Below are 72,089 nucleotides of genomic sequence, written 5' to 3' on the forward strand. Positions count from 1 at the left end.
ATACTACAAACCATAAATTTTGTTACAAACATGATAAAAAAGAAATTTACTTGTTTGTTTGTTTTTTTTAAAGAAATTTACTTTTTCTACAAATTTTTTAAAAACTATTAATGCCAATTTTTTTTAAAAGTTTTATCCCACGGTTGAATATCCCTATCTTTTAATCTAATTAATTAATTATACATAATAAAAGAAAAACATATTACACCACAAAACATATGATCAAAATAACACTAAAATTGAACATTACTATAACATATTTATTTTAAATTTTATAAAAAGATTAAAAAAATGCTTTTAAAACTTTTATTAAACAATCTTCTTTATTTGATAAAAGAAATTATAATTTTTTGTTTGTCTCATGATTTAATATAAAAAAAAGTATAGATTAGGTTAAACAAAATAAATGAGACCCATTTATAAATTTTTAAATGGTCCATTAACAATAAAAATATGTTATAAAATATATACATGCTACTTAGTACTTTAGTATTATTATATGTCACTTACATAACATGTTTTCCATACCAACATGTTGCTACCTTTCTAGTTTCTAAAGATAAATCCGCCTCAAAAATAACCACATCTCAATACTTGTTTTAAACATTTCTTCTATCTTCTATCAATTAATATCTACCAATCTACCAAATATTTTCCCTTCCTTTGTTAGTTGTTACTTGAACTAGCTTCATTACCTAAAAATACAAGTCATACATACATAAAACATATCATTACCTTAAAATACAAGTCATACATACATAAAACATATCATTACCTAAAAATACAAGTCATACATACATAAAACATATCATTACCTAAAAATACAAGTCATACATACATAAAACATAAGTTATAAAGATTATACACATAACATGAATTACGATAAATACCATGGTTTTCTTGCAAAAGTAGTTCTAATCATTACCATATAACACATCATTTTAGACAAAATTACAGAAATGGTCCTTGTGGTATATTGGAAATTGCATGTTTGGTCCAACTTCCAATTTCATTACAAGAACGCTACCTTACCTGTGGTTTCATTTTTGCAAAAACTGTTCTTTAGCACTAGCTTTGTTAAAATGACCTTTTTACCCTTGTATATTTTTTTTCATTACAGCTTATTTCTAACAAAAACTTTCTTCAACTTTATCTTTTCTTTCACCTATTTCTTTTTATAGGCTTAACAGATACCAGATTTCTGTTTATGAGAACATCATCTAGATGGATTCAGAGACATCGATTAAAAGCGTCATATTAATAGCTTTATGTTTTCCTGATTAATTTCAGAACTGAGGACCTGTGTGTGGGTGTTTAATTAACCAGACATAAAGAACAAGTTCTAACTTTATAGATATTCAATTGCAAAGGAGAAAAAGCCTTAATATGAAAACCTAATTGAGTACACACCTGATTCATACTAAAACACCATCGGCCATCTTAAGCATCATGTCGTATGCTTCTCCAAAATTTCCATCACAGCTTCAGTATACGCAGCTTCTTCTTTATCTGCAGAAGCATCCTCATTGTTCATAACACCATCATTTCCACCCTCAAGATCTTTCATCTTCATTACACAAAAAAATATCCCCTTCATCACATAACCTGAAACTGGTAATTTCAAAACGGGAATGTAACCATTACTTATTTTAGTAGGAAGCTCTAAATGAGTCATTACAGCTTCAGAAGCTGAATGTTGTACCCATTCCTTCACCTCAATGAGCTTTTCCCCACTCAGAGAAAGCTTCCCTCTTCTCCCTGACTCAGTAATGGAAACCTTTTCTAACTTTGGTAGATCCTTAACCAAGTACAACAATATCGAATGCCAGACCATCGCATCCCTAAAACACTGAAACGAAATGACTAATTTCTGATTAAACATATCATTGCGTAACTCGTTGTCTTCTTCTTCTTCTTCTTCCCCATTTCCATTAATACAGAATCCATCCTTGTGAAAAATTGAATGTGGTGACAGAAATATGAACGATTTCATTCTGCTACAGAACTTAGCTTTCCACCTGAACAAAAGACGATCATCAATATCTCTATGACTGGATGAAGGAAGTTCGATCCATAAGAACTTCACTTCTTTAAACTTGCTCAAAAACGTATGCGCGGATAGAAACGGCTGACTTGGGGAGACGTCACTGACGGTGTTCTTATCGGAATTGCGAGGGTTTAATAAAGGAGCAGTGAAGGAAATGGCTTCGATTTGAAGTAAAATCGAGGACAAATGTTTGGAAACGAGATAGCAAAAGCATAGGGTTTTCAAATCGATTAATTTGTTGAATATTTGGAGGATGATTTCATCTGGTAAACGACTAAATGAAGAAGAAACATTTGCATCTTCTTCGCGAGATTCCACGCTGTTCTTCATTCTTCAGAATAGTAACCAATGGTTTCTTACATCGGGATACTGTCTGAAACCCTAATCATCCCCTCTCTGACCTTTTTTTCAGAACAAACGAGAATTCTGTCTCAAGAGTTCGTCATTTTTGTAACTCCATTTACGCTAGAGCATTATCGAGGACACTTGGAGGTGTTTGAAAAAAAAAAATCCACTTGGCATCATATTAGATCTGCTCAGCACGTGGCATCATTACTTCAAATTTTAATGGTTTCATCCAATCTCTACATTTAAACCATTAAATACCGACCATCACTATAAAATTTGTTTTTATTACAAAACCATTAATATGAAATACTTAAATAAAGAACAAAATTGTAAATTTTGCCAAACATGTAAATTATTTTGTAGAAAAAAAAAAAAAAAAAAACTTATATAGTATTTTTAGCCACCAAAATCACAAATGGATTAAGCCCATGTGATTTTCACATATAGTTTTTTATTTTTGTTGTATAAATACATCATTCGCCCCCTTAAAATCACATATGAACTAAGCCCATTTGCGATTTCCACTCCATTTTAACTGCGATTTTGGGGTTTTTTTTTTAATTTATTTATTTTGACTACGAATAATTAAAGGCTACAGATTAATGTTAAGTAATTAGAAACTTCAATCCTTATAACAACTAAACAAGTATAAAGTTGAAGTTTTAAACATAATCAAACTTTTCAGAAAGAGTTTTCCAATAAAAAAAAGTGAAAAATAAAGCAAATTTTTTTTCATTTTTATACTAACCACAACTATGTTTACAGATGAGTTCCTATGTTCACAGAATGACTAGTCTATCTGCGAACGTACAATTTGCTAAAACATGTATATGTTTTAGCAACTTGTACGTTCGCAGATGGGTTGTCAAAATCGCATATGGACTTAATCCATCTGCGATTTTGATGACTAAAATGCAATTTGAGTTTTTTTTTTTTACTATTTTTCACAAAGTAATTAATATATTTGACAAAATTTACAATTTTCTCTAGATTATATATGTAAATTTTATCTTTGTTTATCCGTTTATAACCGATACCTGCAATTAAAGACATTAAATTAGTTATTTCATAAGTCCAAACATTATTTGTATATCAAAACAAAAGAAATAACTTACTAATATTCATTAAGAAAGTCTAGGATATTTTAATGTTCAAATTGGCTGCTTAATAATTTGTACACTAAACATGTTTTATCAAAAAGATATTGTAATTATTAGACGAGTTAAAAGCTATTACCCAAAATTGCAAGTAATCTTCGATAAATAAAAAGTTCCGACAAATAAGAAAACATAAATGAATAATTTCAGTTGTGATAAATAGATAAAATATGAAAAGCACTTTATCGAATGATTGAATCATAGAAATACAATTAGAATATGAAAAGTGATCCTTAAGCAATCTTATGTGAAAGTATTTCGAAGTGAAGTCCATTCCGAAGTCAAGATAAGTCTGAGATGCATCTTTGTGTTGAAGTATTTTGTGTCTGTAATGTGCATTTGTTATTACAAGTACTATTTTGTATTGTTCTTATTGTTTTATAGTATAGTACAAGAGACAAGATCAACAACAACAAATATGCCAATTTGTTGATCTTTAGGTGTCTCTCAGTCCATGCGCACTTTGTCAGTTTTGTCTTATAGTTACTCCTTGACTATTTTAAGGAGTAGTCATCCTTTATATCAAAGTGTAGAACCTGCACCTTTTCATTTATATCAAGAACCATTCAGTCAGTATTCTCTTTTATATTCTTCTTTTTCTTGAATCGTTTTACATTGTTCATACTTATTAATTATTTATACTTTGAGCACTTTGTTGATTATCTTAATTCCGAGGCAAGACTGGTTTACCAGAATTGACTGCATCTTTATTATTAGTAAACATTGATCTTAAGTTAATTCAAGGTTTGAGTTCTGAAACCTTGTCCACACAGTTCTTTGCTTTCACAATTGGTATCAAAGCCTAAGTGGTTGTCCTTTGAATCCATAAGAAAAAATTATAGTTAATTGTAGATTACCTTGGTATCTCAATGATTTTTGTGTTCAGGATAAAAAGTCTTCTATATACCACTTCAACTCTAATATCTTAACTTCAATGGTTCTTTCTAATCAATCTCAACAAATGTATTCAATGCAAATAGCAAATAGAGTGGGTTACCCAATACGTGCCTCATTGCTAGTTGTTTTCCAATATGATTACTTGAAAGTTAGAATGGAGAGATTTTTGTTTGGTAAAGAAAAAGGTGAAGAAATATGGAGGTCAGTGAAAGAAGGTCCTCATGTTCCTGTAATACAAGTGGTTAGAGATGTTTCCACTCTCATGGGTCAAGAAGAGTCTCGACAAGCACCACTAATTGCAACCGATATTGAGAAACTTCATGCTAATCAAATCGATTTCTCTGAAATGGTATTTGGTGTTCCTCCTTCTCTCTTTGTGCACATTAAGTTGTAGAAATCTGCCAAAGAGATTTGGGATACACTCCAAAACTTGTTGGAAGGATTATAGAACATGAAGGATAAGTTTGTGACATCCGTTGTAAATTACTTCGACACCTTCACTATAACTCCTGGTGAATCTGTAGCCTCTACATCAAATCGGTATAGTATTGTGGTAAACAACATGACAATACATGGAGTAATTCGATCTCCACTAGATTACAACCTAAACTTCATCAATAGCCTTGGAAAGGGATGCGGAAATGTTAAGTCCTATCTTCAGAGTAATGGGTCTATGAAGAAACTGAAGCTCTATCAGTTGTTTGACGAACTGGAAGGTCATGAATCCAATGTTGCTCAAACATTGAGAGAACTTTTAGGAGGTCATCTCGGTTTAGTCAGCTCGGCCAATCCACTGATCCCAAACCCATTTGTTTTGGATCCATTTGGAGTCATCCCACCTGTTCAACCCACCACAACTATCACGGCTACTTCTTTAATTCTAAACAATCCGTTCGAAGAAAACCTATATCCAAAATCTGTTGATTCCGAACTTTGTTTCCAGCAAGAGTTTCCAGTTTTATCTATGGAGTACAAACTTCCTTGGAATCTCAATCAAAAACTTTCTCAAAACAACTTTCAAGCTCCTCACCAAAGCAATCCACAACCTTACCCTAAACCTATTGAAAATCGACCAGCATATCGACCTTCCGAATCTCTCCTCGGAACCTCACGAAGTTCTAAACTCAGCCAAGCCCAAGATTGTATGTCACAAATATGGTCTCAGAAACCACTATGATAAGGATTGTTTGGTTGAATTTCCTCAAAAAGCAACGGTGAAAGACTCAACCTATTATGCTCGTTGTCACACTCCCAAACTGGAACGGCGAAAACGTTCGGGGGCGGATGACGTCGTGTACAATATCATAACAATTGCATAATAGTAATCAAAGTAAAACAACCATTACATTGATAAAGTTACATTCATGTTCAAATCAATGTATACTTGATACTGAAACGTATAGCAAAAACTAAAAGACATGAGTCTATGAAGCTCCATCTTTTCAAAATCTGTGCATACCTGTTTACTGATTTCTTGAGAATACAAGTAGTTTTGAAAAGAGTGTCAACAATTAAGTTGGTGAGTTCATAAGCATGTTTGTAACTGAAATCTGTTTATTTGTTCCTTGAAAATGTAAGTATATTTACCCAGAAAATCCTATATTTTTTGTTGTAATGTGTTGTAGTCTTAATACCCTAAGACCAAAACATGTAAATGTTATTGTACTTTGAAATAGTATAATGTAGTTTTAATTCACATAGAACTATGAAAAGTATGTTTTCTCCGTACTAGAGTAGTTTTCTGTATTTGTACTTGTATAAAAACTGTGTAATTGTAAGTGTCTAGATTCACTAGCTGTACTGTAAAATACTGTATTATAGTTTTATTATTTAATAAAACTATGTGAAGTTGTTTACTTATTCATACACCAATCGTATTATTCAATACCAAATTGTGAGTTATCATAACCATGTTTGATGACCTAAGATGGCCTGAACACGACGTTCTTTAGGCATCGCAATCAGTACGAAATTTGTCACCCCAAGCCTGTCGGCCTAACTGTAGCGAACAGTTAAGGTGCGGGATTGTCAGTCACGTATAGATCTATACACAAGTGTCACGCTCTCCCACCAGGAGACACTAGTTATAATTTTAGGACTTGGTTGGTACTTATATAAGTACGTGAAGTGTGTCTCACAAATGCTATATTGACGGTTACGTGTAGAATAATGAAAAGTTAATTCGTAATGGATAAACTGTAAGTATATGCCATAAACTATATTTATTATAGTTTATATGTTTGTTTTCCATAATGTATTCTGAATATGTAAAGTAGTACATATTAAACTATACATATTATAGTTTATTTGTTTGTTTTCCGTATTGAATTCTGAACTTTGAAAAGTAATATGTAAGACCCATAAACTATATCTATTATAGTTTATATGTATGTGTTCTACTGAAACGAAAACCTTTGTATTGTTAATAATTCAGCAAGTTTAAATTGTAAAATCCGTGATACGATTGTTTCGTGAAATTCAACATTTATGTCCAAATAGTACTAAAATAGATTGTAAAAATTATATTTTTGTTTAACAAGTTTTAAATGCTTTTATAATTATATAAATATAATATTTATATAATTATGATTAAATAAGCAGTCGAATAAATAATTCTACCCCAATATAAATGTTTTTAATAACAACAACAATTGACTAAATATTGAAAACGTTTAGATATTAACACAAAATTTCTTGTGTTACACTTGTATGCCCCCCCCCCCCCTCCCCCCCCCCCCCCCCCCCCCTTTAAAACAGTAAAAAATCATGAAAACGTAGGGGTATGAACTCACTTTGTATGTGATCACGGTTAGTTAATATGATAGCAATGGTGACTTGGGGCTAGAACACGGGAAGTTAATCATGTCGTAATTATTTTAAACATATAATAATATGTGATTAAGATGGTACAAGTAATATAAGTGTTGTATAACACAAATTTTATGAATAAAACTTACCAAAATTTGTATGTATTTGAAAACAAAATAGTCTCCTGGGAAGTTTGGATATATGTTTTGATTATGCTAAGAGCACCTTTGAGAGGAAAATTTCGAGATTTTGTGGAGTGAAATGAGAAAATGGGGAATGTGAATTCGGTTGAATATATATATATATATATATATATATATATATATATATATATATATATATATATATATATATATATATATATATATATATAGGGGTAAAAATAAGGTGGTTTGAAACTAAATATCTTGATATTTTGGAGATTTCGGCCATAAAGGGACCCAAAAAAATGATTTTGGTCCAAAGGATTCCCACCAAGGAGGGTTTACGGTCAAGAGGATTACGGTCCGAAGGATGGGGTCTCACAAGGGGGTTTTCGGTCTGAGGGTTTGCGGTCTTGACTGAGAACTTGTTTTCGGTCCGAGGAAAGTGAGGCCTGCTAAGGTTTTCAGTGGTGATTTCGGTGGAGCTGATTTCGATCCTCGCATAGAATCACCAAAAAGGATGATTTTGGTCTAATTATTTTAGATTTCAAATTTCTAAAACACAAAATATAATAAAGTTATATCCATTATATTAAATCAAATAATTTTAATCATTTGACTTTGGTTTGACTTTCTTGACTTTTATTGACTTTTATTGACTTTTATATTAAGTTATATATGCATAGTTTTCAATATATAAGTGTTTATAACTTATATATATGTATGATTATCAAGGTATGCAAATAAAATAACTTATATAAACATGCCCTTAAGGCATTTAAGTTCTTATTGTATTAATGTTATGACATGGATTTACTTGTATACGATTGTAGTTTAGACTTACATTGACCTGAAATAACGGGTTGTTACACTCATAGAGCACAAGAACTTTTTGAAAGTGGAAAGGCTTTTATCACCACTGTTTCAAGAAATGTTGAAGGGTACTAGTCATTTGGTGATGAGGAAGAAGGAAAATCTAGAAGAAAATTATGTCTTATGGATAGACAATCTATTGAGTGTGATGAGGGTTACTGGTCTTCTGGTTCAAAAGCTGATGATGACGATGTTGAACCAAACTACTACTACATGGCAACAAACGATCCACCTGGCCGAAGCATCATTCAGCAGGTAAAATCTATGATTACTAATAATAACTTTGATTTATCTTTTTGTAAACCTTATCTAACTTAAATTCAATCAGATATGACAGTTATCCATAGAGCCTATGAGTCTGTCATAGAAGTTAGTGAGAAGTTGGATAGTGAGTTGACTAGGCTTAGATTACGTTTTGAAGACCGTAAGCTTAAGATTGAATCGTTAGAAAGAGAATTTGTAATGGCCAAAGATGAATGTATTATCTTGAATGACAAATGTGAAATTTCAATTAGTGAAAGAAATATCTTGGTTACTGATAACAAACGTCTTAATGTGAAAATTCATGCTTCTCATAATTCGATTGATATTCTTGAAGATAACGGAAGAATGACACATAATTTTTGTCATCTCTGGTCCAAAGCACCTGGTCTCGGAAGTGAGTTTCCAAAACTGTTTTTTTGTCCCCTTGTAACGTCCCAAAAATTAAGACTAAAAATTTCAATTTTTTAATTAATAAAACCATTATCCAAAACAGCATCATGGAAACCATGGTGAATCAAAGTGTATATGTTGAAACAAAAAGTGACCCTCTTTAGCTAAAAGGAACCGAAGACTTTTGCAATTGATGATACCATAGAGAAGTTACTACCGGAGACTGTTTTATATGTTGAAGAACCGCAGAGTGGAGCTCTGCATGAAGATAATTTTAGTTACTTTAACTGACATTGCTTGTATTCCTTGTATTATCCGGTGAACCATTCATGGTCACCATAGTCAGTTATTTTTAGATTATTTTACTCTTTTGATGTAACTTTTGGGACACTATAAATAGAGCATCCCACTTCATGTAATCTTTACCAAATCACCATTTATCAATCTACCGATCACTGAATGTTTATCAATATCAAATTGTTCATCTATATATCTTAAGTTATCTTAATTGGTACTTAATCGAGTCCTTCTTCACTTGTGTTGTTCATCTTATACTAACTTGTGTTTGCATGCAAACGTTGTTACGATTCAACCTCGTGTCTACTTGTTTAATGCTTATTGATATAAACTTGATGCTATTTATTTTCCTTACATTTTCGCAATTTAACTATTATTATTGTTAAGCTAACAAGATCCACTGAGATTAACTTTAATTCCGCAACTTATTATCTTGTACTAATGTTTGTTCAAGTTTTTTTCAACAATTGGTATCAGAGCCAAACTGGTTGCCTTTTAATTCCTTTCACAAATCGAAGCTTTTATTCTCAAAATTCTGATTTAAAAGGCCTTCTAGACCACTAAAGCTCATAATTTTTTTAAAAAAACAAGGAAAATGGCACAAACTTATTCTCTAAACGTTTCAAACAGTGTTGGTGGTTCTAATAGATCCCCAATACTTGTTGCAAATGAATATCATCATTGGTCCCAAAGAATGGAAAAAGATCTAAAGAGGCTTGGTAGAGATGTGTGGAGATCTGTAGAAGAAGGACCTCATGTCCCTATTTTCACTCCTGTTCCAGAAGACGGTGCTCAAGCAAGACTTGGTGGAGGTCAAGCAACCATGAACCGACCTACCAATGACGAATTAGAGAAGATGGAGAAAAATGCTATAGCCTTCTACGAAATCTCGTGTGGTGTTGTTCCTGACAACTTCGACATCATTATCAATTGTGAATGTGCTAAAGAGATCTGGGATGTTCTAAAAAATCTCTATTAAGGGTCTGAACAGGCTCATGACAAGAAGCTTACAATAGCTCTCAATGAATTCACCAACTTTAAAGCCTTACCTGGTGAAAGCCTTGATGACTCCTTTAATATATTAAACCTCATCATCACAAAACTTTCAAACACTAGCACTGTAAGAAGCAATCACAAAACAAATCTGCAGTTTCTGAATGGTATGGGTAGACATTGGACTATGGCTAAGATGATAGTCCAGGGAGATAGAAAGATCCAAACTCTCTCACTGTTCAAGCTATGCGATGAACTTTAAGCTCAAGAATCGACGATGTTAAAGGAGTGTGTAGACCTTGGTGGACCACTTGCTTTGATGGATCAAACTCCATAGTTCAAAACTCCCCAGTACCCATATCCCACAGAATCATCATACCAACACTCATATAACAGCTCACTGTAGTCGTATGAAGCTGATGTGGAACTAGATGATAAAAGAAGAGTTTTAGAATGTTATTGACCTGTTCAACCAACAGTTCAATAGACTCCCACCACCATCCTTTCGAAAAAAACCAACAGTTCACCAAGCCAACCTTCAATCGCAACTTCAACCCGCAGAGTAACCATCCAAGATATCCCATGAAACATCATCATCAATCACATCCATAGAATCCTCCTTCAAAAGAAACACCTCAGACCAACAAACCTTCAGACTTTGGTACCACTACCGAAGACAAAGACGGAGTCATTATCTGCCATAAGTGTCACAAAGAAAATCATTTTTCCAAATACTGCAAAGCAAACATGGTAAAATACAAGGAATTCTACCTCAGAATGGCTCAAGAAATGGAGGAAAAAGAAAAGGAAAGAGCTTATGTTGCTCAACTGAGAAGGGATCATCAAGTGTGGTCTTCGAGAGATGAAGAGATTGAAAACAACAAGAAGAAAGGGAAAATATGCATGGTGGCAACAAGTGAGGAAGACGGCTCAATGAACATGCGGAAGAAATACTGCTACATGGCAAAAAATGGAACTCTCAGCATCATCGAGTAGGTAAAAATTATGATTCAGTCTAATGATTACAGCATGTATAATTGTGAACCTTACTTAGAAAGACTTAATAACACATGTGTTGTCATCCTTACAGACTACAACAAAGCCCTAGATGAAAAGAACATAGCGACCGAAGAGTTGTACCATGTGAGAGGGAGACTAGAAGACAAAAGTCTTAAGATCACTATATTAGACAAATACTTGTTGTTAGAAAAAGATGCTAGAATGTTAAGTGAAACTCGATTATATATTGCTTTGAATCAATGGGATCTTGCCCGAAAAGAAATTGTATGTTTGAACCGTTTAATCGAAAAGTTGTTTAATGAAAGTGAAGCAATAAATAAATTAGTTAACAATGGGACCGTAGACAAAACTTACAACTGGGGATGGTCCAATGGGTACTCTACCGATGAGAATTCTCCTCCTCGGTTAGATGTCGATCTTCCTTATGTCCCACCATACCAGACCTTTCATTATCCAGTCAATGACAAGCCTTTTCCCGAAGACATAAGATTTCACTTCGGTAGACTTCATGAACTTATCAATAATTGTGTTATTGAGGAAATTCTTCTTGAATCCTTAGGTAACCTAGATAATCTCTTGCCCATCATTGGCACAATTTGTCCCGACTCTTAATTTAGTTCAGATGTGGACGTAGAAATTGTTTTGGAAGGACCTGAATTAGTTAAAGATTGTCCATCCTTGCCTTCCAAGACATGTCCCAACAAAGAATCACCAAAGAATTACTCTGCAGTAGTCCATTTCTCTCTACCGTAGACCCCAGTTAAAACACTACTCTTCGGCCTATCTTGCATGAACCGGCCAGTGTGAATTTTGAATTTGGACAGTGTTCTCAGGATCATGAAATTTCTAGTTCTGATGATTCAAGTCCTCGATTTTTACCTCAAACAAAGAATTTCAAGAAACCTCAATTAAATGTTTTTGATGTTGTCCCATCAAAGGTAGAAGCAAAATTGGCTCTGAAAATGGAGATCAGATCCCGACATGAAAAGTGAGAAGCTTATTCTAAGAACAAAATTTCAAAAACCCGACCAAGTTATCAAACAAAAGGGATTTTGAAAAACCTGCAAAAAAAATTTCAAAATCCACTGTAGTTGAGGGATTGTGCAAAATGTCATGTCCAGTGACTAAATCTCTTGACTCAAACAAAACTGAACAATTTCAAAAAGATCTTAAGTCAAAATCACCAAATTCCTTAAAAGACACAAAAAGGAAGGGGATTTTGCACACTTCACAAAATTCGAAGTCCCCTCCATCAGTCAAAAGGTCTAAACCTATGACAAACTCTTTCAGAAAACCTTTTCAAAATCCAGTGGACAATACCAAGAAACACCAACCTCGGACCAGTCACAAACAAAAGACCATACCCTCCAGACTGTTGACTAAATATGGTTTGTGGATTAATGAAAAGAACTTATCTTTTTTCTTTTATCCTCTTCCATCGAAGACATGTCCAATCCCAACTTGAAAAACTCCAAAAGATGTAACTCATTGTAGTCCCAAGCAAACATGGAAAAAGAAATGTGTTTCCAACACTCACATGCATACATATGTTAAGAAAGTTTCCCACATTACTACTAGCTCCAAACTTGTTTGGGTGCCCAAACAAACCAACTGATTATGCGTGCAATGTGCAAGGAGGGACAAGAGGAAAAATGGTTAATGATACTGCCTGCTCCTTGCACATAACTGGAAGGTTGGAATACCTTCGAGATTTTAGGCCAATCAGTGGTGGTGGACACGGCGCCTTTGGGAACAATGCAAACAGATCATTAGGGGTTATGGAGTATTGACTATGGGGATCTTCTCTATTCAATGAGTCACCTACATAGAAGTTCTAAAACAAAATTTGATCAATGTGGGTCAATTATGCAAAGTTGGTCATCGAGTTGAGTTTGATAGTGAATATTACTACATTATGACTAACGACAAAAACACATGCTTGATCAAATCTAAAGCATAAGGGACAATGTATCCATTGGATGTATCTTTGATCATTGGCAAACCGCAATTGTGTTTTCTGTCAAAGCCAATATCTGAAGTGAGTTGGTTATGGCACTGAAAATTTGCTCACCTCAACTTCAGATACATCTACAACTTGGTAACTGAAGAGTTAGTTCGTGGACTACCAATCTTAAAATACAACATTGATACCTTATTCCTAGCCTGTGAATGTGGTAAACAAAGTAAGGGTAGCCATCCTCTGATAGTTGATTCTTCAATCGTTGAACCTCTAGAGCTACTTCACATTGATCTTTGTGTTCCATCAACCATAGCCAATCTTCACTACAAGAAATATATTTTTGTAATTGTTGATGATTTCACTCGCTTCACTCAGGTCTTCTTTTTTAGAATCAAATCAGACACACCGCGGACCATAATAAACTTCATCAAAGAAATAGAGCTCCAGATCAAATTACCAGTCAGACGGATAACGAGTGATAATAGCACTCTTGAATAGCTTTTTAGTTTCCAAGGGAATCAGCCATAACTTCTCAGCACCTTACACACCACAACAAAATAGAGTAGTTGAGAGAAGGAATAGAACATTGGTCGAAGCAGCTAGATTGATGTTGAATTATGCCAATTTACCTCTCTACTTATGGGCAGAAGCAGTGGCAACTACATGCTTTGTTCATAATCGAAGCATCATTTGCAAACGCCTCAACAAGACTCCATATGAATGTCTCCACAATCGAAAACCCAATGTCCGATTCTTTCATATTTTTGGTTGCAGATGTTTTGTGATAAAAAACAAGGATCATATTAACAAGTTTGCACCGAATTCATATGAAGGCATTTTTCTGGGTTACTTAACCAACAAAGATGCATACAGGGTTCTCATACGGTGTACAAGACTAATAGTCGAAAGCTTTGACATCAAATTCGATGACTATTACGTCCGCAACACTGCTCCTTCAACAGAAACAAAGTTCATCTTGGAAAGTGATATCCCACCATCAGAAATTTTGGTGTCTTCGGTAGCCCAACAACAACATGCATAAGTATCTGGACCAATCGTGTATGAAGGAACGTCATTCAATACTTCCACCTCGTCGGTTGAGGGGGAAAGTTTAGTTCCTTTGGAAGTTACAACCATCTAGGTTCCAGTAATTGAAGATATGCTCCAACACCCACCCGCGGACCAACCAAGCAGTCAACCGTGTCTGAAGACTCTAAGGATGAAGAAGTTGAAAACATTGATACAAGAACGGATCCAGGGATTATTATTCACTCATAAGTCCAGGGGGAACCGACGTCATTGGTTCAGGGGGAACTCCCATCTACAATCCAGGGGGAACTTACTTTACCTACCACATAACCAATCCTAACAGTCCAGGACTCATCTACGGGTTGTTCACACATCGAGGGGGAAATACCTTCTTCAAGTAGACCCGAAGAGTCCTCTGGTGTAGAGGATATTCCCTCAACCGTAGCCACAGACTATCAACAATCTCTTCTACACATTTGGGCGAAAGATCACCCACCGGTTCAAATCATCGACAACTTGTCTTCAGGGATTCAAACTCGTTCTTCTAATGATGTAAATAACCATTGTCCTTATGCAACATTCATGTCATCCGTCGAGCCCAGAACCACAAAAGAAGCACTTATGGAGCCCGATTGGATCGTTTCAATGTAAGAGGAACTTGCGGAGATTGAACATAATATAGTTTGGAAATTGGTACCGAAGCCAAAAGGTCACACTATTGTCGATACAAGATGGGTTTACAAAAACAAGTTAGATGAATCTGGTGTGGTAATACGAAACAAAGCACGCTTAGTTGCAAAGGGGTATAGTCAACTTGAAGGTGTTGATTATGATGAAACATATGCACCGGTTGCTAGAATTGGTCTAAAACCCAAACCATTTGAAGTCCAAGGCCCTAATGTAACACACGTATATTCGAGCTAGTCAATTTAGAGACAATAAGCGTTAAAAATGACTTTTTGATAGAAGATTATTTAAAGTAAATAATCATAACCAAAGTTATAGTATATGTCACAAGGATTCCATACATATAAACACTAAATCCAACTTATAACGAAGAAGTTATGACCCGTTGAAGTTTTACGACTAAACCAGCACAACGCCGTGTATTGTAAAAAGTCAATTTTTGATAAACTACTTTTTGTCCTTAGAGATCTAAACAAAAGTCATAGTATACGTTAAGCTGAGAATGTACATAAAAAGAACGTTGAAATCTGAATTCGTTTGAAGAAGTCATGATTTTTCTATGATTTAGCATAGTAGTATACAACCCAGAAATCGAACTTTAGATCGATCAATTTTTAGCCGACACAACCTAAATGAGAATTGAAGATCTCATTAATAGGAGCTCAACGATATAAACATAGTCAGAAACGAACGTCAAATGACAAAGTTATGAATTTTTAATGGACTTTAACTGTCTAAGCCTGTTAAAATATAACTTTGAAAATAAATTCAAAATTAGCCGACAGAGTCTAAACAAAAGTTGTAGACCACGTCGCTACCTACATGTAAATACAAAAAACGTCAAAAATGGAGCTCATATGTGAAAGTTATGGATTTTAGAAGATAATTAGTTTTTCGAGTAATATACGAGTGACATGTGGTGTGATCTGAGCCACTGCTTCTTCCCCACGCCTTTCCACCAGATGGTGACACTTGGAACCTCAACACGTCGTGTAAGGCTCAGAAACAGGTCGTGTTGGTCAGTTTCCCAGCCTATAAATAGAGGCACAAATCTCTCATTTTCTTCACACCTTTCTAACTCTTCTATCCCAAATCCCCCTAAAGCCTCAAGGCTTTTCTCTAGCCCTCCTTAGGAGTTAGTAGCGAGTCCCGGAGCGCCACAAGGCTCCGAGAAGAAGATCTTTCGGCTCTGAAGTTCTGCCTGAGCAGAGCCTGTTTCCTCGCTAAACCCCCTTGTAAGTGAGTTATGCTTACCCTACTTAAGTATAACTTACGTTTAAGTTGCTTATCGTTACTATAAACCTATAAAGAAGATTTATCAGTGAATCATAGCCATTATACTAATTGCACTACTTACGAGAGAGGTGTCTAGAATGGTCACCTTGGGCTTGGTTGTGGATTTCAAAAAAGCTATATGTCGAAATGGTCTTGCCTCCCAACTGTCCTGCCTGGTTGATCCTTACTTGATAGATCATGACGTAGACCTTGAGTTAATGATAAATCTAGACTAATAATTAGTCACAATAAATATTTGACTAAAATCTAGTAATAATGATACTAGGTTTCGTCAAAGGAAAAGAAAATTGTTATAAGGGAAGCGCTGCCCGAATTTCGAGTCATCACTTTAACAAATGAGTGCATAGTTACTTTCATCTTACACATAGATATGAAGTATTTAATATTAATACATGCTATATGTGCTTATTATTTGTGTTCCTGATATCTATGCTTGATGAACGATTTATACATGTTTTACGTGATTTAAACTGCATATGTATTTTTATACCTATAAAAGTATTGGGTAAAGAAGGGTAGATGAATGACGAGAGATGAAAGATGATAAAAATGAACATTGGCAGCTGGGCCACAACCTGTAGGTGTTTTTAAACTACGTGTTCACCAGATGTACTCTAAAATTTTGGCAGCTGCTCCTAAAGTAAAATATTGGTAGTTGTGCCTAGTATATAACATCGACAGTTATGGACTTAGTGTCTGTTACATAAACCCTGGCAGTGATGGACTTCGTGCCTATTTCTTAGGACAATCCTTAGGAATAAATATTGAGTAATATATGATTCTTAAGGAAGATACTTAAGAATAAAGAAGATAACGGGGATGGGTAATTGGGTTAATTATTTGATAATTAAACATAATATGTAACATCCGAATTTCTAGGTATCATAATTCAAGTATTTTTCTTTTGAATTCATATGAGGGACTCGATGAGTTGACGCCTAAACTCTTCGAGTAGGATCGCGACTGATGACTCGGATTAATGAATGGACTCGACGAGTCAGTGAGGCGACTCGACAAGTCCGTGCTGTTGGCAGTAACCCTAAATTTTTGGGCATGAGCCCTATTTAAAAGCACTTATGGCCTTCAATTGTGGCTACCTTTCCCAGAAGAAAGAACCCTAGCAAACTTGAGTGTGTAGAGTGAGAGGAAGAGCTATCTTGAGCTTTTTCGTGTGATTTTTTTGCAAGGAAGGAGAAGAGTTCCAGCAAGAGGGACCAAGGAAGGTTATTGTTCCGAGTTATTCAAGCAAGGAGCTTCATTCTAAGGTATAAAACCGAACCCCTTTCTTTCTTTATTGTGTAGATTCCATTTTGGGTTTAGGGCTTGAATCACTTCATCTTTGGGGTTTTGAATGCCTCAAACCCCTCTTGCAAGTTTGTGTTGTAGATCTGGACCCTTCTAGGTCCAGAGAGCCGAGAATACGAAGCTTTAGTAGAGTAAACCTTGGGGTTTGAAGCTAGGAAGCATTTATGGGGTTTTTATGGTATATAATGCAAGATACACCATGCATGAATGCCAAGTTCAGACCTTTACGTGATTTCTGGGTGTTAGAAGGCCAGATCTTTAAGTTAGAGAAATAGATCTGACCTCAGAAGGTCAAACAAGTAATGTCATGGAGGAAACTCGCCGAGTCCATAAGAGAACTCGACGGGTCGGACCGGGTTGCCCCGTGATTAGTGACCAGTGGTCACCCGTTGAGTTGAGAGGTTAACTCATTGTCACATCCCCAAAATCACGGCCAGAAAAGACCGGTTTCATTTATGCTTTTAAAATAATTTCAGAGTAAATCCTTGTGATTTAAAAGAGTTGCGAAATTTGTTCCCAAAACAAAATATGATAAAATAATGTTTATCAAAGCATTTCATCAAGAGATGCATTTTCATTATATAACAATATTCGGGATGTCATGTTCCGATAAACAGACCAAAAGCATAAACAACAAAAGATAGACCATACAACAGTTACATATAACAACTAGTCAAATATCAAAAGATCTAGATAAGTCATCCAACTTATGCTCTCGCGCCATTACCTGTAATACAACAAAAGTGAGTGGGTCAGGCTTGGGAGCCTGGTGAGCATATAGGGTTTTCAACCCACAATAAATAATTATATTTAATTTCACCAACCAACAATAACCCGATTACCCATTACCGTTATCCTCACTTTATGTCCCTAAAACAACATATATCTCAAGGGACCTAATATAGGATTTTCATCGGGACAGACATTACTGCAAAGGGGTTTCCTCAACAGTAGATGTCCTAAAGGCAACCATGAGGGGGATAGAGTACACCGGTGAACACATCGTTCACAACACCTATAGGTTATGAGCATGCTAACGTTCCACAGGACTGTCTAGAAAGAGTCTGTGGTCGTTATCCATACTCCGCTGAATAACTAGATCAAAAACAACAACATCGAGGCCTCTCATCTGTTTATCACAGATCAACTATCTACCCATCTTCTACCCAACATATTAGTAGATAAAAATATATATTTTTATACATAGTTTAAAACCTGTATAGCATTCTCATTCAATACATATTCCAAACAACAAATGAGACACATACACATAACACGTATTTCATAGAGAATAAATCATATCTATGAGATAGAAGAAAGTGAAAATACATTCACACATATAACAACAAAATATACACATAACACGTATTTCGTATAAAATACTTCATAACTATGCGTTAGAAGAAGGTAACTACACACTCACTTGATCAGAAGATGATCAGACAGCACTACGACTTGTAGAAGTAGTATTCTTCGGTAGATCTGGAAGATCTTCACAAAAACTGGGCTTCTCGCGGGCAGAGCTTCGGCTCGGGAATTGCACTTCTCGGGATCTTCGGGGCTTCGGGGCTTGGGATTGATACCGGGGCTTCAAGGTATAAGTTACACCCAAAACGGAGTAAAAATGCGAGAGAAAGAAAGAATGGAGAAAAAGATCTCGGCTGCCCTCGCATGCCTTTTATAGAGGCTGAAGCCTCGCATTACGCTGGGCGTAATGCTCCGGTACGCGGGGCGTACTCCGAATTCGACACTGCATGCGTCATCGGAGCTCTCGAATGCGAGGCGGTGCATGCATCGGGGTACATTGGGCGTAGTTCGGATCAGATTGCTGACTCCTTCGGATAACCATCCGAATTAAAGATTAAATAATAAATATTAATTATTTAAAAACTTCAGAAATTCATATCTTTTTCATACGAACTCCGTTTTTGACGTTATTTATATCCACGCGTAGGTGAGACTACGCTCTACAACTTTCGTTTAGACTTCTTCGGCTAATTTTGATTTTGATTTTGATTATTTATTTTTAGTAGATCGGGACAGGAAAACTCCGTTATAAATTCATAACTTCTTTATCTGACGTCCGTTTTCGTCTGTCTTTTCACCAATGCACTACTATCAATGAGATCTTCGATTCTCGTTTAGATTGTTTCGACCAACAATCGCTCGATCTCGAATCGAGTATTCGGGCTGTAGATTGCTAAGCTAAAACTTAGAAATATCATAACTTCCCCATACGAAGTCAGATTTGGGCATTCTTTTTATGCACGCTCTCGCTTTAAAGAACTCTACAACATTCACTTAGATCACTAGGGCTAAATATCGTTCTATCTTAATTTCGTATTTTACATCATTTAGCGTCGTGTCGGTTCTGTCGCGAAATTTCGACATATCATAACTTCTTCGTTATAACTCGGATTTCGGCATTCTTTATGTATTCGGAAACCTCGTTTCAACTACTACAACATTATCCATAGATATCGAGCTTATCTAACATTTCATTTTGATGTATATTTTTATTCTTAATTACATTAAGACACACAATTAAGCACAAAACACATAATACTCAAATAATACACTTCTATTATTTCAAAACGGGTTACAAAGATTAACCTAGACTATTATATCAACATTAATGACAAGCCCAGAAACACATGCGTTACAATTCTCTCCACCTTAGAATGATTTCATCCCCGGAATCACACAACAACAAACAAATGTGGATAGCGACTCCTCATGTCACTCTCCGTCTCTCAGGTGAGATTTGGCCCATTCGTGTGTTTCCATCGGACAAGCACTAACTCGACCATCTTGCGTCGCAACTTCTTAGTCTTTCGGTCAACGAATCAACCTTTTGTTCTCATCGATTCTCAACTCCGAAAGTGGAATCATGTCGGGAACTTCTCCCGTGAACTTCCTCAAATAACATACATGGAAAGTGTTATGAATTCCATTCAGTTCTTCTGGTAGTTCGAGCTTGTAAGCTTGGTTCCCAATCCTCTGAAGAAATTTAAACGGTCCAATTTCCCCTTTTAACAAATCTTATAAGTCCCTTCCATGGTGAGACTTTAAGCAAAACCGAATCTCCAACTTCAAAAGTCATCGGTCTTCGCTTGTTGTCAGCATAGCTCTTTTGACGATCCTGAGCTGCTAACATTCTCTCCCTAATTAGTTTCAACTTTTCAGCAGTTTGATGGACTATCTCCGGTCCCATAAACTGCTTTTCCCTAGCCTCAAGCCAACAAGATGGCGTACGAAACTTCTGTCCATATAAAGCTTGATAAGGTTTCATCTTTATGCTCGAGTGGAAACTATTATTGTAGGAAAATTGTACCAAAGGCAAATGTTCATCCCAATTACCTTGGAATTCCAGGGTACATGCTCTCAGCATATCTTCAAGCGTTTGTATCGTTCGTTCGCTTTGACCATCAGTCTGTGGATGGTAAGCTGTACTTAAACACAACTTGGTACTCAATTCCTCTTGTAGACTTTTCCAAAATCGTGAGGTGAAACGGTTGTCACGATCTGACACAATCGTTAACGGAACACCGTGAAGCCTCACAATTTCCTTCACATAAGAATTTGCAAGCTTTTCCATAGACCATTTCTCCTTGGCTGCTACGAAATGCGCACTCTTAGTGAATCGATCAACGACCACCCAAATCATGTTGTAACCACTTTTCGTTCTGGGTAGTTTAGTGACAAAATCCATAGCAATGTCTTCCCATTTACCCATATGCACAGGCAATGGTTCTAAAATCCTGTACGGTTTCTGATGTTGTGTCTTTACTCTCGCACAAGTCACACACTCGGCCACATATTTTACAACATCAAGCTTCATCTTCGGCCACCAGTAGTAGGGTTTCAGGTCCCTATACATTTTAGTGCTACTCGGATGAATCGAGTACATGGTCTTGTGAGCTTCTTCCATCAGAAGATCTCTGACTCCTCCTGTCTTAGGTATCCAAATACGACCTTGGAATACCTTCAGTCCATGACCATTTGTACCGAACACCAACGTTTTGCCCAAACGTTCCTCCTTTCGGTCATTCTTCTTAGAAGCTTCCTCTTGAGCTTTCTTTATACTTTCCACTATTTTCGAGACAACTTCAATTCTCAACGCTCTTGGCCTCTTCCTTTCAAGATTGACTTTCCGACTGAGAGCATCGGCAACGACATTTGCTTTACCGGGGTGGTAAAGTATCTCACAGTCGTAGTCCTTGAGTAACTCTAGCCAGCGTCGTTGCCTCATATTCAATTCTTTCTGATTAAAGAGATATTGGAGACTCTTATGATCAGTGAAAAGTTGCACTTCGTGCCATACAGGTAATGCCTCCATATTTTTAGAGCGAAAACTATCGCCGCCAACTCCAAGTCATGAGTCGGGTAGTTCTTTTCATGCTCTTTCAACTGTCGAGACGCATATGCGATCACCTTTTCCCTTTGGGTCAAAACACAACCCAACCCAACCGCAGACGCATCGCTATAAACAGCGAAGTCTTCAACTCCATCGGGTAGAGAAAGTATCAGTGCCTCGCATAGTTTCTTCTTTAGCTTCTCGAATGCTTCTTTATGCTTAGCACTCCAAGCATAAGTAGCTCCTTTGTAGGTCAAAGCTGTTAATGGAGTAGCGATCGAAGAAAAGCCTTCGATAAACCTTCGGTAATATCCGCTAATTCCAAAAAGCTTCGGATCTCCGTGGGACTTTTCGGTTGTTCCTACTTCGTCACAACTTCAATTTTTGCTGGATCAATCATTATCCCTTCTTGGTTGACCACGTGACCCAAGAATTGGACTTCTCGAATCCAAAAATCACATTTGGAGAACTTTGCATACAACTTCTCCTTCCTCAAGACTTCTAACACTTCTGCAAGTGTCTGCCATGCTCCTCTTGGCTTTTTCGAATAAATCAGAATGTCATCCATGAACACTATCACAGATTTATCTAGGAACGGATTACAAACTTTGTTCATTAAATCCATGAATGTTGCTGGAGCATTGGTTAGTCCGAACGACATAACCAAAAACTCGTAGTGTCCATATCATGTTCTAAATGCAGTCTTCTCTATATCCTCCTCTCTTACTTTCAGCTGATGATATCCTGAACTAAGATCGATCTTCGAGAAATAGCTCGAACCTTGTAGTTGATCGAACATGTCATCAATCATCGGCAACGGATATCTATTCTTTATTGTTGCCTTGTTCAGCTCTCTGTAATCGATGCACATTCTCATACTTCCATCTTTCTTCTTCACGAATAACACCAGAGCTCCCCAGGGTGATGAACTAGGTCTTATGAAACCTTTGTCCAATAATTCCTGAAGTTGCATCATCAGCTCCTTCATGTCCGTCGGTGCTAATTGGTAAGGTGCTTTTGCTATTGGCTTCGTTCCTGGTAACAAGTAAATACGGAATTCTACTTGTCAATCAGGCGGTAATCCGGGAAGATCTTCGGTAAATACTTCCGGATAATCACACACGACAAGAATGCTTTGCATCTCCTTTTTCTCCTTCTTTGCATCAATCATAAATGCCAAATATGATTACATCCTTTGGCCAAACACTTTCTGGCTTTCATCAATGAAATGATTCCAGAATTTACTCTACGTTTATCTCCATACACCATAAACGACACTTTCCCAAGCGGGTTTACTTTGACTATCTTCTTCTTGCACAATATCTCAGTGTCATTGGCGCTAAGCCAATCCATTCCAAGCATGATGTCGAAACTGTTAAGTTCGATAGGCAATAATTCCTTGTGAAACTTATTCCCATTTAAATTAATTAAGACGTTTTTCATACGATGGCTAATAGGTAAAAAGTTGCCACTAGCAACTTCGACTAATAAAGCATTATCTAGTCTATAAACAGGAAAAGCTAGTTTTCTACCAAATTCATGCGAAATAAAGGAGTAGTTAGCTCTAGAATCAAATAAAATTTGGGCAAGCAATTCGCTAACGAGAAAGGTACTTGAAGCGACATCAACTTCATCTTTAGCAGCTTCCAGTGTCATCTGGAAAGCTCTTGCTTTCGGCTTTGGCGGAATATTGGGTCTTGCTGCCTCTTCCTTTTTCGGGCAGTCCTTGGACATGTGTCCCTCCTCACCGCAACCATAGCAAACTTTCTTGGTGAGAGTGCATTCGTTGGCAAAATGCCCTGGCTTTCCACATTTGAAGTATGTGGCCATTACGTCACATCTTCCGTGATGCTTCTTCTTACATTTTTCACACCATTTCGCTTTGCCTCCTCCTCCTCCTCTCGAACTAGACTTCGAGAACTTGTTTTTCTTGTTGGACCCTGAAGGTCCATCGAACTTCCTTTTCTCACCAACATCTATCCTTTCCAGACCCTTTTCCTTCTGTTGGGCCTCAACATTCTTAGCTGCTCGAACAACTATTTTCAGAGTGGTTGCCATCTTGACTGTCAGGCCAAAGTCGACAGGCAGTCCATTAGCGAACCTCTCAGTCTTGGAGAGTTCCGTTGGCACTAGGTATGAAAATAACTTTATTTTATCAGTGAATGCAGTAGCATAGTCACTTATGCTCATCCTCCCCTTCTTCAAGTTTTGGAACTCATTGTTCAAATCTATCAGATCTATCTCTGAACAGTACTGCACCCTGAGTTGTTCCAAGAACTCCTCCCATGACATTTTTAGGGCTTCTCCTCGTGGCATGGTATCTGCCAACAGCTTCCACCAACTCAAGACTCCGGTCTTCAGTTTTCTAACTACAAAGACAATCTTCTGTTTGTTGCTACAGTCGCAACTTTCAAATATCATCTCCATTTTGGAGATCCAATCCATAATCTCAACAGGCTTTGGGCTCCCAGAAAGACTTGGCGGCTTGGCGCCCAAGAAATTCTTGTACATTCGCCCATCCTTGTTGTTTCTCCTTTCCGGGTCGTTCCTTCGTTCTCCTTGAGTCCCAACTTGACTCATAATGTGATTATTGTTTCTTTCCTCCGATTGTTCGGGAATCAGTTCGGGTTCCTCAATAGGTATGATTGGTTCGTCCCTATTTTCATGTAACATCTGTCGCATTTCTTCCCTTTGTTTGGCTATCATAGCCCGAACCATGGCTTGCACCCCAGCCATTGTTATTGGTTCTGGTGCTGCTGCTACAACAGGTATTTGCTCAATCACTGGTGGTTGATTCTTGTTTTCACCAGCATTTCCCACTCCACTCCTCATTCTCACCATTTTTGATCTATACACCGAATAAGGTGAAATTAGATCCTCATTCACGATAGATATTCAAATCATCCTTATCACTCCGAAACGTTTACATGTTAGTTCTAATACCATAGATGTACGCTTAGAATCCTACACACATAAGGTTTCCAGATCCGGTCGGCAACAGACCATAGATCCGAACAAATAATATCATATATGGCAACATATAACATTTAGCACATAAAAACATTTTAGACAACTTTCCTAAAAAAAACTAGTGCTCGTGTCTATAATATAATAGACACACATCTCACAATCTCCACTTAGCATTCTAAGTTGAAGTCTAGAAATCCTACAAATTCTTAGTTCGCTTAAACTAATGCTCTGATACCAACTGTGACATCCCCAAAATCACGGCCAGAAAAGACCGGTTTCATTTATGCTTTTAAAATAATTTTAGAGTAAATCCTTTTGATTTAAAAGAGTTGTGGAATTTGTTCCCAAAACAAAATATGATAAAATAAAGTTTATCAAAGCATTTCATCAAGAGATGCATTTTCATTATATAACAATATTCGGGATGTCATGTTCCGATAAACAGACCAAAAGCATAAACAACAAAAGATAGACCATACAACAGTTACATATAACAACTGGTCTAATATCAAAAGATCTTGATAAGTCATCCAACTTATGCTCTCGCGCCACTACCTGTAATACAACAAAATTGAGTGGGTCAGGCTTGGGAGCCTGGTGAGCATATAGGGTTTTCAATTCACAATAAATAATTATATTTAATTTCACCAACCAACAATAACCCGATTACCCATTCTCGCTATCCTCACTTTATGTCCCAAAAACAACATCTATCTCAAGGGACCTAATCTAGGATTTTCATCGGGACGGACATTACTGCAAGGGGTTTCCTCAATAGTAGATGTCCTAAAGGCAACCATGAGGGGGATAAAGTACACCGGTGAACACATCATTCACAACAACTACAGGTTATGAGCCTGCTAGCGTTCCACAGGACTGTCTAGAAAGAGTCTGTGGTCGTTATCCATACTCCGTTGAATAACTAGATCAACAACAACAACATTAGGTCTCTCATCTGTTTATCACACATCAACTATCTACCCATGTTCTACCCAACATATTAGTAGATAAAAATATATATTTTTATACATAGTTTAAAACCTGTATAGTATTCTCATTCAATATATATTTCAAACAACAGATGAGACACATACGCATAACACGTATTTCATAGAGAATAAATCATATCTATGAGATAGAAGAAAGTGAAAAATACATTCACACATATAACAACAAAATATACACATAACACATATTTCGTATAAAATACTTCATAATTATGTGTTAGAAGAAGGTAACTACACACTCACTTGATCAAAAGATGATCGGACAACACTACGACTTGTAAAAGGAGTATTCTTCGGTAGATCTGGATGATCTTCACAAAAACTGGGCTTCTCGCGAGCAAAGCTTCGGCCCGGGAATTGCACTTCTCTGGATCTTTGGGGCTTCGGTACTTGCTTTGGGGCTCGGGATTGATACCGGGGCTTCGGGGTATACGTTACACTCAAAATGGAGTAAAAACGCGAGAGAAAGAAAGAATGGAGCAAAAGATCTCGGCGGCCCTCGCATGCCTTTTATAGAGGTTGAAGCCTCACATTACGCTGGGCGTAATGCTCTGGTACGCGGGGCGTACTCCGGATTCGTCACTACATGCGTCATCGGAGCTCTCGAGTGTGAGGCGGTGCATGCATCGGGGTACGCTGGGCATACTCAACTATGCTAGGCGTAGTTCGGATCAGATTGCTGGCTGCTTCGGATAACCATCCGAATTAAAGATTAAATAATAAATATTAATTATTCAAAAACTTTAGAAATTCATATCTTCTTCATACAAACTCCGTTTTCGACGTTCTTTATATCCACGCGTAGGTGAGACTACGCTCTACAACTTTCGTTTAGACTCCGTCGGCTAATTTTGACTTTTATTTTTATTATTTATTTTTAATAGGTCGGGACAGGAAAACTCCGTTATAAATTCATAACTTCTTCATCTAATGTCTTTTTTCGTCTGTCTTTTCACCAATGCACTACTATCAATGAGATCTTCGATTCTCGTTTAGATTGTTTCGACCAACAATCACTCGATCTCGAATCGAATATTCGGGCTGCAGACTGCTAAGCTAAAACTTAGAAAAATCATAACTTCCCCATACGAAGTCAGATTTGGGCATTCTTTTTATGCACGCTCTCGGTTTAACGAACTCTACAACATTCGTTTAGAACACTAGGGCTAAATATCGCTCTATCTTAATTTCCTATTTTACGTCATTCAGCGTTGTGCCGGTTCTGTCGCGAAACTTCGACAGATCATAACTTCTTCGTTATAACTTGGATTCCGGCATTCTTTATATATTCGGAAACCTCGTTTCAACTACTACAACATTATCAGTAGATATCGAGCTTATCTAACATTTCATTTTGACGCTTATTTTTATTCTTAATTACATTAAGATATACAATTAAGCACAAAACACATAATACTCAAATAATACACTTCTATTATTTCAAAACGGGTTACAAAGGTTAACCTAGACTATTATATCAACATTAACGACAAGCCCAGAAACACATGTGTTACACTCGACGAGTCGAGTGAGGCCTTAGGAGGAGTCAGAGGACACGTATGGACTCGCCGAGTCACCCGAGTGCACTCAGCGAGTCTGGTCAAAGTTGGACCGTTGACTGAGTTGATTTCAGTTGACCTTAGGGTGGGTTAAACTGATTTATGAGAGGTCGGGGGGGGGGGGGGGGGGAGGGGGGCTAGAATAGTCTTCTACCCATTCTTATAAAGGAAGGATGTAAGGAGTGTATTGATTAGAGATGTTATCATTTTGTTAGGCGAAGGCTAGATCGGGGATTCGAGCACGAGAGTTTTCTAGACATCTTACGAGGTGAGTTTTCTCACTATACTTTACCTTGAAGGGTATCTATGTGCAAACCGAAGGGTCTTGTGTGTATGTGTATGTTGAGATTTATGTGTATTGTGTTATATGTATGCTATGTGTTATATAGACCGGACTAGAGGGTCCAACGACTCATGGGGCCAGAGGGTCCTCGGTCGGACCGATACGAAGGGTACAACGAGCTAGACCGGACCGGAAGGTCCAATGAACTATGGGACTGGAGGGTCCCGTTGAGATACATTGACTGGAGGGTCATACGGAGTTATAGCCTCGAATGGCTTATGTGATGTATGTGTATTTTGGGGAACTCACTAAGCATTTATGCTTACCGTGTTACATGATATGTGTTTCAGGTACTAGCAAGGATCGCGGAAAGGCGCCGACATGATTTGTACACACTGATAGAGAATTATATTTGAGATTCTGGGATATGTATTATCATGATGACATTTGATATACTCGAGTTGAGATGATTTGTATGAGACATGTTTTGTTTGAAAAATGAAAAAAAAATTGTTTTAAATTTTCACGTTGTTACATAATAATTATATTATTGTGGGCTGAAAACCCTATGTACTCACCAGGTTTCCCAACCTGACCCACTCAGTTTATTTGTGTCACAAGTATCGATGTGAAGATACATTACACTAAGTGATTAATGAGATGTAATTCAATAATGTAAATGAATGTAAGGTATGTTTATGCTTATGTTTCTATATTGATGATGACATCCCAACATTTTAATACAAATAAAATACATTTCTTCGGAAATGGTTTGATAAAATGTTTATCATGTTTTCTTGGTAACAAATTTTAATATATTATTCTTTAAAATCGATACTCTGATTTTAAAGTAAGCATAAATAAAAATTTAAAAATGACCATTAATTTGGGGATGTCACACCTAACTTGATCCATTTTGTTACAACCGTCAAAATTTGAGACAGTTCTAGATTTGAATAAACTTAGTTGCACGTATAGGCATGACACACACTAGACTTAGTAACTAGAAGCTAAGTTATAACCTACTAGATACTTGGAAACAATTAGAAACAATGGATAATGCGCTTAGATTTCACATTAATACGTGACTTTTATAGTTACTTTAACTGTAACAACTTGAACACCCTTTTCATGAATCATATACAAGCATCATGCACTTGACCTAGAAGTAGAAATTAGGTCAGAGTCTCATAAGATCTTAAGTCAGAGTTGAAAACTATGACTACTATACTTGATTCTTCAATTTCACTTGAATCTCAGAATCACTACATAGAACTGTCAATAAGCCGATAAAAATAAATTAAAAACATAATTTATTGCTTAAATAAGAGTTAGGAAATCCAAAAATAAGTTGAAGTCTCAAAGATTCAATTTATTTTGATATCTAAAAATTTATTAAATCTTAAGACCCTAAAAACCCTAAAAACTCAAATTTATAAACTTCAACACCTAAAAATCCATAAAATTTGGTATGGACTTTATAATATCAATTTAAAATAATTAAATTTAGTAAAATATAATCAAGGAGAAATAAAAATTAAATCGTTAACGTTTACCCTTAACTTATAAGTCAAAAATCAAGATTTATGAATAAAAATTAGCTTATGGTGCACATTTTATAATAAAATTTGATATTTTTTGTAAAAGATTGGGATTTTATAAAAATGGAAGAGAGGAAACCCTCTATCACTCCCATAATTTTGGCCCCCTTTATCTCCTCCCACTCTTCCCAAAACACTTCACTCATTATAACATCTCCCACACTCTACCTCTTTACTTTTCTCTCTAAAAACTTCTCTCCCCTCCTCCCTACCAAATCCGAACTTAGATGAATAATCTGTGGGAGAGATTTATCCAATCTATTTTTCATAAATCATGTTACATGTCTGGTGTTTGGTGTACGATTTTGGTGGAGTATAACACCAAAGAGAGGACGAGAGAAATGAGTTATCCAGAGAGATAGAATCTCTCTTTTCTCACTTTTCTTCTCTCTAAAACCCCACCTTCTTCCCCGCTGAAAATCAGCCTTTAATCCACGAAATTTGTGAAGATTTAATATGTTTTTGAAGCCTAAAAATCGAAGCTAGGTAAGAAAATTCATTATATCCTTCATCCTCTTTATTTTGATGCAACTTCTAACATGTTTTCTCATGATTTTCGGATTCTATGCCTCTACATGGATAGAATCTTCTTTTCTATCTTAATGTTTGTATATTTTCACCATCACATGTTGTATGTATTAGAAATGGAGAAAAACAATGATCAAACCTATGTTAAGATAATGGTATAAGCCATGAATGTGCATATTACTTAAAACACCTACTTTTGCTTCTTTATCTTCTTCAAACTTGTTTTCTTTTGGTTAAAATGGTTTTTATAACATCATGGATGTGTTTTAACACCATGCATGTATGATAAACAAGGTTGCCTGTTCATGACCTTACTGCAAAAATCGATTTTAAGGATTCAAACATCAAACTCAAGTTAAGAGATTTTGAGAAACATAAATTTTTTTCATGAATGCATGTATGCATTTTGATAAGTTTTAATCTATTGATATCTGGAAACATGACTAAAACATAAATTTATCATGATATCTTTAAAATATTTCAAAGGATTTATTCAAAGTAAGGATGAAAACTCACTTTTCTAACCTATCACCATGCATGCAATCTGTCAGATTTATTTACCTGACTTTGAACTGCTATATCTCACTCATTTTTTTAACCAAAAGTCAAGATTCTTTTTCTGAATTATAATAATATGAGTTAGCTTTCCAAACCAAGTGGTCTCACTACAAAACATTAGGATTTCGATTGTTAATACTTTTTACAAAACTGTTGCTCCAACAACACTTTCCTTATGAATATTAGTTTTGTGTTGCATATTCAAAGGACTTATTCCTCACTAAAAATCTAGAAAAAAAATTAATTTTAGCACTTAACATAATATATTCAGAGGGAAAAAAATATTGATTCAAAAGTCTTTAAAACATGTTGCAAAAAATTCTCAAAGTGACATCAATAACCTTTACTAAAATCACAAGAACCAAGTTTTTCTCTATAATATATTGAGCCTTTAGGCATGTTTCTCGACATCCAAAATAAGAAAATGATTTTTCACTGTTATTAAATCGTATTAAGATGCATTCTGGAAACTTCAGCTCCAAATATATTTTCTTTATTTTTACATAAAAATAATAAGAAAATAGAGTGTTAAAGCATATAAAGAACTTACACTAGTAAACAAATTATGGAAAAATGCATGAATGACCTATACAATAAACCAACGTCCTCCATGAAGTTTGAGAAATTGTTATTACTATTAACCATTACTTTTTATTTTATTTTTATTAAGCACAAATAAATAACAAAAATTGGGTTCCCAGTTATAAAAATCACATTTATTATTTTTCGAAGCTTCTATAGATTATATAACATTCACACAAAAATTTGATGAATTTTCCATAACATTTTACTATGTTTCTAAGATTTAATGTATATTAAAAGAGTTAAATAAGTGAAAAATAGTTAAACTTATCCAAAATTCATAACAATTTACCAAGAAATCTTTTATTACATTATAACTATAAATAAAAATTTGAAGGATTTATCTTAACTATTTACTATTTATTTTTGTTTTCTTAGTATTAAACACACTTAAATTCAAAAAATAGGTATTTACTATTCAAAAATGAATTTCTATAATTTTCCCAAATTATGTACACTACAAAACAGTTACACAAAATTTATAAGGGTTTTTCATGATTGTTTACTAATTTTCCCTGATTTTTTGATTATTCAAGGAATTAAAATGGTGAAATATAGTTAAACAAATAAAAAATTCCAGAAAATATATCTTAACATCTTTGACTTTAGTTGAAACTGAAATACAAAGAAATTTTAGAACTAAATTAATTTAGTTTTTGAATATTTAATCATTCGAACACCTCCTAAAATGTTAAATTTTAACATTTCAATAATGAGAATTTCCATTTGAATTTGTTATACAACAAATTAATTCATAGAAATCTCAATTTCACAGAATTTTTTTTGTAACTTAACAATATTAAATTTTAACACAATATTAGCATAATTCTATGGTGGTAGTATGTATACTAGTATTAAATTTCGATTAGAGACTCATTAGTGTAACATCGTTGTAGGAACCGATAGTGGTACAAGTGAAGCATAGGTCAAGGCACCATTTGCATTACCTCAAGGCATTGTGAGTATTCATGACTCCCCCTATTTACGGTTTTTATGTATTGGGGTGGAAAAGCATGTCCGAAAAACTATTTATTGTTCGTTGTATTTAAATTGATTTGTATGAAACTTGATTGCTATATTTTGCTATGTATGTTTATGAAACTTGAAACATGAGGCCTTATCGTCTTGAGTCCCTTCCAGTTTACTCCAACCATTAGTCAATGGTTATTATGGATAGTGTTATTAGGAATTAACAATTCCTCACTCGCCCGATTGCTTGAGTGCATGATAGCATATTCATCTATGGAACGATAAACATAAATCTTGATAGGGCATCAATCGTAGGCTTGGTTGTGAACTCCTTGTTTGCTCATATACGTACAAACTAGATCACAAAAATTTCAAAAAAAAAAAAATCAAAATCAAAGATATCACATAAAATAAATCCGAAAAATAAAACATTGTTTCATCTGGTTGCATGTGGTTATCTTAAATTTTTGGAAAACTTTAATCAACTTTTAGTGAGAAAAGGGAAATAACCTGAATTGATTAACAATTAACGTTGATGGTTAAAAAAGATAACATGCGTGTCTTAGAATAAGGATTTTATTCATTAGAAAATGTTGAAGAAAATAATTTTTTACACATCTTGTTTAGGTATTAACTGATCAAGAAAAGAGATAAAGGATCCTCGAATGGGGAAGCTAGCTTTGGTTATGGTTCAAGTAACAAGACATCTTAAATGCTACTTTCATGCACATCATATTCAAGTACCAATTGATCAACCTAATCGACAAATACTACTTAATCCATAAAGCTCAATAATAATGGTCAAATGGGTAATTGAGTTTGGTAAACATGATATATAATACCACATGATGACAAACATTAAAAGACAAGTATTGTCACATTCCCTTAATTGAGTTTGGTAAACATGATATATAATACCACATATGACAAACATTAAAAGACAAGTATTGTCACATTCCCTTTAACTGTGACATCCTTAATTTTACGGCAAAAAAAAAAAAACAAACAAACAAACAAACAAAAAACAGATTTATTTATGCTTATTTAAAATTAGAATATCCATTTTCAAAAAAGATAATATTACGGAAATTCTTCTAAAAAAATGATAATAATATTATCAAAACATTTCCGAATAAATGTATTTTATTTATATTTAAAAACCTGGGATGTCAGAGTTAATAAAGTACACAAGCATAAACAGAAATAATATAGACTTTACAAACATCTATTATTCTACTAGCTTATAATCCACAAATCTCTACAATTGTTAACCCTAACTATTACATCACCTTATTAATGTCTAGAGGAAAACACAAATGTTACACTAACCAAAATACAACATGAGACAGAAACAAGGTGCCCCCGTGTCCAATGCATAAGACTTGAACAACCAACCCATAGAGGAAAAGAAAGAATAAAGGCAAATTGTTAGGTTGTGTTTGTTTCGTATAATGTTTTTGAAACGAATGAAATATATCAAAAGAATTGGAATATGGAGGAATTGGAATCTGAATGTACTAGAAACTTAAATGTGTTTGGTTGACATGGAATGAAATTTGTTTTCTGTTTGGTTTGTTGATTTCCCAAAGGAATTTGAAAATGGTTTTTGTAATATGACAAAAATACCCTTTTTAGTGATTTTTTGTACCTTATATTTTTTAATAAACATAACGAAGTTTTATAAAATTACAACACTTTTTTAATTGAACTCTACGCATAGACTTAGTAAAGACAAAGTAGTTATTGATTATGGCATTTAGAATAAGTTATGTATTTTTTGTCTCATTTTTTCCGAGTATACAAGCATAAGTTTTAAAAAGAATGAACACCAAAAATTCACATAGACAAATAAAAAATTATCATAGAGGCAAAAGCAGAAACACTTGGTGTACATAGATTTCACATCCCAACAATACATCTAAGCCAAAAAATTTACAAGTCCTATACATGTATAGAGAAATCTTGATACATTATCCAAAAAAACTATAGATGAAATACAATAGCACTGATATACATATATTATGTTATTGTCTATCAAGCAAAGATGAAAGAGCATACAAAAATTGTATAAATCAATAGTAAAACAATGTTGCTTGCAGAAAAATAGGAGGATTCGAGAGGCTTACTTGTAAATGGAGACGATACAACAAATAACAAGAACAATGACGAATCACACAAAATACGGTGGCACAACAACAACAATCGATAGATGTAATCATGTGGAAAATGCGAATGAAGAAATATATAACCAATAAGAATGTAATCGTAGAAAAGATATGAAAATCAAAGAGATGACTTTTTTATGTCTAGCATAGATATAGACATAGATAATAAGATGACAGTTGTGTAATTTAAAACAAAAGATAAGGAATTGAATTTAGAATCTTGTTAGACGATGGAAGAATTGGAAATATTTCAAATAAGGAATGAAATTGTTATTATGGAAATCTAATTCCATTCATTTGATAAGTAAAACACATTTTCCTCTTGATTTTAGTTTCTAATTCTTTAGGAATTATGTGAATCAAACATGCTCTTACGTGAGCTTCAAATAATGACGTGGTGGGTGGTGATTGGGTGTTGAACTTGTTTAAGGTGCTTTTTTTTTGGAAAATTATTTTTGTTTTTCTAAAAAATATTTTCAAAAAATAAAATTGAGTTTTCATTTTCAATTTTCAATGAAAATTTTAAAAATCATTCTTGGGTGAATTGGGCAGAGTTTCAATTTTCCGTTTTAGAAATTTAGAAAACTTTGAAAAATTACAAAAATCACATTTATAATTTACATACAACTTTAAAAACATAAAATTTTCAATTTCTTGGAAATATTTTGAAAACTCAATCAACCAAACACGTTTTCAAATTTTTATTTTCATTTGAAATTTTCATCAACTAGAATTTTTTCCACAAAACCAAGCGCACTTTTAGTGTTTCAATCCGACACGACATGCACATTTACAAGGTCTGAGCTTAAACCCTAGCACGACACCAAATCGACACGAGAATAAACCGGTTGACATGGCAGGATAATTAAACATATCAACTCTCCCAAACTATTTAATGTTTTAACCCACCATAACTCGTTTGTCTGATCTAATTTTAGTCAAGTGTTATTTTTGTTGATATAGATTAACACCTAATTTATAAGATATTTAACTATTTTTAATTTAGACGGATTATTTGCTTATTGAAAAGATTCTTATATATGAAAAAGTTCATAAACGTTTGCTATATACAAATATACATTTACCAAAATGTATTCATTTTGATGAAAATATTTGAACTTAATTATTTATATATAATAAATAAACATATTATAACACTACATCTATATAATCAAAATATAAAATATCAAATTTCATTATTATATCCTATTTATTTAAAACTTTATACAAAATTTAATATGTTTTTGGAAATTTTATTTCACATTCTTTTTTATTGGATAAAAAATTTAAAATATATTGTAACTAGGTGTGAGACCCATGTATTACATGAGTTTATTTAAAAAAATTAAATATAAAATTTTAACAATTTAAGAAGTTTGAATTTATAAGAAAAATGAGAAAAAATTTAAATTATTAAAATTAATGAGACTTTAATACATTGAATACATTAGATATATAAATCATTTTTAATAAATACCTTACATATATATTATCTTACATATTAAATGTGGAATTTTAATTTAATAAAATAAAAATTACAATAAAATGACAAGTGGAAAATAGATAATTTAAAAATTTTAGAAAATATCATGTGTCCAAATGAAGGAGAAGAGGACGTGGCAAAAAAAACATTCATTTATTAAGGAGGATTGCTTACGATTTAATATAGAAATTTAGATTAGACAAAAAAAAATAGACGATATCCGCTCATATACTTTTAAAATGATCATTGATAGCGAGAAATTGAAAAAATTCTAGTTGATGAAAATTTCAAATGTTAGATAATCATGCTATTACATACCAAAACATGTTAGCTACCTTTCTAGGATATATCCACTTTAAAAGTGACCTCATCTCAATAGTTGTTTCAAAGGTTTGTTCTATTTTCTTTCCATTAATATCTAGCAATCTACCTCATATTTTCCTTGTTAGTTGTTACTTGAAATTGCTTAGAAACTGCAAATACATGTCATAAAACACAAAACATGAGTTATAAACATTATACACATAACATGAATTATTACCAAATAAGATGTCATTCATGTAAAATCACAAATAAGCCAACCAACTGTACTTTTGGGTTAGTGACATATATGGGTAACCTTTTATGTCGACTAGTCATTTTCATTTTTATTGCATACCTTAAGGTGTGTTTGGTTGTGGAAAACTATTTTCATTTTCTATAAAATGTTTTTCGAAAATCAATGTTGCATAACTTGCTATTCAGTACTCGTTCAGTCGGGGGAGCACCGAATACTCTACCTAGGCGGGGAGTACTCGACTACTCGGATATGCTATTTTACAAAAGAAATTAATTTTGGGGAAATTATATATAAAAAATCAAAATTTTATTAAAATTCATAACAAAGTATGTGAAATATAAATAAAAATATACATGTTTAAATGTTAAATTAGTTCAAAAAAAGTAAGCATTTCAATCATGAAAACTTGAAGATGCGAATGAGAGAGAGGAAAGCACATACAATTCGTTAATCCAACACCTTACTTGAGTTCTAGGGTTAGCATGCTAAATAAAGTATAAAGTATACATATTAATCTTGAAATTCTTGATTTTTTTTCTCTTTTTAAGTCAATTTTGATTATTTGACAGAGTTTGTCCAAGTTTGAGTGATTGTGACCGAGTTAGTCCGAGTTTGACTGATTTTGACCGAGTTGCCTTAAGTCGCCTCGGTAAGTGTAAGTGTAAGAGCAAGCGCAAGAGCAAGAGGCTGAGTCCAAGTAATTGGCCATGTACTTTGAGTTTTCATTTTCAACTTTCAATGAAAATTTTTAAAAACATGTTTAGTTAAAAAACCGATGGAGTTTCATTTTCTATTTAGAAATTTAGAAACTTTTGGAAAACTTTTAGAAATCACTTTACTAATTATAGTTTGAAAAAAAAAATTATTGGAAATTTTTTGAAAGTTGAATCAACCAAACATGCTTTCAAAATTTTCAATTTCATTTGAAAATTTTCATGCAAAATTGGATAACTTTCCACAAGAAACGCACCCTTAGCTTCTTAAATTCTATACTATTTAATCAGTAATATTGACCTTAAGAGGCTAATGATCAGTCATGTACATGAAAGGACATACATGTTTACACATATATATGTCATTAACCCTTGCTTTTTAGCATGTTATCTAGACATCCGTTTCTTACTTTTAGGCTTCTAAACTATTCTTAAACAAAAGTTACTCTCTAAATCTAACAACTTTATGAATAGCTTCCAAGAAATGATTTCTCAATTAAATTACCATATTTCCAAAAGTCGAGATGCTAGTTTTATATTATGCATTTTACATGAACACTAAAATGATTCCTGCTAAATGGTTCATGGTATGAAGCATATACGAATCGAAAGTTAATATCACATTTCTTTATGAGTGCTTCACTTTTTCATCTAAATTCAAAGTTTTTATCTTTTGTAGGTGAAAAAAAAATGTGTGGGCATTCTCGGTTACACATGTGACAAAGTAAGCGATCAGATAAATTTGCGACATATTTTATAGCTTTATGTTTCATGATTAATTTCAAATCTAAATAATTGATTTGTCATTTCAAGAATAAAACTATGGTAGAAATAATTGATTAAGATATACAACTTATAAACAACATTGCTCAAGTGTTTTGAGGTTCATAGTACGCACCTGATTCATGCTAACGCAACCTGGATAAATTGCCCTTATGATTCTTCAAAATCTCCATAACAGCTTCGGTATATGCAGCTTCTTCTTTATCTTCAAAACCATCTTCATTGTTCATCAGACCATTATTTTCACCTTGGAGATCTTTCACTTCCATTATCGTAATAAATACCCCCCTCATCACGTACCCTGAAACTGGCAATTTCAAAACAGGAATGTAACACTTACTCACCATATCAGGAATCTCTACACGATCTAATTCAGTTTCCGAAGCTGAATGTACCCATTCCTTCACCTCATTGAGTTTTTTCCCACTCAGAGAAAGCCTCCCTCTTCTCCCTGAATCAGTAATGGAAACTTCTTCCAACATTGGTAGATCATTAACCAAGTACAACAACATCAAATGCCACGCAAGCACATCCATCAGACATTCAAAAGAAACTTGACGTTTTTGCTTAAATGAATCACTGAATAACTCGTTGTCTTCTTCTTCTTCCTCCCCATTTCCATTAAGATAGAATCCATCCTTATCACAAACTGAATCCTGTGACAGGAATATAAACGATTCGACTCTGTTACTGAACTTAACTTTCCACTTGAACACAAAACGATTACCAATAGCTCTGTGACTGGATGACGGAAGTTCGATACATAAGGACTTCACTCCTTTGAAGTTTCTAAAAAACCTATTGGCAGATAGAAAGGACTCACCGTAAAACGAAGAAATTAATGGCGGAAACGACCCACTTGGGGAGATATCACTGACGGCGTTCTTATCGGGAATATTAAGGTATATGCAAGGAGCTGTGAAGGAAATGGCATCGACTTGAAGTACAATCGAGGAGAAACGTCTGGAAACGAGATAACAAACGCAGAGGCTTTTAAAATCGATAATTTTGTTTATTATTTGGAGGATAATTTCATCTGGTAAACGATTGATTGAAGACGAATCATCTGCATCTCCGTCTCGGGATTTCTTGAGGTTCCTCATCTTACAAGATAGAAATAGAATGTGTGCTCAATTGCTCATCGGACATTGTACCCCTAATCATCCTCCGCTCAAATCTTTCACTCCGATCCTCTTTAGTTTTTTTTACACGTTTCAATTTCTCATAAATTTTTAGTTTGTCATTTTTGACGTTTCAATTTCTCATAAATTTTTAGTTTGTCATTTTTGACGTTTCAATTTCTCATAAATTTTTAGTTTGTCATTTTTGAAATATATATTATCAGTTTGTCAAATTTTGATTTGTTTCAATTTTTAAAAGGGAGCTGCTGATAAATCCACGAAGCTTTTTTATACTTTCACAAATTCTTTACGTAAATTAACAACTATGCCCTTGCTTTATATAAATAAGATGGACCCCATGGCCTACCCACTTAACTCCCTTCCTTCCTTCCCTTACTCTCATCTGTGATATGTCTTCCCTCTCGTCGAAGTCTCTTACTTGATGTAACTCAGTTTCTTTGAAATCCAACTTCTACTTTTACTTGATTTGCTCCCTTTTGGTGACTGTGCACCCGAGACTGTCCTGCCTATTTTTTACCCCCTTTTTTTGCCGGTCAACACAATATCGTTGTCAAAACCACGGAACCATCAAGATTACATAGGAAGTAGTCGGAACACTCTAAGCACGAACCAGAAAGTTTCCGGAGAAAAACCAGGATCGCCGGAGAAGGCAATGCTTACTGGAAGAACACATTCACAACCTCTAATTGACTAATTACCAAAGATGATGATCAATTGCTAGAGTTTGATGTTTGGATCTGCAATTTCAATTCTCTATCTCAATCATCATATATGGTGGTGGGCTTAACTAGGGATGAGCGTGGGATGGAACCGGTACCGACCCGTCCCGTTCCCGATTTCCGGAATACCAAATTTGATCGAAAGTTAATCCCGAGTACCGAACCGAATTACGTCACCGGTACCGGTACCGGGAATGGTACCGGTACTCGGTACTAGTACCGGTACCTGCGGTACCGATTCCTGAATTTCATGTATTTCGAGTACCAAGTACCGTCCCGTATTTTTTAATTCGGTACGGTTCGGTACCGGTTCCGGTACGGGATCAGGATTTGGAACAAACTACTCATCCCTAGGCTTAACTAAAAGCACTTGCAGGTGGGTAAAATATAGCTATTTTTAGTGGCCATATATAAAGCTATTTTTAGTTTCAAAGCTATTTCCAGATGAAAAAAAACACCGTTACAGAGAACATACCAAAAGCTGTTGCAGGTGGGTAAAATAAAATCGTCAAAATCAAGAAAAAATGCACCATTATAGCATTCTCACAAATCTAACTTTATGATAGTTTATTTCTCTGTGCAGACTTTTGAAAGATGAAGGATCATTTTTCTCAAAGCTGGCTAAGTTCGGGAGAACCGAGTCTGAGTACACACAGACTGATTTTCTCGCTGGCAGGAATTTTGTTGGTGGCTTTGACTTTCTTGCCGGAATGTGAGGTTTTTGTTTTTCTTGAAAGGGGTTTCACCGGTTGTTACTATCGCGTGGAGTTTAAGCTCAGGTGACAAATGAAATAGACACAAAACTGGCTGAAGATGGCACTACCAAAGAAGCAACACTGTGCTCATGCGTTTTACCTTTAAGGAGGGGCATAAATGTCAATTTCCTTAAAAATTAGTGGAAGTATTAAAAAAATCCGTGGATATATCAGCTCCCTTTTTAAAATTAAAATCATATATATGTAAAGTATTAAATATCATATATATGATATTAAATTACAATAAATACGTTTAATCCTTTCTTATTTTAAAGTTGTACATTAAAAAAAATATTTTGTGTTTACACTTTACTTTAATGTTTTATTTTTTTTAAATCAACCAGTGTAATACACGGGTCTCACACCTAGTGTATAAAAATTTAAAATAAATAATTTTTTAACAATATTTTTTTTAGTTTTTAATGCCTTGTTAGGTTTTTAATAAAATTTTGTAATTCTAAAAAAAATCTACTATAATCTACTATAATAAATCAAAATCAATTTTGCCAAATGTCAATCTCTCATAAGTTATGATACTTGTCATTTTTTGATATTTTTAAAATAAAATAATATTCACGTGTCAATTTCTAGATTTTTTTAAATTTTAAATTAAAACCACATAATACTTATACTTATATATGTAAAGTATTAAATATAATAAATGTGATAATAAATTGCAATTAATATGTTTTTCATTCTTTATTTCAAAATTTTATTTTAAAAAATATTTATTGTTTACACTTTGGTATATAATCTTTTTTAATCAACTCGTGTATTATACAGGTTTTACACCTAGTGTGTATATAAAAGAATTTAGATGGACTTGCTTTCATTTAATAAATTTGAAATCTATAATGGTTTTAGAGAGTTTACATGAGTTTTTTTTTTGTAGATATTGGTGACCTCGAGGATTTTATGGAAAATCTATTTTGTCTTGTGTATAAATAGTAGAGATAATTTTAAACATACTCTCATTGTAATTAAATTAAAATTGTATCAAAATCATGATTCATTCTATCAAATCAATGAAGAAAAAATATCCAAAATCTCAAAGATATTGTTGTAATCAACAAAAAATAAGGTTTTTGTTGTAAAAATATACAAGTTAATATCAATTGTATATTTGCAAAAATATTCTTCTTATTAACTAACTGGTACCACATGTTACTTGGTGGTTGTAAGGACAACTATGTTTATGGATCTGAATTATTAGCCAACTAAGAAAGTGCGAGAGAAGAAGATGGAAGACACAATAATGAGATGTGTGGTGGTGGATTTGTGGTAGAACCTGATTAGACCGTGTTACAAACTCGACTACTAGAAACCCGCTAGGAGTGGTGGTAATCAACAAGAAATTAAGGAATGAAAATTATAGTGGTTTGTACATGTTCTTAGGAAACAACTAGATGGTGTACTTAGGAGGGTGAATACGATTATTGTAGATGGGTGAGGAGGATGGGGCGCCCAAGAAGGAAGTGGATATATAGTTAGATGTTAAACTTGAAGTTATTCGGTCTTACTAATGATATAACCTCATATATGAGGGCGTGGAGACATAAGATCCTGACAGTAGAGTAGTATATGAGTAGTTTTTGTGTTTAACCTTTGTTTGATCTTGTGTCCTTTCGGGATGATCGTAGTTTGTGCTTTTAGTCCTATGAGTATGACCTTTTTTTCATAGTTATTGTTTACTTGTGTTTTCCAAGTATCTACTCCAAGTGTTTATACTAGTGTTTGGTCCATGTTTATTGTTAGTATTTTGTTTACTTTTTTAACACTCGGTTTACCGGTATGGATTTTTATTTCTTAAGTATTTTGGTTTTTGAAAATTGGGGTTTCTTGTTCAGCGCGACGTGCCGCTTAAGGGGGTGACGCACTTGTCACATAGCAGGTGCGACAGAACTTAAGTAACATGTGTGGCGCGCTTGTATTGATAGGCCAAACCTTAGAAGCCTTGGGATTGGGCCTGTTTAAGAGCACTAATCTCTAGGGTTTTTTCATTCTCTTGGTCCCCATCTTTAGAGAACATTCATTGGCAACACCTAGACTCCATATCTTATGTTCTTGAGCTTGTTTTTTGTTTTTGGTTAAGCGTAAAGGTGATGAAACATCATTGTAAGTGCTTAGAAGCTTGATTCAAGGAAGATTCAACCACTTAAGCTTCTTCTGGACCTTCTATAAGTGAAAAGCTTCCACATTTTATTCCTTCCTATTTTTATATTTGGTGTTAGATAGTGGTCTTGGTCCCCATGAGTTGATGTTTTTGGAGTTTGTGATGGGTTTTCATAAGCTAAAAACGATCTTTTTTTATAAAAAACAATTTAAGCGGCAAAATGAAGACTTTTAAAATAATTAGTTTATTTTATATCATTTTAACAAAACCACCAAAAGATCCAAATACATGAATTATAAAGATAATAACAACCATAGGAAGTTAAGGAGATTACCTTTTGAATCCTTTGATCCCACTTGGAATTGGGGAGTTGATGAAGATAATTTAAAACTCAAGAAAGAGTTTATCTACAGTGTATCCACCATATAGAGCAAGACACATGGAATCCTAGTTCCCATCTTGTATAAAGTGATTTCTTAAGCCTTTAAGTACTTATCTCAAATAATCACTAAAGGAGAAACGCTCATGAATACCATCACTTTCAACAAACTTCAAAAGAAAAGCAAGAGAAGATAGGAGAAGAAAGTTATGGCTTTCTCTTTTTTAAGGGAAATAGTGTGTCTTTTTGCAAGAATTACTCCTTTTTAAATAGTTGCATGCAAAAGAAAATCCTACACCTTATTACACAATAAAGTAATAGCTACAAAAGTAAGCATGGAGAGCAAATGAGGGAGGTTGACAAGCAATCTCCCATGCTTGTAAAAAGTTACGGTTTTAAGGTCAAAGGATGAGAAAAAAATTTGTCTAAGTTTTTCCAACCAATTATACCAGCAAACTAGTTAAGTCTAAAGTTAACCAATGTGTCCAAAACATTATACATGACTTATTAAATCATACTATATAATACAATAACTAGTTATACTCTCTTTACTTATCATTTTTTACAAAACAATAATTGTTCCCTAATTAAATACAAGAGTTGGTTTTATTTATTAATAATCATATTAATAATAAACATTCAAAATTTGCCAACTTGATAAATGTGCGACTCTATAGGATCATATGTTATTAGAAATATCATTCAATAAAAAATTCTTGAGCATATAGATCCAACAATCTCCTACTTGTACAAGATTCATTACAAATTGACATAGACAGTAATTGGCATCTAGCAACGGGTTGTTGCCCCTAACAACACACGAAGGGGTGACATTTCATGAACAACTAATTCCAGGAGCTCAAAGCTACAATTTTTGCTAAAGGTATGGTATTAGTTATTCGTTTGTCTCAAACATCATGTTGAACATGATATATAGATCACAATCAATCTCATATGGTGTTCAACTTTTAGTTAGGCCTTAAATGTCTAACTCTCAACGAATAAGAGGAACAAATCTCATCTTGACTACATACACCTATCACGTAGTTCATAATATACTCAATAATAGCTCTTATAACTAACTTTACTGAACAATGTTAAACCATGTCAAAGCATAAAAAACACTACATTCAAGCCCCAAATGTGTATTTCAGATTGAAGAAGACAAAGATGCAACCTTTATCAAACATCACTTATGACTACGATTCATAAAGTGATTTTGATGTGGTCCATGTCCAATATTTTTTCTCCAATTAAGTACCTATGAAGTTGATAGCAAATCTTGCTATTTTCATATCCATGAAAATCAACTAATCCATTCATATTAGTCTAACCTCATATATCCTCCCACAACTATGAACGACTATTGACATTTAGAATAACTAGCTTATTCAAGGATTAAACATGTTAATAAAGAACACAACAAGTATTTATTGAAAATAATATATCCAATATATCAACTCATTACGATATACGTTGCTTATATTGTTCCAATATCCAAACACTAAATTTCAATCATTATATTTACTATCATTTTAAACAACAAGGTCCTATAGCACCAACGTAACTTTCATGATTTAGTTAATGAATGAACTTTATTAAGTAGATTTGACACAAATGATTTGTATAAACTTTGAGAATGTATTAGATTCTTATTACGACTTAGACACCAATATCACATAGTGGGATTACTCATAGTTATGAATAAACTAAACATTTTAAGCATCTTGCTATGTGGTTCCCCGAAGAACATGTATTCTAACTCTGTAGTGTAACTATAATTAAAATCAACATGGAACTACTATCAATGTAACTTTCTCTTCATTCATATGAAGACACGCCCAATTTGTGATTGAAAATCATTCAATCTATTTGGAAGTTTTCATATGTATAACAGTTTACACATATCTTTCTTTCAAATATTCAACAAATTAGGAATATTCCTCTAGTTCTTCATAAATACTTTAGAATGTTCTTATTAGCCATATCATGACTTATTCTTGGATTATTTTGTTATTTAATCACCATGCTTTAGGCATATGATTTATCTAGATTTCATGCATAATCATGACATATATGATTAATCCAATTGCAGTAGCATATGGAATACAATCATATTATCTAGTTCAACCTTTGTACTTGGATTCTAAGGCTTCCTCAAGATCATATCATGTGTTACTGACAAGATAAACACTCTTAAAGTCTTATCTCTCAAGCTTATTAAGATCCTTGACAATTAATGCAGTTCTACTTAATCTTTTAAGTTGGCATAATCTATCTAAGTAGATTTTAATTCTAAGAATTAGTATGTCGATCACATACAAAACTACGAATGTTAATGAACTCCCATTAGCTTGTAAAAAACACAAAGACTCATCTTGATTTATAAATAAAATCATAGTATGTAATTGTCTTATAAGAAAGAAGATTCTTACTTTTAGATGTCAGCTTAAATCTGAAAAAGATTTTCATTCATGTATGTTTTCTCCTTTGAAAACTCACTTACTCTTTTATAGTTATACTATATCAAGGAAGATTAATCAAGAAAATACTTGATAGTCATACATGAATGCATCTTTATGTGCTTTATAAGTTTCTGATTAACTATTGAACATGTTCAACAACTATTGAAAACTTGCTAGTTCCAAAATTGCATTTAGTTTATGGTTCTTTAGCTCTTAAAATTCCATATTGTTCCTACTTAGGAAAAACACTTTAAAAGTATATTTCTTTTGGAATTAAAATCAGTGGAATTAGTAGAAACTTAATCCTAAACAATCATTTACGATATTCTACATAAATGTTATTAGTAGATGTTAAGTTGAGTTAAGCTTGTGTATTACATAAGATTCATAACTCTAAACCTTTTAGATAAGGATAAAAAATTTCATCCTTAGTCTAATGAACCTATTTAATCTACGTTGTTGGTTGGAAATATAAGCTAGATGTCAGCTTAAATCTGAAAAAGATTTTCATTCATGTATGTTTTCTCCTTTGAAAACTCACTTACTCTTTTATAGTTATACTATATCAAGGAAGATTAATCAAGAAAATACTTGATAGTCATACATGAATGCATCTTTATGTGCTTTATAAGTTTCTGATTAACTATTGAACATGTTCAACAACTATTGAAAACTTGCTAGTTCCAAAATTGCATTTAGTTTATGGTTCTTTAGCTCTTAAAATTCCATATTGTTCCTACTTAGGAAAAACACTTTCAAAGTATATGTCTTTTGGAATTAAAATCAGTGGAATTAGTAGAAACTTAATCCTAAACAATCATTTACGATATTCTACATAAATGTTATTAGTAGATGTTAAGTTGAGTTAAGCTTGTGTATTACATAAGCTTCATAACTCTAAACCTTTTAGATAAGGATAAACAATTTCATCCTTAGTCTAATGAACCTATTTAATCTACGTTGTTGGTTGGAAATATATATATATATATATATATATATATATATATATATATATATATATATATATATATATATATATATATATATATATATTTGTTGCAGTGAGCACAACTCGAAAAGTATATAAAGGAAATAGTTCTTTAAAACATCATATAAAATACTACAAAGTCTGATTTATCCTCTTCAAAAACTTGTAATATCGACATTCAACTAGTGGCCAAATGATCCTATTCCACTAAAAAATACGAAAGTTACCTCAAGCATCATAAGAGAAAGTCCAAAGTGACCACGTGATCATGTGCTACAAGGAACCATACAAACGATGAGCGAGTGTTCTTTGACAGATTGAGTTGTGAACCGATTCCACAATTCCTAAGATGTTCCAAGAACACTTGGTTTAAAAAGCTCATTTTCTTTATCAGAACAAAAATGTTTATGATGGCCTCATTGATTTGTATTTCAATCTTCACTATGAAACAATTTAAAGCAAATCAAAACTTTCAACAATAATTAATAAAAGTCGTTAGTAAAATTGACTTAGTATCTATCACCATATTTATTCATGGATTGAAAAGACTATATACATCACTTTGTACAATTCTTTGTCAAGCCTTTTGTTCTTTCATTACTAATAGAGAAAAACACTTGTGAATCATCTTCCCATGTAAACATGATTCATATATATATATATATATATATATATATATATATATATATATATATATATATATATATATATATCAAATGAATCAGACTCGTTTTCCTTCAAAATTCCATCTTTTGAAGTTGGTATATGTGTTTCATGTTTATATAGTCACGACGATAGCTACATAGATAAGTTTGAATCAAATATCATTTGATTATATTGGTTTTATCTTTGGAACTATTAATTTAATGGAAAATTATAGATTTACTTCATAAATAACATTATGAGAAAAAATTCTTAACATAGAATACATCGTTTCAGAACATGAATGTGAACATCCATTAAACGATAAGTAAATCTACATTTATTCCTAACTTACAACTATTACATGTTCCTGTAATAATAGGCACAAAATATTTGTTGTTTAAGTATATACTATCTGGTAATCAAAAGCTCCAACGGTATCAAAAATAACACATGTTACATCTTCAGCATGAAATACCATTCATCTATAATTAGTTGGTTATTTCTTCCAATCATCTACACATAATATAAAGTATTAGTGTTAGATGCGATATCATAATACTCAAGTGAATGGTGGAGAAATAAATAGTTATATCATACAAATATTTGAAGAAATGGTTATGTCATACTTCCTCAACTCGGTGAGCTACGAGGAGTAGTTCCTCTTTTAGTGTCCAGTTTCTCCTCAATAGAAACAACATTAATCATTTTGGACCTTTCTTGATTTATGTGTTCATGTTGTATTTCCCTTAACTAAACTATAGGTCTATTAGAGTACACAATCTCTTAGACCTTCATTCTATTCAATGATTGAACATGTTTGGAGCACGTTCTAATGTTCTTTAACATCTACAACTAGACATTTAAGATATAATAATAATATAAATCATGGATTAGGATTATCATTAGTCGTACGTGCTGCAAGCTACATATTATAAAGCCATTTTAGTAATTCATTTATAAGCGACAACATGGAAATCTTGATAGAAGATTATTTAGGACAAATAATCTTGACAGAAAATGTAGGAGTTGCGATATGAATCATGTACACATAAAGCACACTCAAATTCGACTTCATATTTAGAAGTTCTATACTTTCAAAGCTTCACGATCAGACAGTGTAACATCCCAAAATTGAAGGCCAAAAATTTCATTTTTATAATAATAAAATCCTCATTCAAAACGAGTTCATAAAACCATAAAAGAAAATCAGAGTATGCCAATAATCATCCAAATACATCAAGTCAATAAAATGCGGAACAACATGGTGTGTGCGATGCGATCATCACAAGCCCTTCCCCTTCAATCCGGAAGTACCTGAAACATAAACTAAAAACCGTAAGGACAAAGCTTAGCGAGTCCCCCACAATACCCATACCATACATATATATAGAAATCAAAAACATATTGGGTCTATTTCACCCCTTTTGGTATCTTTCAACCGGTATTTGGTCTATTTCATCCCATTCGGTATCTTTCAACTGGTATTGGGTCTATTTCACCCCCTTCAGTATCTTTCAACCGGTACTGGGTCTATTTCACCCCCTTCGAAATCTGTCAACCGATACATGGTTTATTTCATCCCCTTTAGTATTTTTGAACAGGTATTGGGTCTATTTCACCCCTACCACTACGCATATAATCATAATAATAGGAGTCACTGTAATGCTTGGTCCAGCTAATAATTATTTCTCAACATTTTGGGGTTCTGGGCTAGAACTCGACGAGTTGGGGAGCTCCATCTCATCATGTAGGGATCTATTTGGACACGCAGATTAAGCACTCAACTCGACGAGTTAGGGAGCCTCAACTCGACGAGTTGATGCTGGGGATGAAAACTGTAACAACCCGTTATTTCCAGGCATTATAAATCGAGTCTTGTAACCCCCTTTGGAATGTAATAGGAATATCATCGATAAATGAATTATTCAAAAGCTCTGATTAGAGTATACTATGTAGTAGATATCGTCTTAAAGGTTTCCAAATATATAAAGAACACTAAAATCCGAGTTATAACGAAGAAGTTATGACCATTCTAAGATTTCCGACAAAACCGACAACACCGATTAAACGGAAAACGCAAAGTTTCAATACGATAGCATTTAGCCTTAGGTATCTAAATGAAAGTTATAGATAACATTAAACCGTGAGCGTACACAAAAAGAACGTCCAAATCTGACTTCGTATGAGGAAGTTATGATTTTTCCAAGATCCGAATATAGCAGTAGACAGCTAAAAACTCGAATCGAAGATCGAGCGACTTTTGGCCGGAATGACCTAAACGAGAATCAAAGGTCTTGACAATGGTATTTCAGCGGTAAAAAGTCTGGCAAAAACTGACATCAGATAAAGAAGTTATGAATTTTCAAAGAAATTCCTTAAACACGATGAGTTATAAAATAAATAATAAAAATAATTTCGGAATTTGCCAACGGAGTCTAAACGAAAGTTGTAGAGCGTAGTCTCACCTACGCGTGGATATAAAGACCATCGAAAACGGAGTTCGTATGAAGAAGATATGAATTTTTGAAGTTTATTAAATAAATTATATATTTATTTAAATCAAAATTTCGGACCTTATCCGAAGAGGAGTCAGCGTCCTCATCCGGGTACGCGCTGCGTACCCCTGTACGCCCTGCGTACCCGAGAGACTTGGCCTCTGATCGTCCACGTCGCCCTATCCGAGCCATCCGACCCGTCCGACCCGTCCGAAGTACCCGACCCGTCCGACCCGCCGTCCCGTCCGACCCGCGTACCCAGCAACCCGTCCCATCCGAAGCCGAGGCAGTCGAGGCTTCGGTCATGCATGACGTACGCGTACGCGCTGCGTACGGGCGTACGCCCCGCGTACCGAGGCGGTTCAGCCTTCCTATAAATAGGATGCGAGGCTTTCCGAAAAAAGGGCTCAATTCTCTCCTTTCTCTCACGATCTTGCCTCGTTTTCCGTGCCCGTTCAAACCCGAAGCTCTGGTCTTTTTACTCAAGTCCCAAGGGTCGATTTTACTCCCGAGATTCCCGAGAATCCCGAGAAAAATCAGTTTCCCGAGACGAAACTCTATCCGGTTTTCCATCTCGCTATCTTCAAACTATCAAGTGAGTTCATATCCCCTTCGAACACTCTTTAAATACATTTTAAATGCTTTTATACTCTTTTAGGGGAGGAATACAAGTAAACACACGACTAAAATCGTGTGAAACATCGATCTTTTTATATACTTTTCATACTGTTGCTTTAACTGTCTTATGAAGTCATTATCATGCAAAACGCCTCACAACACAACTTTACCCTCTTGGGATACAATATGTTTATAAATAGAAATATGTTTTATTTATACGTTTGCATACAAATACATCATATCAAGGGTAACATTCTTTACTAAATCATTTTATGCATTCAAAGAACTTATGATTTATGCTTTGTCAAACATTGTGAAAAAGGATAAACTTTGCATACAAACTACTACTTTAATACAGACTTAGTTGAGAATCCATGAGACGTGTACATCTTCAAACACTGCCTTTTTGATAAAAGGTATCGCTACAAGTCCTGTCTATAACCAGAGTCTCCCGTTCGGAGAACGTGTCAAATGTGTATAGATCTATACGGGAAGTCATGATCCCGCGCCCTGACTGTTAGCTACAGTCCGTCTTTTGGGGTGACAGTTGTCATAACGCTACGACGCCTGAAGAACGTCGCTACAGGCATATTATGTTTAGTATGGTTATAAAACTCATCGGATATACAATTATTATGGTATTATGCTTTTATGAACGAGTAGCTATTAAAACTATTCTTCATCTAACAAGTGCGATCTTCGTATAGCTTTATTATATAAAACTATGCCACAACTTTTAAGCACGTCGGTTGCTTGCGATTTTCGGTCTTAGAGACTGCCAGTTATGTTAGGAAAATAAGGGTTTTTCCTGCATCTAAAACAAACAACTAATAGGAAAATAAGGGATTTTCTTGGTGCAACTATTTACAACTTATGACACGAACATTCATATGCATTTCATACTTTTATAAGAAAATAAGGGTTTTTTCTTGGAAAGCACAACAAATCATATCTCAACTATTAGGGAAAATATGGGATTTTCTGGATCTAATACATTCATTTTCAACCCAATGAATCATAACTCTTTTCATTTGAAAATACCGCGTTTTCTGGAAAACATACATGAACTTTCGAATGGCGTACATTTTCTCAAAACACTACTTATGAACTCACCAACTTAATTGTTGACACTTTTTCTTTGAAATAACTTGTATTCTCAGGGAACCGCTAAGCAGGTTTGGAAATCAACTTTTGAGGATTAACGTGCTGACGTTAATTACTTCTTTTGAAAGATGTTTATGTATTTATCTTTTGAACATGTAACGAATACAATTATGTAAACATTTTGGAAACCTTAATATGTATGGTGGTGTGTACTTTCCTTTCTATGAACTGTTATGATACTGAATATGACGTCCTCCGCCCCCGAACGTTTCCGCCGTTCTGGTTTGGGGATGCGACAGATTGGTATCAGAGCACCGTTTATAGTGAATTAAGTGTATCAAAACCATTTTTTTGGTATATAACTATAAACTCATCTGGGCAAAAACACTCTGAGAAGAGTCATACTTTTGAAATTAAATTTATTTAGTTTTTGTAAAGTAAGCATGCATTCATTTCGTACTAATAACAGTTTCACATCGTACCATTTTAGAAGTATTATAAATAAGTCGTGCAGTACAGGTACGCCTTGGGACATGTAATTGGAACTGGGAAGGATATAGCCTGATCAACTATATTTGTCCGAGAGCCGACTAACGTGTGCCGAGGGGTGTCTGCAGTGGACAATAAATTTTAAAACTTACCAAACCGTTACTAGAATAAAATACAAGAATTAAAATACTATAGGAGTATTTGCTATCTAAACTAATTTAACTTACATGTTCTGCATGTTTCGACTTTATTCAATTCTTATGACCCTATTTCTCGTACAGTCAAATGGCTGGATTTCACCACCCCAATGACCCTTACTTTCCCAACCAAGGCAACGGAGGATGGATCGAAGATGATCCCGAAGAGGATGAGGAACCCATAGAATTGGGTGATGACTCCGGTACTAACTCAGAGCCGGAAGTGATCGACCCACCACCCATTCAACCTCCTGTCCATGTGAGGAACTTCCAAGGATCCCCTCCCGTCTGGGGGAGTCACCTCCATCATTGGAGCCAACAACAAGGCATACGCCCTCCCTACGGCCTGTGTTGGGATTTCTATGATGTCCGCGGTGGAAGCTCGGCTGATCGAGCACTCCCAGTAATGGTGGGTAAGTTAGCCAATCAGTCCTATCAATCCGGAGTTCAAGCAAGCCGACTCCGGGATGTCAACGTGGAAGTGCAGGTTCACACTTCTGACATCCGTAGGCTGGACAAGATACAAGATTATGCTCAACTCCAGTCTGAGGCATTTCAGGCACAGATGATTGCAGCCCTAGCCGAATTAAGGGAGCAGCAAGCTGCTTTTGATCGGCGCCTAATGGAATCGAAGTAATCAGATGCGGAGTCAAGCTCCAAGCGCAACCTACGTCGCAAATAGTGCCTGCCAGGATTTCAAATTTTGTTATAAATTAGGACTTCGGATGAGAGTATTCTTTTCTTTAAAACTTTCTGTAATCGGAGACCTTTAGAAAGGTCAAAAAGTTTTGTCTAAACTCGGATGTAACACAACTATATGTTTAATATATATAGGGCATATCTCTTTCTTGTATTAATTATGTGTAGTCCGTACAATTCATAAGTGCATCCCTTCAAACGTTATTAATGAATCAAGCTCAAAACCCAGTGTTGGTCAAACCAAATTCTTAATCTATTTTAGGTAGTTAACTCAATAACATTCAACTCACAACCACCGAAACTTATAATATCTCATTTTTTTTTCTCTTTTGGCAGCGCAATGCCTCCTCGTAGATCAGCACGTACCAACGCAACCCCACCACCACCTCCACCACTAACTTATGATCCGGCAATGGTCCAGGCCGCTATCACAGCAGCAGTAGCAGCAGCTCTCTCTCAAATAAACTCCAATGCAAATGGAGGTACAGGAAGCAGCACGATTCATCCCAATCGTGGCCCCGGCCAGGGTCATGTAAGGGAGTGTACTTACAAGGAGTTCTCCAACTCGAAGCCAAAGACTTTTAATGGCAGTGGCGGAGTCATTGCACTGATGCAATGGTTCGAAAAGACCGAAACGGTCTTCGAGATCTGCTCGTGCCAAGAAACAAGCAAGGTTAAGTTCGCTGCTTGCACCTTCATAGATCGAGCCCTCACTTGGTGGAAAAGCCATGTGAACTCAGTGACGCTCACTGTCGCTAACGCCATGAGTTGGGAAGAACTGACGGTACTATTACTAGAAGAATACTGCCCGAGGGGTGAAGTGCAAAAGCTTGAGCAGGAGCTCTGGAATTTGAAAATGATTGGGTCTGACCTAGTTGCCTACACAGCTAGATTCAACGATCTCGCCGCTTTGTGCCCTACCATGGTCAACCCAGAATCAAAGAAGGTCGAAAGGTACATTTGGGGGTTGTCACCCCAGATTCAAGGGCATGTCCTAGCTTCCAACCCTATCACCTACAACAGCGCTAAACGCCTGGCGCAACGACTCATCGACCACGGAGCGAAACAGAGTACCATCACAGTAGCCGCAAATCCACCTAGGGAGGCTCAGGGCCAGAGTAGGCCTTGGAACAAGAGGAGGGGACAAACCCTCCAGGAGAACCCCAAGAAACAACAAGTGATAGCAACCCACGCTATTACTGTACCTACCAATTCTGCCCCCACAAGCTCATACAATGGAAGGCTACCGAAATGTAACCAATGCAACTTCCACCACCACGGTCTCTGCCGTGACCTTCAATGCACCAGGTGCAATAAGAGGGGTCATACAGCCCGCTATTGCAAGGAGCAAACCCAACAATTCGCCCCCACTGCTAATACCGGAGTAAGCCGCGCTTGCTTTGAGTGCGGGAGCACAGGGCACTACCGCAAGGACTGCCCGAAGACAAACAACAGGAATACCGGCGGAAGAGGCCGAGTTTTCGCAATGGGACAAGATGAAGCCATTGCGGACCCTACTGTTGTTACGGGTACGTTTCTTCTCGATAACTCGTATGCATGCATTTTGTTTGATACTGGAGCGGAAAGGAGTTTTGTGAGTCACGACTTTAAAAGCATGCTAAAACCAATACCACAATCATTAAGTGAACCGTTCATAGTAGAAATGGCCAACGGGAAAACCGAAGGCACTAAGGAGATATACTTAAACAGCACCCTAACTCTAAACGATAATCTCTTTCAAATCAACCTCATGCCAGTCTCGATTAAGAGTTTCGATGTCATCATTGGCATGGATTGGCTGAGTTCACATCGTGCGGACATTCTATGTTACGATAAGGCCGTTCGCCTTAATCTGCCAACCAGCGAAACCTTCCTTGTCTTGGGCGACAAACCTAGTACCACACTTAGTATCATCTCAAGTATCCAAGCTCAGAAGTACCTATGCAAGGAGTGTCACGCATTTTTAGCGCATGTCGTAGACGTGAAACGCGAAGTCCGGGACATCAAGGATGTGCCCGACGTATGCGATTTTCCCGACGTGTTTCCCGAGGACCTTCCATGGATACCACCCGTAAGACAAGTCGAATTCAGAGTCGATCTAATTCCCGGAGCTACCCCAGTAGCCAAAGCGCCCTATCGATTAGCCCCGGCAGAGATGCAGGAGCTGTCCAGCCAACTGAATGAACTACTTGGAAAAGGATTCATCAGGCCGAGCTTCTCACCTTGGGGAGCACCCGTGTTGTTTGTGAAAAAGAAAGATGGATCGTTCAGGATGTGCATCGACTACCGAGAACTCAACAAACTTACCATCAAGAACCGATACCCCCTACCCCGAATCGACGACTTATTCGATCAACTCCAAGGAGCCAACTACTTTTCCAAGATCGATCTAAGGTCGGGATATCACCAGCTGCGAGTCCTAGAGAGTGATGTTCCCAAGACGGCCTTCCGGACGAGGTACGGACGTTACGAGTTCGTAGTGATGCCGTTCGGACTAACCAATGCCCCGGCCGTATTCATGGATCTAATGAATCGGGTATGTCGTCCATTCTTGGATAAATTTGTGATAGTATTCATAGACGACATACTCATTTATTCAAGGAATAAAGAAGAACATAGTCAACACCTGAGACAAGTCTTAAAGACGTTACGGACTGAGAGACTTTATGCAAAATTCTCAAAATGTGAGTTTTGGATTAGAAAGGTGGACTTCCTCGGTCACGTGGTCAGCAAGGAAGGAATCCACGTGGACCCCTCGAAAATCAAGGCTATCGAAAACTGGTCTGCACCAACTACACCAACAGAAATTCGCCAATTTCTAGGTCTTGCTGGTTATTACCGAAGGTTCATCCAAAACTTCTCCAGCATCGCCAAGCCTCTTACCGCTTTAACCCAGAAAGGTGTGACCTACAACTGGGGAGAAAAGCAAGATGTCGCATTTCAAACCTTGAAACAAGCCCTTTGCAGTGCACCTATCCTTTCTCTTCCGGAAGGGACCGAAGATTTTGTGGTGTATTGCGACGCTTCAAAGCAAGGGTTAGGTTGTGTACTAATGCAGAGGGGAAAGGTGATTGCATATGCCTCACGACAACTGAAAACGCATGAGGTCAATTACACCACTCATGACTTAGAACTTGGAGCAGTGGTCTTCGCTCTTAAAATCTGGAGGCACTACCTTTACGGTACCAAGTGCACAGTCTTTATGGACCACAAGAGCCTCCAACACATCTTCGACCAGAAGGAATTAAACATGAGACAACGACGTTGGGTCGAATTGCTTAACGACTACGAATGTGAGATTCGCTATCATCCGGGAAAGGCAAACGTCGTAGCCGATGCCCTTAGTCGAAAGGAGTACTCAGGCCGGAGAGTGAAGTCATTAGCTATGTCGATCCATTCGCACCTGTCAACGCAAGTCAAGGAAGCTCAAATAGAGGCCTTAAAACCCGAAAACGTGGCAGGTGAGGCCCTTAGGGGAATGGACAAGAACTTAGAAATCAAGAGTGATGGAGCACGCTACCTCATGAACCGGATCTGGACACCCAAGTTTGGTGAATTGAGAGAGGTAGTTATGAGCGAGGCACACAGGACCCCATACTCCGTACACCCAGGGTCAGACAAGATGTATCTAGATCTCAAGCAACTCTACTGGTGGCCAAACAAGAAAGCGGAGATCGCTACTTATGTGAGCAAGTGTTTAACTTGCGCCAAAATAAAAATAAAACACCAAAAACCCTCAGGTCTACTCCAACAACCTGAAATACCTGAGTGGAAATGGGAGCAGATTTCCATGGACTTCATAACCAAACTGCCCAAAACTCAGAGTGGCCAAGATACTATTTGGGTAATCGTCGACAGATTAACCAAGTCAGCCCATTTCTTACCGATCAAGGAAACCGATAGGATGGAAAAACTATCAAGAACCTACATCCGGGAGATCGTACGACTTCATGGAGTACCGATGTCCATCATCTCAGATAGAGACAGCAGGTTCACTTCCAGATTTTGGCAATCATTGCAAAAATCCATGGGAACAAGGTTGGACATGAGTACATCATACCACCCTCAAACTGACGGACAGAGTGAGAGGACGATCCAAACCTTGGAAGACATGTTGCGAGCATGTGTAATCGACTTTGGCAAGGCATGGGATATTCACTTGCCTTTGGTCGAGTTCTCTTATAACAATAGTTACCATACTAGTATCAAGACCGCTCCATTCGAAGCCCTTTACGGCCGTAAGTGCAGATCACCCCTGTGCTGGACGGAAGTGGGCGACACACAATTGGCAAAAGGTCTAGTCCCTAATAGCACCCTCACTGGTCCGGAGATCATCAGAGAAACTACTGAAAAGATCGTGCAAATACGAGAACGACTGAAGTCCTCAAGGGATAGGCAAAAGAGCTATGCCGACAGGAGACGTAAACCCTTGGAATTCCAGATTGGCGACCGTGTGCTACTGAAGGTCTCACCCTGGAAGGGCGTGATACGCTTTGGGAAGCGTGGAAAGCTAAATCCCAGGTACATTGGACCCTTCGAAATCATTTCGAGAGTTGGTCCAGTGGCTTACAAACTCCAACTTCCAATCGAGCTTAACAAAGTGCATCCAGTATTCCACGTATCGAACCTGAAAAAGTGTTTGTCCGACGAAACACTTGTAATTCCACTTGATGCAATCGAGTTAAACGAAAATCTTAACCTTGTGGAAGAACCCGTCGAGATCATGGATAGGGAAGTTAAACGGACTAAGCAAAGTCGCATTCCAATAGTAAAAGTTCGATGGAATGCTAAGAGAGGACCCGAATTCACATGGGAATGGGAAGACCAAATGCTACAGAAGTATCCGCATCTCTTCCTCAGCCCCTAAAACTTTTATCTTGTATTAAATTTCGGGACGAAATTCCCTCTAACGGGGGGATGATGTAACAACCCGTTATTTCCAGGTATTATAAATCGAGTCTTGTAACCCCTTTTGGAATGTAATAGGAATATCATCGATAAATGAATTATTCAAAAGCTCTGATTGGAGTACACTATGTAGTAGATATCGTCTTAAAGGTTTCCAAATATATAAAGAACACTAAAATCCGAGTTATGACGAAGAAGTTATGACCATTCTAAGATTTCCGACAAAACCGACAACACCGATTAAACGGAAAACGCAAAGTTTCAATACGATAGCATTTAGCCTTAGGTATCTAAATGAAAGTTATAGATAACATTAAACCGTGAGCGTACACAAAAAGAACGTCCAAATCTAACTTCGTATGAGGAAGTTATGATTTTTCCAAGATCCGAATATAGCAGTAGACAGCTAAAAACTCGAATCGAAGATCGAGCGACTTTTGGCCGGAATGACCTAAACAAGAATCGAAGTTCTCGACAATTGTATTTCAGCGGTAAAAAGTCTGGCAAAAACCGACATCAGATAAAGAAGTTATGAATTTTCAAAGAAATTCCTTAACCACGATGAGTTATAAAATAAATAATAAAAATAATTTCGGAATTTGCCAACGGAGTCTAAACGAAAGTTGTAGAGCGTAGTCTCACCTACGCGTGGATATAAAGACCATCGAAAACGGAGTTCGTATGAAGAAGATATGAATTTTTGAAGTTTATTAAATAAATTATATATTTATTTAAATTAAAATTTCGGACCTTATCCGAAGAGGAGTCAGCGTCCTCATCCGGGTACGCGCTGCGTACCCCTGTACGCCCTGCGTACCCGAGAGACTTGGCCTCTGATTGTCCACGTCGCCCTATCCGAGCCATCCGACCCGTCCGACCCGTCCGAAGTACCGACCCGTCCGACCCGCTGTCCCGTCCGACCCGCCGTCCCGTCCGACCCGCGTACCCAGCAACCCATCCCATCCGAAGCCGAGGTAGTCGAGGCTTCGGTCATGCATGACGTACGCGTACGCGCTGCGTACGGGCGTACGCCCCGCGTACCGAGGCGGTTCAGCCTTCCTATAAATAGGATGCGAGGCTTTCCGAAAAAAGGGCTCAATTCTCTCCTTTCTCTCACGATCTTGCCTCGTTTTCCGTGCCCGTTCAAACCCGAAGCTCTGGTCTTTTTACTCAAGTCCCGAGGGTCGATTTTACTCCCGAGATTCCCGAGAATCCCGAGAAAAATCAGTTTCCCGAGACGAAACTCTGTCCGGTTTTCCATCTCGCTATCTTCAAACTATCAAGTGAGTTCATATCCCCTTCGAACACTCTTTAAATACATTTTAAATGCTTTTATACTCTTTTAGGGGAGGAATACAAGTAAACACACGACTAAAATCGTGTGAAACATCGATATTTTTGTATACTTTTCATACTGTTGCTTTAACTGTCTTATGAAGTCATTATCATGCAAAACGCCTCACAACACAACTTTACCCTCTTGGGATACAATATGTTTATAAATAGAAATATGTTTTATTTATACGTTTGCATACAAATACATCATATCAAGGGTAACATTCTTTACTAAATTATTTTATGCATTCAAAGAACTTATGATTTATGCTTTGTCAAACATTGTGAAAAAGGATAAACTTTGCATACAAACTACTACTTTAATACAGACTTAGTTGAGAATCCATGAGACGTGTACATCTTCAAACACTGCCTTTTTGATAAAAGGTATCGCTACAAGTCCTGTCTATAACCAGAGTCTCCCGTTCGGAGAACGTGTCAAATGTGTATAGATCTATACGGGAAGTCATGATCCCGCGCCCTGACTGTTAGCTACAGTCCGTCTTTTGGGGTGACAGTTGTCATAACGCTATGACGCCTGAAGAACGTCGCTACAGGCATATTATGTTTAGTATGGTTATAAAACTCATCGGATATACAATTATTATGGTATTATGCTTTTATGAACGAGTAGCTATTAAAACTATTCTTCATCTAACAAGTGCGATCTTCGTATAGCTTTATTATATAAAACTATGCCACAACTTTTAAGCACGTCGGTTGCTTGCGATTTTCGGTCTTAGAGACTGCCAGTTATGTTAGGAAAATAAGGGTTTTTCCTGCATCTAAAACAAACAACTAATAGGAAAATAAGGGATTTTCTTGGTGCAACTATTTACAACTTATGACACGAACATTCATATGCATTTCATACTTTTATAAGAAAATAAGGGTTTTTTCTTGGAAAGCACAACAAATCATATCTCAACTATTAGGGAAAATATGGGATTTTTTGGATCTAATACATTCATTTTCAACCCAATGAATCATAACTCTTTTCATTTGAAAATACCGCGTTTTCTGGAAAACATACATGAACTTTCGAATGGCGTACATTTTCTCAAAACACTACTTATGAACTCACCAACTTAATTGTTGACACTTTTTCTTTGAAATAACTTGTATTCTCAGGGAACCGCTAAGCAGGTTTGGAAATCAACTTTTGAGGATTAACGTGCTGACGTTAATTACTTCTTTTGAAAGATGTTTATGTATTTATCTTTTGAACATGTAACGAATACAATTATGTAAACATTTTGGAAACCTTAATATGTATGGTGGTGTGTACTTTCCTTTCTATGAACTGTTATGATACTGAATATGACGTCCTCCACCCCCGAACGTTTCTGCCGTTCTGGTTTGGGGGTGTGACAAAAACCCCAATTTTGAGCATTGTACCCTATATAAAGAATATTAACCCCCTTGGCTGGCCTCTTTGTCCATAGAAAACCGTATATTCACAGTTCATCTTGTGTCTTGAGTGTGGTGGGCTTAAGAGAGTGGTTTTAGTGATTCTTGAAAGGAGTTTGGAGGTGGGAAGCATCAAGCTTGAAGGAAGGACTTTAGATCCAGGAAATCTTCTTCAAGGGCAACATCTTACTGGTAAAAGTCGACACCTTGTCATGTAGATAGCTAGATCTCCTTATTTGAAGTCTAAGCATGATTTTGGGATCTTGGGTGGAACTGTCCAAAAGAAACGGATTCCATGGGTTGTCAAGTTAGATTTGACCCCTCCATGATGTTTTGAGGCTTAAAGTTGCAAACTTTAATAGCCTCCATGTGCCATTCATGCAATATGTCCATTATGAAGCCTAAAATGGACCTTAGAGAGTGTCTCAAGCATGCATGGACGTAAAGCTGGAAATTTTACGTGCTTTGTCCACACTTGGACATCAGATCTGTAATTTGGAACGTTGTAGTAAGGGTTTAGGGGCTTAATGAGTCAAGACTTTCCTTAAAGGAACTAGGGTTTGGGTTTAGAGCTTATTAGATGATCCTTGGGGGTAAAGTTCGAAACTTTACCCTTTTAGGCATCTTTATGGATGGGGATCTAAGGTTTGGAACCTTTGGATTCAAGAAAAAGGGCTTAATGCATTAAGTGGGTTGACAGACAGGAGAACTCGACGAGTTCACAGGGGAACTCGGCGAGGTGGGATGGGGTTACCCCGATGCTTTTGGAAAATGGAGGAACTCGACGAGTTATAGGAGAACTTGACAAGTTGGATTGCAATATCGCGATTTTGACTTGGGGTGGACTCGACGAGTGAAAGGGTAACTCGACGAGTTAGGTCAACTTGGAGCATTGAATTTGACTTTGACATTAACCGTGACTAGGGTTGACTTTTAAGGGTTTGAAAGGTTGAGTTGTATCTAAGGAATTGTTTATAATCAGGGAAGTGGCAGAGATGATACTCGGAGCTTGGATCTATTCAACTACAGTTCACATTTGAGGTGAGTCTCATCACCATACCAATAGGTAAAAGGCACCAAGGCCGAACCATGTTATTTAGTTGGGATGTTATTGTATACGTGCTATCAGTGTGTTAGGTATTATGTGAAGACCATGTGGGGGTTCCCATGGAAGTAGACTAAGCACATGCGGGGGGTTCCCATGGCATTCGATGTAAGACCTTGGATGGTTTCTATGGCAACCTAGTATGTTCGCATGTTTAGCTTGTATGATATTTCCCTAGTTAGCTAAGACCATGTAGGGGTTCCCATGGAAGTTAGTGAAGACCATGTGGGGGTTCCCATGGCAGTTAGTGAAGACCATGTGGGGGTTACCATGGCAGGTAGTTAAGACTAGGGATGAAAGTGGGTCCAAACCCGGACCGGATGGACCCGGACCCGGAAAACCTGGAACCGGTTAACGGGATTTTATAGAACCGGAAACCGGACCGGTATATAGGAACCGGTTCCGGTTCGGTTCCGGGTATGGTTCCGGGTAAAGTGGGTCTAGAACCGGAAAACCCGGAAACATCAAAGTGGGTAGGTTGGAACCGGATAAAATGGGTTTAGACCCGGAAAACCCGAAAAAACCGGAATTTTTTGGTAATTACTTACTACTTAGTGGGTTGAACTTTGAAAATTTTCATATTGATATCCCGACTTTGGGGGGCTGTAACTTATTGAATACGAAACCACAATTAACAAAATTAGAGTCTAAAATCATGTACAAACTCTAAAATACACTCTGGAAAAACCCGCATGTCAATCCGAATTTAAACGAATGAGATATACTTGTGTTAATATCTTCACATAATACAAAGTACAAAAACAAATAGCTGAAAAGTTGAAAATTTTCAGTTTTGATATCCCGACTTCGGAGGACTGTAAATCATTGAATGTTAAACCAAAAATGACAAAATTATAGTCTAAACTCATGTACAAACTGTAAACTAGAAGTTGGAAAAAACCACATGTCAATCCGACTTCAAACGAATTAGATATGCATGTTTTAAAACTTTCACCGAATACAAAAAAACTAAAAAACTAAAAACTTTCAGCTTTGGTATCTTAACTTTTGAGGACTGTAAGTCAATGAATATAAAACTAAAAATGACAAATGTATAGTCTAGAATCATGTAGAAACTCTAAACTACATGTTGGAAAAAACCGTATGTCAATTGGAGTTGAAACGAATAAGATATGCATCTTGTAAACGTTTCACAAAAAGTGGTTCCGGCCCTAAAAGTGGTTCCGGTTCCAAAAACCGGTTCTGGATTTCAGACCCGGTTTACCCGGACCCAATGGACCCAAACCCGGATTACTCGGAACCCGGATAAAGCCAATTTTTAAACCCGGAACCGGACCCGGTTCTATATATTCCGTTTCTAACGGGTCCGGTTCCGGTTCGGTTCCGGTTCCGGTCCGGTTTTCCGGTTCTAAATCTCATCCCTAGTTAAGACCATATGGGGGTTCCCATGGCAGTGGTTTAACACCATGTGGGGGTTCCAGTGGCACCCAATGTAAGACCTTGGAGGGCTTCCATGACATCCTTATAAGTTTATATGCATGGCTTATGTAGCTTATATGGCTTATATGGTTTATGTGATTATGTGGATTGTGTGGGGTATGTTATAGGGAACTCACTAAGAGTTAGCTTATAGTTTGTTGGTTGTTTCAGGTACTTCAGGATCTAAGGGCAAGAGATCGGCGTGATGGCGTGACATGCACTCTTTGGCGTTTTATTAGGGACACTCTGATATTATGAATAAATTGTCTGATGTTATGGATTTTGAAAACAAATGTGATTGAAATTCTATATTTTATGGAAATGATTTCTTTACTTAAAAATGAAATTTTTTATTGGAAATTTGGGTTGTTACAGTCACAAAGACATCAAGTAGGTATAGGCACAACATGTAATTGTCATAAAGACAATCATCATACTACTAACATAATCTAGTAGATCGGCATTTGTGCCTTCGACCTACACATACAGTGAAGGAAACTCGCCTAAACCGCTAAAAATCATATAAACGCTCGGACTGCTAATCCGGATAAACGTTGTGCTAATCAATCAAATAAAACCCCAATTAATAAGTGGGCGTTAACCATAACTAGGAATCTGATTCATTTTTCCAACTCCTAGGGTAAAAGACCATTTTACCCTTTTCTCACTTGGCCCAATAAACGAGGCCCAACCTAATGGCTCCATAAGCCCATTATGACCCAAATTCCTAAATGACACCCAAAGTCAGAAAGACTATTGGCTCAACAAGGCCCAAAGCCCTAATAGTCCAAATATGACCCAAATCACAAACAATGGTAGCTGAGTACACCCCACATACTCAGACTTACGCCCTGTGTACTCCACAACCAACCTAACTCACCATTAAGTGCTTAATCGATTAAGCCACTACGTCCAATTCTCACATATGTTCCTAAATGATGTCTTAACACGTAAAGTTGGCAACTTTACTCTTTTGTATGTCTTAATGGGACCCAATACTAAAAAAATCCATAATAAGCACCTAAAATCATGCATGGCCCAATATAACTCATCAAGATTGCATTTTTATGCATAAGGAACATGAGAGAGGCTAAGATCTAGCATTTCGAACTTTTGGAGTACTCATATTAATAGGGAGGACTTATGGGGCCAAAACATACCAAAACAAATCCCTAAACCAGATCTAGCAATTGGAGTTACTAAGGTAGAAGCCTTATACCTCAAAAAGATTAGAAAGTTGATGAAGATTCTGGATCTTCTAGCTCCAATTCAACCAAAGATTCACCTTCTTCTAAGTAACGAAAAACACCATAATACCACAAAAATGGCTCACAAACACTCAAAGAGAGGCTAAGGTTTCATTCTTAAGGTTTGGAGAGGTGGAGGCTAGTCATAAGAAACTCCCAAAGTAACTTAAGGTGTTTAAATATTGCACCAACCCTAAAAATTAGGGTTCACCCCTGTTAGTCGTACGCCCCGCATACGTGGGTGCCTCCGAGACCAAACCATCGAGCAAGTACGCCAAACATACTCATACAGTACGCCCAACGTACTCGGCTAGGGACCGAAACCACCAATCTTCCGAAGGCCATAACTTCTTTATATCTACATAAAGGTAATGAGAAGCTATACAATTCAATCAATTCTCCTTTGCCTTAAGAATTCCCGACCTTAAATCCAAAATTCATAAAAGGCCCGAACTATCATTTTACGTTTATACCCTTGGGCTCCAAAACACAAACCGAAAGCTCGGATCACTAATCTCTATTATTCACATCCAAGGGTTCTAAATCTATCATTCCCCAAGGCCCATAGTCGTATGATAACTGATCTTCAGGTCACAACCCTGAATTAGGAAGCGATTCTAAATAGGGTGTTACAACTCTCCCCCACTTCAATTAGATTTCGTCCTTGAAATCACATCCTTACTATTCTTCTAAAACCCAAAATGTTCCGAACAGTACCTTTTAATTTTCCCGAATAACCAGAAAGGCTATCTCATACCCTTAGCGACTCTCCAAAGCTACCATCGAAATCCAACTTTAACCGAACTTCATGCACCTTAATGGTAACCAAATCATTGATACATTAACCGACGAACCACCACCTCACCACTACAGTTCTGAAACCCCATACTTTATTGACCTCACACGGGTAGGACCATCCTGAAACATAATCTCTAGGACCCCACACTGCAATCTGAACTGACAAAAAAAACATCCTTTTTGTTATGTACTATCTAACTGATACCTTTGATAAACATATTCCTTAACCATAAATTGAGGATAAAACAATCTTTTGAATCTCAACGCGAGTCCTTCCCATTAATCAACCTGATACAGATACTCACATTCCGAAATCCAAAGATTTACACTTGCATTATATCCTAAATCTTTTGGTTCCACGACGACCTTCAACTAAACTACAATATAAAATCCTCAATCCAACGCTGAGACTGAAAATCTCACACCTGGTCGAACCACCAGGCCCCTATTGAAAGTCTAACTAATAAAGGCTACCCTAGCTTATACATCACAGGAATACCAATCACTAACAAAAGAGTTGTCCCACTCTAAATGTAATCCAATACCTTGCCCCAACCAATCTCCCTCGAGTCTTACCCGTACTATCATAACCATATGGGCCATGCCTATGGGTCTCACCCAACTGAGTGTTGTACATATGTAACTTCACCTCGGTTCCAATGATCCTCATACTAACTAAGAGTAATCTTCAAAAAATATTGTCCGCCTCGACCAAAGCATGCACTGATCATTCCTCAGTTCCACGACGATTCCCACAATGGCCTACCTCATTTTGGTGAATGTTACGTTCCCATCGTTGACTTACAACACTTCCCTGATAGCCTATCATCTGTATGTATGCTACAGCTAACCCGTAGTCTTACAACATTCCCACATCAACCTACTAACCTTATGAATGCTACAGCTGGCTCGTAGTCTTACAACACTTCCATGCTGCCATACCAACCATAATAATTATGATTCGAACCCACTTCCAAATATACCGAATCAAATGTTCGGGTTATGCTTCGAACCCCAAGCCTTCATCGTACAAGAACAAGACGAGAGGCTCTAACACAAACCTTAACCCGGTTCCATCAACATACCCACCATGCGTCACTGCTGATGTGAAATGAAACCTAAACATCCACTCTTGTGCAACCAGTAACATCCATAAAAATCACAAGAAATTTAAACTTTTAAAATCAACCCAAAATCATAAACTGTTTACAAATCATAGTTTTCAAAATATTTTTCCAAACATTAGAGTCTCCGAAAATCATAACTCATAAAGAAGAGGATGTGTACGGTCATGCCTTCGCATTCCCGCGATCATCCGAAGTACCCGAAACCACAACCCAAAACTGTAGGCAAACTCTTAGTGAGTTCCCCCAAAGTACCACCATATAAACACAATAACAAAAACAACATCCATACAAAGCCTTTAGCCTGACTGGAATGCCGCACCGGCCTACAGACTATCTGGACCACTTATAAAACCTTCAACATGATTGGACCACCTAACCAGACCTTTATACTATCTAAACCATTCTCTGGGTCTTCGGCCTGACTGGTATGCCTCTCAGGCCTTCAGTCTATCCTGGCCACTTTGGTCTCTTGGCCTTCAGTCTACACTGGACCGCCTCAACCCAACAACACATAACATGTCGACATATACATCACAGATAAACATATATATATAACTAGTCAACAGACAATCAGGAAGATCCACAAATCACTAAGCATAACATCATCCTATATACCAGGATACCGATCTAGCAAATCACTACAACACGAAAACATACTATCACATAACTGGATATCTATTCCAATGGGATGGTCTTGGTGCCTTTGACCCACAAGTACAGTAAGGAAAACGCACCTCACAGACTAGACAAAAGCTGATGAATTCTCAACTCTGAATCTCAGCTCTAACCGTCAACTAACTAACCAAACGACCAATCACAATCAAATTCCCAAAATACCCTTAGGTCAAACTTGGTCAAAGTCAAAGTCAAACTGATCAAATCAACTGAGTCAACTGAGTCAACCCAGCTGAGTCACCACGGAGTTAGTACATGGGGCGTACTCTAAATGTATGTTGGGTGTACTCTAATGTTGACCACCATCGGGGTGGTTGACCTCGTATGCGGGGCGTACTCTAGGTACGATGGGCGTACTCCCAGACCCCTAAAATCTCATTAAGAGCTTAATGACTTAAGCTCTCACGTCCAATTTTCAGATCCATGGCTAAAATACCCTCAAGAGTCATAAAGTTTCCAACTTTATGACTTTGCATGTCCATTAAGTGCTTAACTCATCTTCTTAATCCATTAAGACCTTCTAAATGATGCATGAAGTAAAACCAACCATTTGGAACCCATTTTTATGACTCAAGACCCTTACAAGGGTCTTAAAGGACATCTTAATCGGTCAAGAACATGCTATGTTCATGAATCTCCACATTTGGGACAAAAAGGACCAAAAACCATTCCAACACAAGATCTAAATGAAACTTCACCAAGTTCAGAACTTGATACCTCAAAATGGTGCAAAAAGGTGGTATGATCCTAGATCTAGAGAGCTTCACTCCTCCAAGGTGGTCTCTTCTTCCCTCCTTTTTCTTCAAAAGCACAAAACACATACAATCAAGCTTAGAAATGCTTCACAAGATGCATTAGGGTTGCAAAAATGTTTCAAGAGGATGGAGGCAGATGAAGTGAGGGGAAATGAAGCTATAATGGGGTTTAAATATGAGCCCAACCATAAAAATTAGGGTTTTCATGGAGGATAGCCATGCAATAACCACCAAATATCTAGGAAAATTTGGAACTAATCCCTCATGTAATAACCAACTAAACATCCATCTCTTCCTCTTATCATATTCTTGGCACACTCACCATCATTCATTCCCCATTCAAAATTCAAACACACCAAAAGTCTCTCTACACTCTGAAGAAATATCCACTAATTCCTTCAAAAATTTCAAGAGTTATTGGGTATATCCAAGGAGACTCCAACAAAAATATACTCACTTGGTAAGCTACTTCTCATCAAAGTGTTTAACTTCATGTTTATGATGAATGAACTTACTTCTCTTAACACTCCATTTCATAATTTATGTTCCTTAGAAACCTCATCAGCTCGAGATCTACTCAAGAAAACTTGCTAGGGCCGAAATCTCTCTATTTTCTTCACCAAAAACTGAATCCAACACCCCAAAGTCAGTTTATACCCCCTATTTTCAGTTTTTACTATGTTTTGGGGGAGAATAAAAGTTGTTATGTGTAGATCTATGTGTATATGCATGATTATGTGTGTTTTACTATGTTAAATGTTGTGCTTATGTGTTAGAACTCCATAAATCTCGATAGATCTACTAAAATATGGTGATATTGGTAAACAAAAACACTCCATACAAACTATTATGAAGATGAAAGGATTAAAACATACAAAGCATTTTTAAAACTAAGAAAAATCGTGTAAAAGGCCAAAAATTGACAAAGTAAACAAAATTGAGGATCTTTTGTCAACTCACAGTTTTAAAAGGACTAAAAGAGTCATTTTTAAACAAAAAATGGGTCTTTATGATATTCATGGTTTTAAAAGGGCCAAAAGTGTAAATTTTCACAAAATGGGCCTTAAATTGGGCCTTCATGGTTTGTATGGGCTAAACTTGTAAATTTTTGGCTTTTATGATTCAAATTATCGTTTTAGACAAATTTGAGCCAAAAATGTAAATTTTCAGTTAAAAAGGCTGAAAATGTAAATTTATTTAAACTTGGGCCAAAAAGATAAATTTATTCACAATTGGGCCTAGAATGTCAATTTTCATAAAATTGAGGCCAAAAGTGCTATTTCTAAACAAAAGGGGCAAGAAATGCTATTTCATTTAAAACAAGCCCAAAAGTGTAAATTTCGGTCTTAAAGGACCTAAAGTGTCATTTTTACCAAAAATGTGCCTTAGTTATAAATTTTTGGTTTAAGGACCAAAAATGTCTTTTTACAAAAAGTGGGCCTTTTATGTCATTTTGGTAAAGAACTAAGCTTAACAACCAACGTAACAATAAACAGATCAATTACGTCGTTTACACTTCTTATTGGGCATGGAAATAATTTACATATTTAGTGGGCGTTAGTTGTCCTCTTACATGTTTATTGGGCCTGGAATATACCTGACATGTTTATTGGGCCTTAGTTGTCGGGCCTGGAAATAATTTACATGTTTAATGGGCCTTAGTTGTACTCTTACATGGTTATTGGGCCTGGAATATACATTACATGTTTATTGGGCCTTAGTTGTCGGGCCTGGAAATAATTTACATGTTTAGTGGGCCTTATTTTTCCTCTTACATGTTTACTGGGCCTAGAATATACCTTACATCTTTATTGGGCCTTAGTTGTCCATTTACATGCTTATTGGGCCTGAAAATAATTTACATGTTTAGTGGCCCTTAGTTGTCCTCTTACATGTTTATTGGGCCTGGAATATACCTTACATGGTTATTGGGCGTTCGTGGTCCTTCTACATGCTTGTTGACTTCACACATTCACATACATACTCGTTGGGCTTTGAAAACTAAATACATACACGAAAACAATATACACTGTGCAATTTCTTATTCGCGTAAATTTAGCTAAGGATCTTGTGAGACACTTCGTTTGGCACCTATCGAGTGTACAACTGTAGCATGTAGTTATAACCAGAGTCTCCTGGAGGGAGAGTGGGAGTTTGTGTATATATCTATACGGGGGTGACACCGCACACCTGAGCTGTTCGCAACAGTTAGACTAGGCTAGTCTAGGGTGACAACCCTTACCGTAAACAAGTCGGGGTCTGAAAAAAAAAACATCATGACAAGCGGATTAGTCATTATCAAGTATGGTTATCACGAATCACATAGAGGAATTAACTCCATTATAAAACTTACGAAATATATGTTACAGTTTGGCAACACGATAAGATACATGCACTGGTACTCAGTCTTAGGGTGTTGAGATCACAACGTTTTATAGACAACGTCGGGTTGGCTGGGATCATTCACTTCATACACATACAAACATTAACACACATGCATTAATACAAGATCGGAAACAAACATTTCGAACCTTTTTTCGGAAAATATTGGATTTTCTGGCATTTACAAAGTAATACAAAACATTTTACTCAAACTTACTTATGAACTTACCAACATTATATATGTTGACCTTTTCAAATTAACTTGTATTATCAGGAAATCGTTGAGCAGGTTGGTCAGCAAGAATACCTGTATATTTTGTTGTGTTTTGTTATCACCATACTTTGGATATTTTAGCATGTAATTTGAAATACAATACTTGATGTAAACAATGATAGTTGTAATATGGCATGTGTGATGATGATGATGTTTTGTTTCAATTATATACACTATGATGATACTACAAATATGAAGGCACCCAAGCCCCCGAATGTTTCCGCCGTCTTGTTCGGGGGTGTGACAAATTGGTATTAGAGCAATGTTTATAGTGAACTGGCATATCTAATCATACAAGTTAGGCAACTATAAATACATTGGGACTAAAATACTCTGAACAAGAATAAAATACATACCTATGTGTGCAATATTACAATAACAATAAAAGTCTTTGGAGGAATTGAACATCGTGGTTAAGCCCGGACAGTTAGGTAGTCATATTGAGGATAAATATAGCCTGATCCACTATATTTGTTCAAAATACGACCAACATGTGTTCAGGAGTGATCATGGTGGACAATTAATCTAGAAACTTACCAATCTCGTATCCAAAAAGTTTTAAGGAACTCAAACATAGACCATTAAAATACTATAGGAGAATTTTGCAATATCATATACCCATTGCACATACACTTTATACACGCCTCTCACGCCTCCATGTTCGCAAAAAAAACATGGTTGAATCTCGCCACAAAGACCCCTATTACCCCGCCATAGTGACCAACAAATGGATCGAGTACGAACCAGGAGAGGTTCATGAAGAAAACCTAGAAGTGGGTCATGAGGAGTACATGGAGATGGACTATGAGGGAGTCAATTCCGATGAGGAGTCAGATGAGGATGAAGACGCCAGAGGAATCCTTAGCGAGCCTTATCCATCGGGAGCAATACCAATCCAGCCCGCAGAGCAGGAGGACCCACCGACCATCTATACTGCATAGAGGAAGAAGTAATCACCCTAAGGCAATAACTCATTAAGACTAAGGTTAGGGAAGCCTTAGCAGAACCGAGAACGGAAGAGGCCATTCGTGAAATGAGCGAAATGACTAGGTGCCTGGTGCACCACTTCGGCATATGAGAGTCCCTACAATGCATGCACTATGACTTAGGTTTATTATGTGTTCATTACAACTAGTAGTTGTAAATCAAGAGATATGCGCCCTCCAAGAATCCATGCAATCCTGATTCACTAAGTGTATTGATATCCATATCCTATTATGAAAAACATAGCATTCGGACAATGTCCATTTCTACTCTTACCACAAATACATCACAAGGATGTAGGTTGAAGCATTACAATCATACAACCGCATGTGAAATTTATATGTGAATATAAATAGATGAGTACAACTAGAACTGACCTTGGTTACTCACACGCTCGTTTCTCCTCATACAAATAAATTATGTCCTCCCATGGAAACAACCAGCCAACCGGCGAAGCACCGATCCTAGGAATACACTCCGCTACCTTCCAAGCTGTAGTGACAGCTGTTGTGATAGCTGTCATGGAACAACTCAACAACACAAAGGGAAATGAAAAGGAAAAAAGTGTCAACAACCTCAAGCTTAATGACAACCAAGGGCACCAACGAGGAGCTGCCAAGAGGAACACCCCCGACCACAAACCTAAGAGCAAGAAAAGAAAGTCCCGAAAAGAGAGGAAAGTTAAAACAGCATAAGAGCCCTTGAAGAGACAACAGATTGTTGCGGTTCATGCTGCCACGACACCTACCACACCAACATCAGTAAGACCATATGCTGCAAACCTTCCAAAATGCAGCAAGTGCAGTTTCCATCATTAAGGAGCCTGCTGGAAGTTACACTATAAGAATTACAATAGGAAGGGGCACCCTACCGTTCCTGCAGGGCATCAGCATGACCAATCCCCCAGACCCCCAACATCAGAATGAGCCCGACTTGTTACGAGTGCGATGAATCTGGACACTTCAGGAGGGACTATCCAATAACAAGAAACTCTGGCAGGGAAGGTAGAGTGCTGACAATCACTATAGGAGAGACCCTCTCGGAATCACCTATGAACAAGGGTACATTTTCCCAGTAAAGGTATCCAAAGGCTTTAGTCATTAATGATAGATTACGCTATTGTCCGAACAAGACATATCATTCGTATAAAAACTAAGGGTTTTGCATGTAAGCCATGATGGCTTAGTGTATATTTAGTAATATATAAGGT

At 36.2% G+C, this 72,089-nt stretch overlaps 2 protein-coding genes across 5 annotated transcripts; both read right to left on the reverse strand.

The window, feature by feature from the left end:
* Nucleotides 1-454: 454 nt before the first annotated feature.
* On the reverse strand, nt 455-2,747 carry LOC111889141 (uncharacterized). Its single transcript, XM_023885281.2, has 2 exons — nt 1,411-2,747; nt 455-695 (listed from the first exon to the last, which is right to left on the reverse strand). Exon 1 carries the CDS (start codon nt 2,375-2,377, stop codon nt 1,448-1,450), a length of 930 nt encoding a protein of 309 aa, XP_023741049.1. The 5' UTR covers nt 2,378-2,747; the 3' UTR covers nt 455-695; nt 1,411-1,447.
* A 29,070-nt stretch (nt 2,748-31,817) lies between these two features.
* LOC111889153 (F-box protein At5g46170) lies at nt 31,818-38,822 on the reverse strand. 4 transcript variants are annotated; one of them, XM_023885294.3, is made up of 2 exons: nt 37,747-38,821; nt 31,818-32,283 (listed from the first exon to the last, which is right to left on the reverse strand). In XM_023885294.3, exon 1 carries the CDS (start codon nt 38,732-38,734, stop codon nt 37,757-37,759), a length of 978 nt encoding a protein of 325 aa, XP_023741062.1. In that variant the 5' UTR covers nt 38,735-38,821; the 3' UTR covers nt 31,818-32,283; nt 37,747-37,756. The 4 variants fall into 4 exon arrangements, with proteins under 4 accessions (XP_023741062.1, XP_023741063.1, XP_042756309.1 ...); XM_023885295.2 differs by lacking the exon at nt 31,818-32,283 and adding an exon at nt 33,119-33,309; XM_042900375.2 differs by lacking the exon at nt 31,818-32,283 and having other exon boundaries at nt 33,764-37,938; nt 38,039-38,822.
* Between the last annotated feature and the right edge of the window lie 33,267 nt (nt 38,823-72,089).

This window comes from Lactuca sativa, chromosome 3 (assembly GCF_002870075.4).
Source record: "Lactuca sativa cultivar Salinas chromosome 3, Lsat_Salinas_v11, whole genome shotgun sequence".
NCBI lineage: Eukaryota > Viridiplantae > Streptophyta > Magnoliopsida > Asterales > Asteraceae > Lactuca > Lactuca sativa.

Excerpts from the sequence above, each read along its gene's own strand:
- LOC111889141 (XM_023885281.2), bottom strand. The coding sequence starts at position 2,377 with ATGAAGAACAGCGTGGAATCTCGCGAAGAAGATGCAAATGTTTCTTCT.
- LOC111889153 (XM_023885294.3), bottom strand. The coding sequence starts at position 38,734 with ATGAGGAACCTCAAGAAATCCCGAGACGGAGATGCAGATGATTCGTCT.